General features: G+C 46.2%; 2 protein-coding genes across 2 annotated transcripts; both read right to left on the bottom strand.

Annotated features, from left to right (window-relative positions):
* Nucleotides 1–7755: 7755 nt before the first annotated feature.
* On the bottom strand, nt 7756–11963 carry GOT1L1 (glutamic-oxaloacetic transaminase 1 like 1). The gene is made up of 9 exons (XM_026508257.2): nt 11849–11963; nt 10987–11168; nt 10567–10678; nt 10215–10324; nt 9901–9993; nt 9657–9807; nt 8789–8954; nt 8142–8284; nt 7756–7904 (listed from the first exon to the last, which is right to left on the bottom strand). The coding sequence occupies exons 1-9, from the start codon at nt 11961–11963 to the stop codon at nt 7756–7758; spliced, it is 1221 nt and encodes a 406-aa protein (XP_026364042.2).
* A 9278-nt stretch (nt 11964–21241) lies between these two features.
* On the bottom strand, nt 21242–30029 carry ADRB3 (adrenoceptor beta 3). The gene is made up of 2 exons (XM_026508347.4): nt 28679–30029; nt 21242–22235 (listed from the first exon to the last, which is right to left on the bottom strand). The coding sequence occupies exons 1-2, from the start codon at nt 29887–29889 to the stop codon at nt 22202–22204; spliced, it is 1245 nt and encodes a 414-aa protein (XP_026364132.4). The 5' UTR covers nt 29890–30029; the 3' UTR covers nt 21242–22201.
* Between the last annotated feature and the right edge of the window lie 30919 nt (nt 30030–60948).

Below are 60948 nucleotides of genomic sequence, written 5' to 3'. Positions count from 1 at the left end.
TGGTTTGCAGATTTTTTTCATTCTCTTAACAATGACTTCAAATAGCAGAAATGTTTAATTTAAAAAAAAATGTTTAACTTCGATAAATCCGAATTTGTTCTTTCTCTTATGGATCATACCTTGATGTCATATCTAAGAAATCGTTGCCTAACCCAAGGTCACAAAGATTTTCTCCAGTGTTTTCTTCTACAAGTTTTATATTTTTAAGCTTTACATTTTACATTTAGACCTATGATCCTATTAGTTAAATTTAATATATGTTGCAGGGTATGGATTGAAGTTCTTTTCTTTGTTCTATTTATTTATTCATTTATATATTGCAGATGGATATCCAACATTTACAGCCCTTCTGTCGCACTGCCTTTGCATCTCATCAAAAATCAGTTGTCTAGGGGTCCCTGGGTGGTTCAGTCGGTTAAGCGTCTGACTCTTGATTTTGGCTCAGGTCATGATCTCCAGATCATGGGATCCAGCCCTGCACTGGGCTCAGCGCTCGGCATGGGGTCTGCTTGGGATTCTCTCTCTCCGTCTCTCTCTGTGCCCTCCCCCCTCCCTGCTTGTGCTTTCTAAATACATAAATAAAATCTTTAAAGAAAAAAATTAGTTGTCCATATATATGTCTGTGTTTATTTCTGAAACTCTGTTCTGGTCTAACTTTACACCGATACCACACCATCTCTATTATTATAGCTTTATAAGACTTGAAATCAAGTAGCGTTAGTTCTCCAACTTTGTTGTTCTCAAAGTTTTTTGGCTATTCTACGTCCTTTGCATTTCCACATGAATTTTATTTATTTATTTGTTTGCTTGTTTATTGGTTTTATTTTACGTGTTCCCCGACACACCTCCCCTCTGGCAACCATCAGTGTGTTCTCCATATTTAAGAGTCTGTTTATTTTGCTTGTTTGTTCATTCGCATTGGGTTTTTTTTTTTTTTAGATTCCACATATAAGTGAAATCAGATGGTATTTGTTTTTCTCTATCTTATTTCACTTAGCATAATACTCTCCAGTTCCATTCCTGTTGTAGCAAATGGCAAGATCTCATTCTTTTTTGTGATCGAGTAAACTCCATTGTATATATGTATGTTATTTCTTCTCTTTTTGACTCTAGCCATTCTGACTGGTGCGAAGTGATATTTCATTGTGGTTTGGATTCCACGTGAGTTTTAGAATCGAGTCTCAATGTCTATTTTTTTAAAAAGCCTGGTGGATCAGCAGTTCTGCTATAATTCTTGTTTTGAAAACTTAAATGTATTCCAACACAACTGATGTATCAGGGAATAATTTGAACATAACTTAGGTGCAATTTCTACCGCGAGAAGCACTAATGGAATGCCAAGAGAGGCACACCAGCTGGGAATAAGGCTTTGAAGGAGCTGCCAGGAGGCTGACGTTCACCATGTTTTTCACTGTTTTTTTTTTTTAAAGATTTTATTTATTTATTCGACAGAGGCAGAGACAGCCAGCGAGAGAGGGAACACAAGCAGGGGGAGTGGGAGAGGAAGAAGCAGGCTCATAGCAAAGGAGCCTGATGTGGGGCTCGATCCCATAACGCTGGGATCACGCCCTGAGCCAAAGGCAGACGCCTAACCGCTGTGCCACCCAGGCGCCCCTCACTGTTGGTTTTTAAGACTATGCAGAGCTAGAGAGAGGGGATGGGAACATGGCAAGTTAAAATCCCACAAAGCTCACTGCTCTTATCAAGAGTCAGCTGTTTTTTCTTGAATAAACACTCCCTGGGTTGCTGCAAACCTTTGATTAATTTCCAGAGTTATGAAAAAGTTGCTTCTGATAATTCTTGCCAGTTTCTCATTGCTTGTATGGAGGAGAGAATTTTCAGAGGTCCTGACAGCACCATTTTCATTGACGTCACTTCCTCCCCTCATGTCAACTTTCCTTCACAGCCAGTCCTGGTGCCATGGTCCAGACACCAGCGGCTGCCTACATGTTCTCATGTCCCTCTTGCCTTTTTCTCCTCTGTCACACTTTTTACTGCAAGATCCCTGTCCTGATCACACCCAGTTACCCTCTTACTCCAAGCCTGCATGTAAGTAACTGAATTTTGCTGGAGAAAACCATATAACCTTACGCAAGTAGGCATTCCACAAAAGCAGACAGTCTTACTATAATTAATTAATACTTTCTCACTCTTAAAGAGAAGTGGAGAAATGGGTATTGATTCCTGATTTTTCAGTTCCCATGCAGTATCACAGACAATATATATCTCATTTCTGGCCCTCAGATGCTGATGAGATTAACTGTTTCACTCTCATAATCTGTTGAATCTTTCTCCACACTTTTGCCGATTATTTTAGTTTGCATTATTTAATTGATGATGAATAATAATTATTTCAGGTTGAAATTTCCTTTTTAGGAAATTACTTGCTAATGTACTAAATCCTTTCATAAATTGCTTGTGTATGTCCATTTTCCATCAAGGTCTTTTTTTTTTTTACAAGATTTTATTTTTAAGTGGGGTGCCTGGGTGACTCAGTCAGCTAAGCGTTTGACTCTTGGTTTTGTTCGGCTCAGGTCATGATCTCATGGGTCATGGGATCGAGCCACACAATGGGCTCCACACTCAGCAGAAAGTCTCCTTGAAGATTCCCTCTGCCTCTCCCCCCACTTGCTCTCTCTGTCTCTCTAAAATAAATAAATAAATCTTTTTAAAAAAACATTTTATTTTTAAGTAATCTCTACACCCAACATGGGGCCTGAACTCACGACCCTGAGATGAAGAGTCACATGATCTACTGACTGAACTAGCCAGGCACCCCAAGGTATGTATTCTTTTTCTTGATGTCATATATGTTGCAAATCAACACGTGTGTGTGTGTGTGTGTGTGTGTGTGTGTGTGTGTGTTTTACTTTGGAACCAAAAGCAAATACTATTGGCCAGAATTGGTGTTTCTTCATGATATTTAAACGACTCAATGTCCTATACCTCTTTGTGTCCCAATGAGCTACAAACATTCCTCATACAAAACATAAAGGAGGCTCAAAATTTATTGTGGATGATGACTGAAATGATACAGGAGTTTCTTGGAGCAAAAGTTTCCTAATTCCCGAAGGCTGCTTTCTAGAGAAGCCAGCCTGGCAAATTCTTGATATAATCTTGTAGAATTTAAGTACCAGAAGAAAGTTTAGATGATGATATATTTAATTCTGGACAATTTAAGAAAATTTAAGGGGGGCCTGGGTGGGTTAGTCAGTGAAGCAATCAACTCTTGATTTCGGCTCAAATCGTGATCTCGGGTCATGAGGTTGAGCCCCATGTTGGGCTCTACCCTGAGCATGGAGCCTGCTTAAGATTTTTTCTCTCCCTCTCTCTCCACGCCTCCCCCTACCACTCTCACATGCTCTGTCTCTCTCTCTAAAAATGAAAAAGAGAGAGAGAGAGAGAGAGAAGAAAAAATTTAAGATAATTTTTAAAAATTACATTAAGAAATTTAAGAAAAACATGACCAGCTAAAGAAAGTCTAGGGAATAGTAAAGTTTCCAGGTAAAAAAAGATCTTGAGAAAATTTTATTCCAACCTATCATTTATTAAATGAGCCCCCGAAAAAGGAAATGACTAGTCAAAGATACACATCTAGTTAGAATCTCACTGGTTACTCATGACATGAATGGACTTAAACTACAAAGTTAGACTCCAGTCTGGAAAGATGAAAGCCAATGAACACAGGATCTGGATAGGGTACATGTAGATATTCTTGAGGCTGAAGCATTTAAATTTGAGATCAACCAATGAAATACTACTTATATGCTTAATAGGCTCCTGCTTAAGAAAAGTTAGGAACACTTACATAGATGCACATAGATATTTGATTACCATTTTAAACAAAATGAGAGAACCAACCAAAAACTTTTACAAAAGTTATCTACAAGGGAGAAGAGGGTAGCATGGAGGGTACAGTAAAAAACAAACAAACAAACGTCTTTGAATACGCCTCGTTGTGTAGATCTGACTTTGGAACCATGTAAGTGTTTTACATAATCATAAAAGAAGAGTAAAGTAAAAAGTATTCTCTAAAAGCAACAGTGAAATAAAACAAATGAATTCAATTGTAGATTGAATTGATGGCATAACCACACAGAGGAACTATTCTAAGTGTCTTTAAAACAAGTAATTCAGGTATATATCCCCAGCAGGATATAGCCTAAGGACAAAAACTGTGCAAAAAAAATATTTTTAACTGTTTTTAGTAATCAGATCAGTACTGGTATTGGTATTATTGTTCAGAAGCTACTGTGTGGGTAGTGTCAGTTAAAGCAAGTAATTATATTGATGTTGTCAAAAACTGGGATTTGGGGCATGAGAGCAAGGAGATCGTAAGGAGACATAAAATTAATGGGGTCGGTAAAAACAATGAAGTTCTGAATTGTGCTTGGAATACCAGTATGCACTTAATGTATTTCATGTTACTGAAAAAGCTTGGAAATGATGACCAATCCAGCAGCAATGAACACTTTAAGAGCCCAGATTATGGTGTTATAAATATTTTTATCTGCTAAAAGTGATTACAGCTCCTTTGAGAAATGACTGATTGCAGGTCTGGGACAGAAGATGTTCAAAATTTTCCTGGAACATCTTGTCATGCCAGAAAGCAGAGAAGCTACAGAGTACAAGGGATATATCAAAAGATCTCAGAAACTAACTTGAATTGGCTCCTACAGGTAAAAGAAGGGACATTTCTAATATCAATAAGGGTCATGTTTGCAGTGGAATTAAACATGTAAAATAGGCTTAAACCCATAAATTCATAACAGTTTTTTAAATACCTCATCAATCACCTTTAGAGAATGCTAGTATAATAACTCACTGATCTAAAAACTGGTAAATGGTGAGACAGAATCAAGCATTAATTCTGCCTTTCCTATATAAAATGCAGCTCACATTCATCAAATCACGGTGAGAGAAAATTCCTATTTGTAAAAGTATTTTAGCTAAAAAATGAATGAATAACATTAGACTTAGAATATCACCATTCTGCAATACTAATGAATTAATGGGACTAGGCAATGATGGTCAATAAGTACTAACATCACAGAAAAGCAACTAGGATCATGTGCTTCCTGATAAAACACACCACCACCACCTATAAAGTGACCTTACTAAGACAAAGAATAATAACCATAAACCTGAATCTGCTCAAGCCTCTAATCTTAAATTCTGTTTTTCAAGAAATACAGGGTGACAGAGAAACAGTTACATGATAGTACAGGAATGGAATCAGGAAAATTCAGTCCGTGGGAAACCCTACAGGACAAAAGACCCAGTTCTTCGATTTTAAAAAATCACAAGATTAGAAAAAAACAAAACAACAACAAAACAAACATGGAAGAAGAAACTATAAAGACTTAAAAGACAAAATAACTGTTCCACGTATCTATGCTTGTGTAATAAATCACTCCATAACAGCATTTCATTTGCTCATAAATTGGTAATAAGGGAGGGGCTTAGCAGGACAGTTTATCACTGCTTCATTCAATCAGCTGGGATGGCTTGAAGGTTGGAGGCTGGAATCATCACATGTCCAGCGGTTGATACTGGCTGTCAGTGGGATGTCCAATAGGGCCGGGGTCAAAAGACCCACACATGACCCTCAGTGAGCCTGCTTGGATTGTCCGCAGACCGATGGCTTGGGTTCCAAAAGCAAGAGTCCTAGAGATTGAGAAAACCTGGTTGAATAAATTCTATTTTCATGCTAACGCACCATTGGGAATGGTTAGGATGCGCCACCCACATGCACTGAGGGTTCTTCTAGAGTTCTTCTTACACTGAGGCTAGAAGCCCTTTAAAAACTAAGGACAAAAAGAGGGGTCCTAAGACCTAAGAGAAGAACCTGCATCTGTGGGGAAGCACAGGGACTCAAGATAAATCCATCTGTAAGCAACAGGAGCTAGCTCCACTTGCTCCTTGAACTTGCTTGCAATCCTCCTCACTTATGAGGAGACAGAGGCTCTGCCTCCTAGCCTAAGAATCACAATCTACGGGAAAGGTACTATTTATTTTCCAGGCAGGAACCCACTAGTCTTGGCAGACAGGCTTTGGGATCTGAAGCCCAACCCCATGAGGCTGATCATTTGTCTGCTTGCCCTGTAAGAACCGTCTTCACGGAATGAAAGGAAGCTTGCTTGCACTGTATTTGCCCAAATCCTTGCACTAAATCCTGCACAAACAGAGCTCAATTCAGCACCAATGTGTGATAATGTGTATAAAGTGTTGCCAATCAGGGGTACCAAAACTCTGGGATCCAAAGTTTTATTGGGGGTCAATCACCTAGGCATGCAGTGCCCGTGTAACTGACCTTAACCACTCAATCTCCGGCCCCCAGAGGTCAAGCATGTCTCAAGATCTTGGGCATACAAAGCCACTTTTATCAAGCAGGATACTCCAAGGGCTCAGAGTTCATTTCCCAGGAACCAGTCAAGGGCCAGTCCCAAAGACCTTTGAGATGTACACAGTTTGAGCAAGCGAGTCCTCCTGAGTTAACCATTTACTGACACTCATCTAACACATATTACATGTCACCTTTTTTTTTTTTTAAGATTTTATTTATTTGACAGAGAGAGAGAGAGAGCACAGGAGTTGAGGGGTGAGAGGGAGAAGCAGACTCCCCACGGAGCAGAGAGACCAACGCGGGGCTCCATCCCAGGACCCTGGGATCATGACCTGAGCCGAAGGCAGATGCTTAAACCACTGAGCCACCCAGGTGTCCCATGTTACCTTTTATTCTTAACTACATTTTTACCATGTAAGTTGTGTCTCCCCAGCTATGGTGGAGGCCACCAAAAGAGGAGCAACTGTCTTAACTTTTAGTATCTTGGGGGCTCTCAGAGTTCCATATATTAGCAGATGCCCAATAAAAAATCATATCTTATGATCCTGCCAGTAACCCTTGCTCAGGTTGCTCTCTGCCTGGGATACCCTTCTAGATCCCTTCTACCTATTCTCACTATTATCACTACTCCTAGCCATCCATCAATACCCAAACCAATTTGTAGTTCCTTGTGAGATCTTCCCCAACCGTTCTGGCCCATGTTAAGGTTTTTCTTCTCTAAATTCTTGACATATTTACTGTCCATATAATCTATGTGACTTTTCATTATAATAACCTTGAAATATTACTTAACTTTTCTTTGGACGAAGTCTCATCTCCCAACTAGACTGTAAGCTTCTGGAGAAAAAGGACTGGATCGTACCTGGTTTTTTGCCTTCCCTTTGATGCCCAGATGCTATGATCTGAATGTTTGTGTCCCCTCAAAAGTCGTATGTTGAAACCTAATTGCCAATGTGATGGTGTTTGGATGCGGTTAGATCATGGAGGCAGAGCCCTCATGATTCGATTAGTGCCCTTATAAAAGAAGCCCTAGGGAGATCCCCTGCTTCTTCCACAGTGTTATGTTACAGTTACAAGGCGCTGTTTATGAACCAGAAGGAGGGCCGTCACCAGACCCTGAATTTGTTGGTATTTTGGCATAGCAGCCCCAACAAACTGAGGCACCAGATCAGGGCCTTAATATAGTAGGTGTTCAATAAATATGAGGTGGTCATTGAAGATAGACATTCACTTCTACTCTGGGCCTTTTTCACCTCTCTTTGCTGAGGCCAGACCAATGCTTCATAAACAGGTGGAAAGAGAGAGTGCTTTGCAGAGAAATGAATTGCAGCAATGAAAACTCAGCACGGAATTTTTGCAAAGATTAAAGCTTTTTATTCCGACCAGGAGTCATCGATTTTTTGAAGATGTTACTCCGAGCCCTTGGTGGAGAGGACAGCCTCATGGATGCTTTGAGTGATATAATCTATGTTGTAGGCATTGATACAGGTGAAGTTGATGCGACCATTCTTGGGGAGGTAGATATGCTTTTTCTTGACCAGGTATTCCACCTGTTGGGCTGGTGATAATCCCAGGGTCTGAGTTAGTAAACTCCCCTCTAGCCCAGGGTGGGTTACAGGGGATAGGAAGTGTCAGCATTTCTGGGGATCCAGAAGGGTCTTTAAAGCAACTCTACTCCTCTTGAATCCAACTCTGAGGTGAAGCTAGGGACTGGTCACCCGGTCAAAGAAAGTTCAATGTTTAAATATAACCCCAAGGTCAGAAAAGGGGGAGCTACCCCCTCCTAGACACTTACAGTTGAGTCCCAGATAGCTATGGGGCCCATTCTGGTCTGTGATGTGATCCCAGGAGCCAGGGGTTCCCAGGAGCCGGAGCTTCTCCTTCACCTTTTCCTTAATCAGCATGATGTTCTCTACAAGCCCTTTCAGACTCTGCTTCCTGCCAAAGAAAAAACAGCAAGAAATTAAAGCATGTGGTTTCCCTGCTGTCAACCTCCTTATTGCCATTGCACTCTTCTTGCCTTCAAAAGCCCAACCACAGTGACTGAGGGCACACCAGTGGAGCCCAGGATCTGGTTACCAATGGGAGAGGAGGTTCAGCCCATTTTAATTTAAGCAAGCAAGTAGGCTTGCAGGCCAATTTTGCCCGAGTAGCAAGTCCTTGATGCTGCCTAGTCTTCTGCAATCTGGAAGAGTTCAAATAATTCATTAGACTGTGTCCAAAAAGAATGTCCTATTGCCCACTCCCGCAAGGCAAGGCAAGGCAAGGCAAGGCAACCTCTGGCACAGCCCCTGCTGTTGGTACACAATGAGTCCTCAGCGAATGTTGATGAATGAGTGGAGTCAAGGAGGCAATGGGGCAGGAAGAATCCTGTGAATGGGAAGTCTATACGTATGTCTAGATTCTCTGCCATCCCTTCCTGCCCCCACCCTTTGCCCTTACCATTCTTCCTGAAGAGCAGGGTTACAGAGGATGGAGGTGATAATGCGAGCACCCGTAGTAGGAGGGTTTAGCCACAGGGCCTGGGTGAGTTTCATCAGTTGGGAGAGGACGCATAGCAGGAGCTGGTTGTTGAGTGCCACCACGACCAGGATCCCTACTCCTTCATCTGCGGCATTGGGACAGACAGCCCCTCAGTCTCCGTCTCTATTACCAGGGCCTTCCCTTATGACTTTACCTCCAACCTTGCAGAAGAGAGGGTTGGACTACCAGGTCCTCCTCCCAGCCTAGCCAAGAAGGTATCCAGGCCCCAGGAAGTTGCCAGAAGCTCTTCTTCCAGAAAAAGTAGCTAGAAGTAAGACTCTCAAAGATGGAAAGCACTTGAAAGATCACTAAGCTCTCCCCGTCATCTTACAGCTGAGGAAACAGAGGCCCAAAGGGGCAAAATGATTTGACTGGAGTCAGTCTTGGGGCGCCTGTGTGACTCAATCAGTTAAGTGTCTGACTCTTGATTTTGGCTCAGGTCTTGATCTCATGAGATCAAGCCTCTTGAGCTTCTCTGTCTCCTTCTTCCTCTCCTCCCTCTTGCCTTCTCTAAAAAATAAACAAACAAATAAACAAATAAATAAATAAATACATTTTTTAAAAAGAACTGGAGTCAGTTTTAGTAGCTAGTTTTAGGAACTGAGCTGAGACAATACCACAGAACCTGACTCGTAGCTCAGAGCTCTTCTCTTCTGCCTCCATGGTGCTCTCTCTGGAGGCCTTCGCTCTGTCCAGAGAGTAGGAGATAACAAGCACATCGTTTGTGCCGTGGCTATGGCACCACTTCAGCACGAGGCCTTCCCTTCCCCTTCTGCCCATATCATACCATAGATGCCAAAAGTCTTGGACAGAGACTGGCTGCAGAAGAACTCAAAGTCTTGAGACACAAAGTACTGTAAGAATCCAGTATCTTCTTCCAAGTCCCCGGTGGACAGACCTTGATTGGGAATGTCAAAAAATGGGAATATCTTCTTGCTCTGTAGGAGAAAGGAGGATGGGAAAAGGATGAAGTTGGTGGAGGAGATGGTAGATGGCGAGAGGGAGGAAAGTCGGGCGGATGTTGGGCTCACCTTCATCCTGGCCATCAGTCTTGCCCACTGACTTTGTGTCAAGTTGCAGTCACCAATGTTCCCAATCACAAAGATACAGCCATGCGGGGCCTGCTGCAGGTAGACACTGTCTCATCAGGCACTTCTCCTACCAAGTGGGAGGGGCACCAGGGCATATGGAGGAGAAGTCATCCTCCATGTTGATTCCTACACTAAAGGACCAGGCAAATCCAAGCCTGGGAAAGGCCTTTCATGACAACGGGGGTGGAGGGGACAAAAGGAAAATGAAACTGCAATCAGGTCTGGGGAGAAGTTTCTGAGTGGGGCCCCTCTACCTCCACCACATCGAGGAGCACGTTGGGGTCCATGCACAGCTGCTTGGAGTCCCAGAAGGAGTATTCACAAACTGTAAAGCCCATGTCCTGGAAGACGAGTCCGTAGGGTTCTGTGGGAACACAGCCCCCTCCAGCTGGTACAGAGGAACTGGAGGCAGCCGTGCCAGAGCATGGGTCTGAGGGTCACTGACGGAAGGTGGGACGAAAACAGGAAAAGGACAAGCATACTTGGCTTGTCCACCATCTTGCTCATGACAGAGAGCGAGAAGGGCAACACTCAAGATTACAAATGGGGTGGGACCCAGGAACAGGAGAGGGACCTTCTGTCACCCCCATTTTGCCTAATACTCACCTTTTTTAGAAGAAATAATGTAAACTATTTGAGAATCTTTACGCCAGATTTTGAGGAACTGGGCCCCAAGTTGGAAGGCACCGTTGTCACCAACCGTGTGCACACCCCCTACCTGCCAGCAGAAAATAAACAGAAGGCACTCTTTAAAGAGTAATTGTGATGCTGGTATGCCTCAGATTCAGATGAATTCTTTCTGGAAAGAGCTTGTACATCAGCAGGGTGGGCCGATGCAAACCACAGGGGCTTCAGGCTCTGATCCTGCCTCTGCCCTCCACTGACTAAGTCTCTGGACTCTGAGTTTCAGGGTCCCCTCTGTCAAGGCCAGGAACCCTCCAAGGCCCCTCTCTGGTGAAGGACTGTGCAGCCCCAGAGCTCCACTCCCTGTGTCTGGGTGAGTAAGCAAACGGCCCTTCCTCTCACCCTGTTCTCCACAATGACTTGGTTGTGCTTTCCGAAGAGGAGTTGCAGGGAGGCCTCAGTGAACGATTTCATGCCCTTCACTGGCATGTACTCGTAGTTCAGAGAGGGGTCCTGTGCGATCTGCAGTCGGATCTTGGGCACCACGGAAGACACCCAGGGATGGCCTTCTCTGGTCATGCAGACTGGGAGGGAAGCCACAGAGCGAGCTCTGGATGGCCGGCCTCGGGGCCTCCGAGTCAGGGCTCTGGCTCTCTTGGGGCTTTGGTAAGTTGCCTAGGAAAAGATAACTTCTCTCTTTTTTCCCTTCCCTTTTATAAAAACAATGTGCTGTGAGTGAATGTGTATAATTTTTTCTTTTTAAAGGAGACAGCTGAAGCTTATGCCATTGTTTTTTAAACCTGTGCCATTTTAAAGGGCAAACATGACATACCACGTGGGAGCTCTAGACCCGTGAGGCTAAACAAGGCAACCCCGAATGTCACAGTGGCAAGGGCTGGCTGCATTTCCGAAGGGTCGATTTGGGGAACCATTCTTAGTTCAAGAACAGAAAAGGAAGGGGAGGGGAGAAGGAAGAGGCTGAATGCCCATGCAGACCCCAAAGCATTGAGCTGGAGGGGAAGGTACATAGCTCTTACCAAATCCCTGGAAGCCCCCAGCTAAGGGCAAAGGGCTCAGAATGACCGACCCAGGACACTTTTTGCACTTTTCCCCACTGGGCAATTCTGTTAACAAGAACAGAGCCCTCCACTTGCAGAGGCTTGGCTATCTCCCGATTCCTCTGTGGCGGTGGCCCACTGTCCTCCTAGAGGCAATCAGGATATGAGTACTGTCTTGTAAGACTCCCCAACCACAAAGCATCTACCTCTAAAAGCCAGGAAAATCTTGTTAGGACAATCGTCTTGCTTGTAGGTCTTTAACAAGCTGCCTTCTAGCTTCTGGGCTAGGGGCACATCCATGAACACCGAAAGGGTAGGCATCACTGAAATACAGTACAGCCAAGCCTCCGCTGTTCCCCACTCCTGCTCCGAAGCCTTCCTCCAAGCCTGGCCCAGCCAGGCCTGCCTCTTCCCGGAACCCTGGCAGATCCAATGCAGAGACACCAGACAACTGGTTACCGGAGCAACAGAACCCCACAATTCCCAGTCTCTGTGGTGGCGATCCCCAAAGGCTATGGGAATAATCCACGGCAGTTGAGGAGGGTCCCCTGAGCGGGCAGAGATGGGGAAGGAGGGAGAGAGGACCTGGAATTCCCAGGCACCTCTCTCTAATTCACTGCCTTCTCGGGGCCCCAGTTGCCCAATCCAAAGTAGCAAGCCAGTCCTTGCAAGATAGGGCAAGACAGGTGCAGGAGCCCAGGAGCCAGGTGCAGAGGTGAAAACCTCAGACCCAGCATTTAGGCAAGTTGAGAGAGACATTAAAAAAAAAACACAAAACTTCTACTTTTGTTTTGCTAAGGGCCCCAGATTTTAAAAGGAATAGAAAGAAAGCACTGTTTCCTTCCATAGTTATTTTAAATAAAGAATCCTATGTTTAGAAACAGGATAATCTGCAACTCGGTAAGCCAATCCTATTTTCTCTCAGTTCTAGAGCCAAGACGGCTACATTTGTTAACCCTTTCAGCCGTGGCCGAGCAGCAAGTGTAGATGGTGGAAATCAAGGGCGCAAAGAGCCTGCCTCTGTAGGATCAGTCTTGCGATTTGCTTTCTCCTTTAATTTTTAAACATAACTTTGTAAGTGATTGTTGTCGACACTGCCGGCGTCTCTCGCAGATACCCTTTACCCGCCTGGCTTCCAGATCCAGCTCTCTGGAGAATAGCCCTTGGCTGACAGGGGTCAGCTCACCTGGAAACCACCTGGCAGTTTACACCTCCGCCAACAGGGGGCAGCCAATGACTCTGATCCAGGCGTACAAAAGGCCAGGCCTCCTTGTCTTGGGATATCTCTTGGCTCCACTTGCACAGCACAGCCTTCCCCCGTGCCCCCCAAATCAGGTCAAGGCTAGACTTGACCTGGGACCGCATCCTTGCCAGGCCTGTTTCCCCTTCACAGTTCTGCTTCCTTACTGGTTCCTCCTACAGCGTGCTCCCTCTGCAAATCCAGACCCCCAAATCCCTTTCTCAGGCTGTGCTTCCAGGGAACCTGCCTTGTGACAAATGATTATGAAAATCATCCCTCTTATCGTAGAACACTTTATTTTATTTTTTTTAAGATTTTATTTATTTATTTGACAGAGATAGAGACAGCCAGCGAGAGAGGGAACACAAGCAGGGGGAGTGGGAGAGGAAGAAGCAGGCTCCCAGTGGAGGAACCTGATGTGGGACTCGATCCCATAACGCCGGGATCACGCCCTGAGCCGAAGGCAGACGCTTAACCGCTGTGCCACCCAGGCACCCCCGTAGAACACTTTAAAACCTCAAGAAACTATAATGAAGAACACCGATTTGCTACGAACAATCTACAACCACACTTATCAGTTTTGGTGCACCCCCTTCCAATGTCTCTCCTATGATGTTTATATTTTAAGACAACTGATATTAAATTATGATGTAATTGTCATCATACATTTTTCACTTCACATTTCAGTTGTGAGAATTTTAACATGTGCGCCAATCAGAATTGTTTCTGTTGCAAGTAAATAAGAAATCCAACCCAAGCTAGCTTGAGCAAGAGAGATCATTTATTGGTTCTATAACTGGGCAGGCCAGGGCACATCTGACTTCGATCACAGTTCAGTCCAGAGTGTCGACGTGTCGCCCGAGCTGCAGCTTCATTCCCTGTGATTTCCTTGGCTCTGCTCTGCTGGTTGCTTCAGCTTTGTTCTCCAGCCGACTCTGGGCACAGGAGCAAAAGTGAATGTAACGAGTGCAAAATGATACGCATTTGAAAGAAATTTACATCGCAGCTCTATTTGCAAATAAACGAAATGCCAATTACTAAAGGCATGTTTGAATTAATAATGGGACAGCCATATAATGGAATTCTATGCAGCTGTTAAAGGTAGCCCTCTGTGTACAGATGTGGAAAAATCTCCAAGATACCTCCTTAAGTAAAAACCAGGGAGCTACAGAATAGAGAGCAAAGTGGAGGAACATTTGGGGGGGGTCAAGGGGGGGTGGAATAAGATACATTTGCATGTATATGCATGGAAAAATCTCTGGAAGAATATACTCCAGTAGCAGGTAACAGTGACCGCCTCTGGAAAGTAGAACTGGACGGCTGACGGACAAGGACAGGGAACAAGGCTGACTTGCTTTTCACTGTACCCCATTTTGTACTCGGGAAATGAGAAACCAAGCGCATAGATTTCCCATTCAAACACTGTGTTTATGTTTTCAAAAATGGCTGCAGCCTTTCCGGACATCACAGCCTTACAATCCAGAGGAAGGGAGAGCATCTCTTCTCTTAGGTCCCAGGAAGAACGAGGACGTTTGCTTCCCTGAAGCCCCCAGCCTCCTTTTTCCATTCTCTTGGCTGCAGTGAGTCACTGGCCCATCTCTGACCTTATCGTGGCTGAGGATGGGATACTCTAGTGAGTTTAAACCAACCACCTAGAGCTGAGGCTGGGGTGGCTCCCTCCCAGACCACACAATTCAGAAAGGACCGAAGGTTTCCCTAAAAGAGATCTCAAGTGTTCTTAAAAATGAAAATGGTGGCTGGGGGGGGGAGGGGTGGTGGTGCTAAAAAGGCGGTCAGCAAGCTTTCACTGCATCATCCATTCCGAAGTCTTAAAAACCATCAGTTCTAATGCCTATTTTTATGTGTGTTGACCTGGTACTTCCCAATCCGTTAAACATCCAGGGTCGCTGTTGCTGTCTCAGCAGCAGTGGGGTGCAGGGAAGGTTTTTCTCTGGACTACCCCAGCCGATGCAGTGTGACAGCAGGGGGCAGTCATCACAAGGAGTTGGCTGGCTTGTGCCAGAGGCTCTGCCTGGGAGCTGATCAGCCGAACACTGGGAGTGGAGTGTCTTTGGCCCCAGGTTCCCATCTCTCAGCAGCCCAGGTACAAACATGGTTCAATTAACCAGAATAACCTGCCTTTTCCTACACAGTATGGACCACCAGCTGATCTTAGTCTTCCCCAGCTGTTCCTGACCATTCTTAGGACGTTCTTCTGTGACTTTGGGGAAAATTCTTTCACATTCATCCAGTCCTAGCCACCTCGTCCACATCTGTTCCTTAGGATATCACCTGAGTTCAGCATTTCCCCCACTGCCGCGGGTACCCGGGACCACCCTGACAACTACAGGACATCCGCGTGGATGCCAGGGTCATTCTCCTCCAAAGCCATAAACTCTCACCTACCAGAGCAGTCAGTACAGGACTGTAACCCTGAGTCCCCTGAAAATAGTTCCTTCAGCTCTTATCTACCTCCCCTCTTGGCACAGCACTCAGAGGTAGGACCCTCCTCCTCCCCGCTGTCACCTAGAGCCTCACAGTGGAGTGGACAGAGGGGGTCTTTGGTGCTAGGCAGACCTGCCTTTCCGTCTCAGCTCTTCCCCTTACTACCTGTATACCCTTAGGTAAGTGGCTTAAAATCTCTCCACCTCAATGTATGCATTTTATTTTATTTTTTTAAGATTCATTTATTTATTTTTAGAGAGAGAGAGCGTTCATGAGCAGGAGGGGCCGAGGGAGAGGGAGAATCCTAAGCAGACTCTGCACTGAGCACAGAACCCGACATGGGGCTTGATCTCGCGACCCTGAGATCACGACCTGAGCCAAAAGCGAGTCCGATGCTTAATGGACTGTGCCACCCAGGTGCCCCTATGCATTTTTAAATGGGGATAAACCAATATTATAGAATTGTGTGGGGTTTATTATGGAAATGAGCATGTCCCTCAGGTTACCGAGAGACAGAAACTACAAAATCAATGTCCAAGGAAGTTTTGACTATAGAGTTTATAACAGAGCATTTGGGAGGTTCACACTAACATCTGAACAGACTAGGTGTTTAAAGGGCTCTCCCCTCCCAGAAAATTGCAAGCCCCAATCTTCAGGTTCTAGTAACCATGCTCACAGAAGTTGGCAGCTTAAGTGGAATTGTCTTCACCGGGCAATCTTCCCATAGCCCCCCGCAGGCTCAGCCTAGGAGGACAAAGGGTAAAGAAAAATCCTGAAGGGTTGGGAGAGAAGGGTGCCCTTATTAGCTGATCCAAAGACTTCACTCCATCGCTAGGAACGTGGATCAAAAAAACGGTTGCCCCTTGTGTCCCTGTCCACAGAAATGTGGTCTGTGCCCTGGACTAATGATCACTGTGTGTTGCTCCCCTTCCCCGCTTTTCTAGATGGCCTTTATAACCATTTCTCTCCCAGCATTGAACATTGGATGTATTCGGGAATAGTTAAATTCAGTTTTAGTCCACAAGCGGCAGTATTACGGGTATAGCCTCTTTCAGATGAAGAAAGTGCACCTCACCCAGAGATCCAAACTCTGAGCTGGATGTTGGATGTGAGTTTGGGTTGTTCCTTTTGGGGAGGAGAGAGCGAGGTTTTACTTGCATGTCACTGTATTATGTTAGTTTTGACCATTCTGAAAATTACATGTTTGGAGAAAAAAAATGGGCTGATGAGCTTCCAAAAGGAGGAAGGTGGCGATTTTTCACTGAGTCCACCCAGAAACCCTTTTCCTACTGGTCCCTGAATCCCGAGTGCCAGCGCTTGCTCGGGGAAGAGGCGTGTGGCTCAAGCCTGGGCTCTTGGAGTCTTACTGGAGCTGGCAGGGAAGAGCCGTTCATTACTCGCTAGTCATAGAGCCATAAGGACATGACCCTAAAGCTCTCAGAAGCTACTGGCCACACCATGTAGGAAACCCCCCAAATGACACCAACTGCCTGTGAAGAGAAATTGGGAAAAAAATGTTAGTTGGCTCAAGTCTCTGATTCCTGTCAGTACCCGTTTAAGCTCTTGGTTAGATTCAAGCAACAGAAATGGTCTCTAGCTGATTTACGTATAAGAGGGATTTATTGAAAAGATATAAGGTAGCTCGCATAACCGATAGAGAGGCTGGAGATTTGGCAGCAGGAAGCCCGGCCACCATCAGACCATGAAAGGAAGGGGTGGGGGTCCTACTGCTGAACATCAGATAGCACAGTGACCAGCCCCGGAAGGCCGGCTGCCACTGCAGGTCCCAGAGATGGGTCTTTGCTGCCACAACTACTGCTGTGGGTCATGACCCTCCAGGGTCCTTCCTTCCCAACTTCGGCTCTGAAGGCCCACAGACCAGGAAGTCTGTGCCCGATCGGCTGAACCCACTCACGTGACCCTCTGCCTCCCTCCCCCAAAGCTCTAGTTAAGGGGTGGGAGGAGAGAGGGTCTGGTCATTCCAGCTTCAGTTACGGCAGGTGGGCTCTGCCTTCCGACGAGTCAGAAAATGGAGAATTCTCCAAACTTTAGAAAGAGGTGCACAGGTTGGGCCGCCAAAAAAGACAAATTTTCACAATTATATCACCCCTTTCCCTCTTTCCTCCAACACCCCACACTTCCTCCCAGAAGTTTCAACTACTGAGGGTACTTACTTATTTCACAGAGACGGGAAAAGCTATCGGAAGAGGGTTTCATGGGCTCCCATCACAGCTGCCCATCTACTTGCAAAGTACCCACCAAGTCTGTCTTTTCTCTTAGTACCATGCTCGAGCCCACCTCTTCTGAGCCCCATCTCAGTCCACCCTCTGCCTTTGTGCCCTGGGTCCTGGCTGCACTGTCGTGCAGTTGTCTTTTGTCATGTGGGTATTGTAGGAATTAGACCTCACACAATTGGAAGAGGACCCCAGGAAAGGAAGGTCCAGGGGAGGGAGTTGGAGATTTAAAGAAAAATCCTTAATCAGCCTTCTTGAAGCACCCCGAGATGGACAAATCAGAGTTTACAGGGAAATCTGAGACGTGGGACACAACTAGGCGCAGAATTGGGACTCAGAAGGGCAAATGCGTGGAGAGGTCTACGGGAAGATAGGGCTTCTGTGCAGCTCCCACTTCTGCGGGTCTGCAGCCAAGTGCCCAGTGGTGTGTGATCCCGCAGTCAGCAGAGTCCACACTCGGGACGCAGAGCTGGACCTGGCACGGAGGAGAGGCTGAAGACAAGCCAGGACCCACACAGCACCTCTGCTTTCTATATCTCACCCTGAAGTCCTTCAGGTATTAAGGGGTTCCACTTCTCTTCTGGCTCTCATATCTTCGGCAAGTTTCTCCTCTTTTGGTCAACCCTAACCGGAAATCTAACAAGAATTCTGGGAAACAGGGTGCCCAGATTAACTAAGATGACAACGAGATCATCCACCCACCACATTTCTCTGATGCTCTTCAGAACAGCAGCTACGGAAAGAATGGTTTATACTTTCTATCTCTACTTCTTCACCTCCCAAGTCCTACTGAGCCCACTCCATCACCTCCACGCCAGTAAGCTGCTCTCATCAAGGTCACAAATGACAATGATGTGTTCTCGGTCCTCCTGTTATCTGGTGTGTCAGCAGCGTATGACACAACTGGCCACTTTCTCCTTAAAACACTTTCTTCCCACGGCATCCAGGATGCTACTTACTGTTGCTTCTCCTTTCACCCCACAGCTGCTGCTTCTCAGTTGCCTTTGCTGGTTTCTTCTATTTCTGACCTCTAGATGTTAGAATGCTCCAGGGCTTGGTCCTCGGAATTCCTTTTTTTTTTTTTTTCATGCTTGAAGTTGTTTTATCTTTTTCCAGCTTTACTGAGATCTAACTGGCCTATAACAAACATTGTGTGAGTTTAAGGTATACGACGTCTTGATTTGATACACTGAATTTTTCTCTTCTCTGTCTATGGTCATCATGCCGGTGAGCTCATCCACTTCCATGAGCTTAAATAGCCATCTGTCAGATTTATCTATCCAGTTCCAACTTCCCTCCTAACCTACAGATTTGGAAATCCAAATGCCTATTGATACTCCAACAAATAATTAATAGACTTTTCAAATTCACTGTGCCCAAAAACTAACTCATAATTTCATATCCCACTTCCCTCGCCACCCCCCTCATTTTGGTAAATCCATTCTGCCAGGTGGTCAGGCCAAAAATCTTGGTCTCATCCCTGACATCTCTCTTTTTCTCTTGTACCCTACATTCAAGTCCTTGGCAAACTGTATCAGTTTTACTGTGTAGTATATCTAGAGTCTCTTCTCACTGGTACTGCCAAGAAGGATGGACGAGTGGATGAACAGTGTACAATCCGTGTTTACATGGGTGACAGAGGGTACAGTCTGTGTGAAGATACAAAGATGAAGAAGAAAATGAGTTCTTTAGTAAATGTAAGTGTGGTTGGAGTAACAGTGTACGGGGGAAGAGAGTGGTGGGGAATCGGGTAAGGAAGGTAGGCACTGTCCATTTAATGCCACACCTCTGTGTTGAGGGGTCTGAATCTTACCCCAAATGCTTTGGAAAGCCATTGAATGATTTTAAGGAAGAGAATGACATGGTCAGATTTATATTTTAGAAGAATCTCTCTGGGGGCTTGTGGGAGATAAATTGAAGGGTACTCAGAACTCGGCAAGACAAGTGGAGTCTATTGTAGTTAATTTGGTTAAGAAGTGATGAGAGCCCGAGCAATGGCAGTGGCTCACGGGTAGACTTGACAGGTGTCCTCCCTAAAAGTACCAGGCACTAGACCAAGCATTGAGGGAGATGTTGGCAAGCAGGGACAGTCCTGAAAAATATCCCCTTAACTTAAACTATATCTTATGTGTCAATAATAATTTCCACTTATTTTTGTTCAACTTTCTATCTCCTGTTTTTTTAAAGAATTTTTTATCACAACTTGCAAAAAACGTTAAAGGACAGGATAGGCAAAGTTTATAAATAGTTTTTCATTTCATGAGGTCAGAAGTCCAATACCAGACCACCCAGGTCGATATCAGCTAGCCAGCAACCCTACCAAGGGGATGAGCATGAGTGGGTTAGGGGTAAGAACTAGTTTGTTCTTAGGACTAGTTCTTCCCGGGGCACCTGGGTGGCTCAGTCGATTAAGCGTCTGATTCTTAATCTTGACTCAGGTCATGATCTCAGGGTCCTAGGATCGAGCCCTGTGTCCTGTACGTCTGTCAGTCCATCTGTCCATCCATCGGGCTCCAGGCTCAGTGAGGATTCTGCTTGAGATTCTCTCTCTCCCTCCCCCGCTGCCCCACCCCCGCTCAAGCGCACTTTCTCGCTCACTCATGCTCTCTCTCTCATAAATAAATAAATAAATAAATAAATAAATAAATAAATAAATAAATAAATCTTTAAAAAGAAAAGACTAGTTCCTCCCTTGAAAATGGTAGGAAGCCATCACTCAGCTAGGCTCTGGATCTTGAGGTTGCTGGAGCAGTAAAACTCGCCCTCAGCTCCATATGTTTCTCCTTCCCCCAAATTGGTAGGAATTTCTCCATTGGCAGCTGCCTATGCTTCTTCCCTTAGTTCCCCAGTCTCCCTCCCTGTGGTTCTAGGAGAATGTTAACATCAATTAGGTTCAGACTTGGGCCCAGGGGGAGGCCGGGGAGGAAGGGCTCACTCACATGATCCAGTGACTGGAGAGAAACCAAAGACACCGTGGGTGGCGCTGAGCTGATGCAAAGCTCTCCTGTCCCCACTTCTCTCTTCCCTGGGCGGAAGTGACCCATCCCTTCTCCCTTTTGAGAATACCAGCAGCGGAAGCAACAATCCTGGGTTCTTGCTAAAGAGATTTTGGGAACTACGTTTGTTGTGTCTTTGTGGTATAAAGGATGGCTCCTCACCAGCAACTCAGAAATAAATCGCTTTTGAACCTTTAGCTCCCCATTTTCTTAAAAAGGTGTGTGGGGGCCAAGGAATCATAGAATGACTGGTCATTCCCTCAGGCCTTCATGAAAGATAAAGACTGAAAGACCCTGTTCCTCAGACACCCAAGCAAGAGTCTCCGATAGTCCTTTGGGAGAATAGTAAACTGTGGCAGGTCACATGGGATCTTCCTGAGCTTGTGGTCCCACTGGATTTTGATTTCTGATGGGAAACCTTTAAAAACACCGCCAGACGGGGGCATCCGGGGAGTGGGCAGCTCTTGATCTCAGGGTCGTGAGTTCCAGCCCCACCTTGGGTGTAGAGATTGCTTAAGTAAATAAACTTTAAAAAACAAAAGAAAACAAAACACCACCAAAGAAGGGCTGTTAGAAAGAGCAGGCTTGGGCAGGATTGTGCAGTGACTGCATTTGTTTTCTGTCGTCGTGTAACAAATTACAACAAACTTAACAGCTTAGAACAACACACATTTATTACCTCACAGTTTCCATGTCTCAAGAGTCTGTACGCAGGAGCTTGATCTTCTTTTTTTTTTTTTTTTAAAGATTTTATTTATTTATTCGACAGAGATAGAGACAGCCAGCGAGAGAAGGAACACAAGCAGGGGGAGTGGGAGAGGAAGAAGCAGGCTCATAGCGGAGGAGCCTGATGTGGGGCTCGATCCCAGAACGCCGGGGTCAGGCCCTGAGCCGAAGGCAGACGCTTAACCGCTGTGCCACCCAGGCGCCCCAGGAGCTTGATCTTCTGCTCAGGGTCTCACCAGGCTACAGTGAAGATGTCAGCCAGGGCCACGGTCTCATCTGACGCTCAGTGTACTCTTCCAACTCACGTGCTTGTTGGCAGGATCCACTTCCTTGCAGTTGTGGAATTCCTGGTGGCTAGCTTCCTCGAGGCCAGCAGGAGTATCTTTCTGACTTCTTCCATCTTTGACCTCTGGCCTTCTTTTAAAGGGCTTGCCTGATTAGGTCAGACCCACCCAGGATAATCTGCCTTTTAATTAACTTAAAACAATTGATTAGAGACCTTAATTACATCTCACCCTTCACCTCTGTCATGTAATATAACATAATCACAGGAGGGATACCCCATCACTTTTGCCATATTATTAGTTCTTCGAAGAAAATTATAGGTCCCACCCACATTCAAGGGGAGGGAATTATACAAGGACAGGGGTCCTTGGGAGTTCTCAGCTCTGCCTACCACAGAGTCTAAGAGCTTCTGGAGAGAAAAGCCCTTTCCTGTGGGGCAACGGGAGTGGACGATAATCTTCAAGACCAGCACTCTCAGTTAAAGGATTTGTAAGTGTCTCTCACTATAGTAGTGGGTTGAATGGTAGTCCCCAAGTATATGTCAACCTGGAATCTCATAATGTGACCTTATTTGGATTAAGGGTCTTTGCAGATATAATTAAGGTAGGGATCTTGAGATGAGATTATTCCAGATTAGGATAGGCTCCAAATCCAATGACGTGTGTCCCTATAAGAGACAGAAAAGAGACACACATGGACACCGGAAGAAAGTGAGGACAGAGGTAGAGATTGGAGTGAGATATGTCTATAAGCCAAGGATGCTAAAAATTGCCAGAGCCACCAGAAGCTATGAAAAAATCATGGGAGAGATTCCTCCTCAGAGCCTCCGGAAGAAGCCAGTTCTGTTGACACCTTGCTTTCAGACTTCCGGCCTCCAGCATTGTGACAGAATACATTTCTGTTGTTTTAAGCCACCAAGATCACGGCAACTTGTTGCGGCAGCCTTGGAAAATGAATACGCTCACTGATCATTGTCCCCATGTCAAAGAGACAGACTTGGTGGTCTCGGGTGCCGCACGAACTCTGACTCTATAGAGAAGCCAGTTCCCGGAGACCAGGGGTGCCCCGAGAGGTACAAAACAAGGCAGCTCTGTCATCCAGGCTGCATTCATCACAGAAGGTCAGCAGATGCCCATTCATTTATACCCTCTTTTGTAAACCCTTCATTGATGAATTTGTGTGATTCGGTTGCTATTAAAAAAAAAAAGCTAAAATAACTCTGGCTTAAACAAGATAGTGTATTTTTCTTTCATGTAAGAGTCTTAAACATAAGCAATCCATGGTGGACATGGTGACTCCACACTGTTGAACACCCAGGCTCCTCCTATCTGGTTCTTCTGCCGCCTGTAACACACGGTTGCTATCTCATGACCTAAGGTGGCTGCTTCAGTTCCTACCATCACACCTGCATTCCAGCCAGTGGGAAGGGAAGACATGGATGTTGAGGATATGCCCCTTCCCTTTAATGGCAGACCTGGAAGCTGTACACCTCAATTGGCTAGAACTTAGTCACATGGTCACACCTATGTCTGCCAGGAAGCTGCAATATGTCTTTAGCAAGACCATGTGCCCAGCTGAAACTTAGGGGTTCTATCACTACAGGAAGAAGGGAAGAATGGAGAATGGAGAGCAACTTCTGTCCACAGGAGACAACAAACACAAGGTCTCACTTGCTCAGTGGCTTCTCAAATCTGGGGCCCAGGAAGAAGGGAAGAAAGGTCCAGAAATGGAAATCCAGGAATAGATAGCACCCCTACCACCCTTCTGAGTATGGAATGGAGCAGAACCTTGAAAATGTGTGTTTTTTTTTTTTTAAACAGCAGGAATAAGATGAACATGGAAAAGCTAGGAGGATAATATTACTCCTTCCCCATGATACCTTCTGTTGTGGGTTGAATCATGTCCCCCTTAAAGATATGCTGCAGTCCTAACCCCCAGAACCTGTGAATGTGAACTTTTTTGGAAATAGGGTCTTTGCTGATGTAATCAAGTTAAAATGAGCTCATACTGAATTGAGTCGGGCCCTAATCCAATGACTGGTGTCCTTATAAGAAGAGGGGAAATGTGGACACAGACACACAGGGGGAGATAGCCGTGTGAAGACGGAGGCAGAAGTTGTAAAGACACCACTACAAGCCAAGCAATGCCAAGGATTGCCCGCAACCGTGAGAAGCTACAAGAGCCAACCAAGGACTCCTCCCCTAGAACCTTCAGAGAGACCATGATCCTGCCAACACCTTGATTTTCTATTTCCAGCCTCTAGAACTATGGGAAAAGGAATTTGTTATGCCAGCCCTAGCAAACTAATAGACTGTCTTCTCTTTGGGTTCTTTAGGGCCCCATTCTAATGAACCTTTCCTATAATATACTATAAAGCCCTGACATCCAGAAGTGCCCTCTGTCCTAAACTTCCATCCTTAAAATTTAGCTCATCACATATGCTGTGTGAGAAGCAGAAGGGTGATCCAAAACAGGACCAAAATGTCAGGCGCAGGCAGACCAGTCTGAATGTGAAAAAAGAACCGGGAGGGGTTGGGGGGAGCTGGTGTGTGCAGTGACCTGGATATGAAACCAGGGGCAACAATCTGAGGCAGGGATGAACTTGCAGAAGAAAGACCAGGAGGGACATGCCCACCCCGGTCAAAGACAAGTCCAAGATCTAGGCTGTCCGTGGAAGCAGGACTACCCACAGATCAAAACCAGGAGGCCTGAGACGAATCCTTGCTCCCTACTCTGATGACACTGTTTACACTGAAGGAGCCCTATCGGTTTCCAAACTGTTTTATATGCGGGGTCTCATTTGGTCTTCAAAACTGGTCTGCGTGAGCTGAGTAGAACAATAATAGAAGCTCCATTTGAGTCACAGGCAAACAAAATGTCAGAGGTGCCATGTAACCTGCTCAGTGTCACCTAACTGATTATCAGGGTGTGTGGAGGAGAAGAAAATGAACTTTGGAGTCCGGTAGACTGGGTTAGAAGCTATTTGATTTCTATGAGGCTCAACTATTTGTTATTACTTCAACGTAATATTTGTAGATCACATCTTACAGTATTGGCCTGTGGACTGGTGCTCAATAAATGGCCATTTCCTTCCTTCTCCCTTCCTTGCTTCTCCAGCTCCAGATTTAGTCCTCTGATACACTACCCGTGTTGCCTTTCTCTGACTAAAGTAATCTTGGCTACTTACAGTTCACCTCTCTAGAAGTCAGTTTCTTCATCCACTTTATCAAAGGATTGGACTAAATCATTTCGACCATCTCTCCCAGCTCTGATCGTCCCTGGCCTTTGGGAAAACCGCATTCCTGCTTGCCGGTCTACTCAACAGAGCGGCACCAAGCCCACACCTGCTGTACCCGCTATCACCATGAGGGGGCGCCCAGCACCGCTTATGCCTGCGGTGGAGCAAAGGCCGAAGCTGCGAAGCTCGCTCAGCCTCGGTCTGCACAGAACTTTAGGGGAGCCAGCCATCCCGGGGACCCTCATTCCCCCTCCGAAGGCAAGAGACGAGAGAAAGTCAACCTTTCTCCCTTTACTTTATAGATGAGGATGCTGATGAAACCGTTTTGATTTTCCTTAATCTCATAATAGTTTTTGCTCCTCCTGGAGTTTCTGCTAATTTAACTGAGTTGCATATTGTTTTAACTAATTGGCCTACAGTGGACCACATCCAGGGCCTATCGCATGGGGGTGGGGGAGAGTATCAGCTGTGCCCCCTCCCCACTGCAGGTTCCCCCTTGTCCCCTGGGGAGACATGCAAACACAGACATCTGTAGCCAGGAAGCACGAGAGGGAGCCCGGAGCCCAGATGATTGACTTTCAGGATCAAAACATAAAGGAGCAGTATTCCCGTGGCCCTCACCCGTTCCCCCAGAATGAAAGGGGGAGACGCTGTTCCTACTAAGAGCTGAGGAATGAAGCCGGTGTGGGATTATAGCCCTGTGACTACCCATGAGACCCACAGCCTGCACCTACCACCATCCCCCAGAAGAATCTACCACGGGGAGAGTCCTAGGAAAGCCTGTTCTCAACCTCCTCCTTACCCTAATTCGGCCTCCTCCTCCTTAGCGGTTCCACCTGTCGACCTGATGCGGAAGGTAAGCCACCTCTGGAACACCCTGTCACTCCTCATTCCCTCTCCACTGAGCTCAGCCCCCTTCGGCGGGTCATTTCTGCCCACGCCCAGCTCCAGCTAACAGACTCTGGCAAGGCCAGGGTTCCGCGGGCTCTTTCGTCCTCACTGGTCTGTAAGCCTTCACCTCTCTGGGTTGGGAGGGTGGCTGTTTGTCTTCCACAGTTCAAGTGCTCAGGCCCCGTGCTTGCAAAAGCAGCCTGCTCAGCGTCCAAGATGTAAATCTCCCTCAGCCTGACACCTGGCCACGAGTTGAGTTGCGGGAGGGATGACCAGCATGGCGGACTCTCCGTCTGTCAGATGCACTGGTGACAATTTGCAGATGGAGTCCACAGCCCAGTGCAAGTCTAAACACTCTAACGGGGCCTGACAGCTGGTACATGGGTGGGTGTCAAGCGAGACTCACGCAGTATGAGCTCTTGGATAATGTTCAAGGACATTTCTACAAACCAGAGCCCCACTCCCCCCCAAAAATCATCCTTCTTCCTGCCTAGGACTGACTGGACAACTTTCCTCAGTGATGTTGGAAAAATATCCAGAGATGGAGAGAGGAGGCCCTCATATTTTTTCCCAGGCCAAAGCAAGACTTCCTTCTCCACTAAGCATTCAGAAGTTGAGTCCTTGCCAAGAAACCTCCCACACCTCAGACCCCAGAGATCTCACACAGCTCTGGATTGAGAAGGAGAAAGTCATGTTTGGTATGCAAACATCCTAAGAAATAAAACCTGGGCTCCTGGAGAAAAGGGAGCGACAGAGGCCAGGTCCAATTCACAGGGAACACCCATATGTGGAAATCCACTGAGCTTATCCTCAGGGCAAACTGAAGTTTTATAACTCTGGAGCCCCTGGCCCTAGCCGTGGGTTGTACTCTGCTGTCACACAGCACATTAAACATTTGGTGATTTACTAGCCGTCCTACAAATCACCCCGGACAATGGTCTCTGCTTATGGAGTTTAAATAAGAACTCACGAAATGATTCAGTGATTTCCACAGACATTTTCTTTCCATAGGAAACTGCCTGATGAGTTTCTTAAGAATAGGAATAAGGGGGGAAAATTATCAACGGACTCAAACTTGTAACTCCAGTTTTACTTCAAAAGGATAACATTGATTTCTGCAGCCCAGGAAAGGGAGAGGTTGTGGAAAGGATGGGAGACGTCAGAATATATTTATAACCAAAGACATTTGCCCAACACAAACAATGCTCTGCGCCTCCAGACACACACACACACACACACACACACACACACACACACACACGATGCTAGACAAAACTGGTTCCCCATGGCAATGCGGTCTTACAACTGCACCACTGGCTTATAGCATGGGAGCCGACATACACCCCATCCGCTCTGACCCTGAGCACAGCAAACTCTGTCCTCCTGTGAGCACTGCACTCAAGTCCTTGGGGCAGCTTGGCGTTGCTACCCACTTGCAACTGGATTCCATGAATTTTGGAAAGATGGGGGTGCAGGAGTGGCAAAGGTTCAAGTTCACTCCCCTTTACCCAGACTTTTCATCTTTTGTTTCATGATGATTAGGAAGAAAGGGGCAAGGATTCGTCCTAATTTTTTACATCTGTCAAAAGCCATCTCTAAGAAGGGAGTAAGTGGATTATAGGGGAAAGAAAGGGAGAAAAGAAGGCAGGGGATGAATTGAATTCAGTAATATTTATTAATTTGATGTTCGAAGGAAAAGAAGGGATCCGTTCTAATGGTTCACCGTCCAGCCCCCCAGAACCCTGAAGAAGTCCTCTGACACTGCTGTGAGGTAGATCGGAGCTGTCCTGTGTCCAAAGTGAGGGAGGCTGGTGCTTAGAAATCTGTAGCGATGGGCTCAGGGACAAAACCCCAAACCTGGACCTTTTCTAGCTTCCTGCTCCCAGCCTAGGCCACCGAGCCTGAAGAACACTGCGTGGCCCGTCAGGTCCAGGCAGCAGAAGGAATGGAAGGAGGAGTGCTCTCTTTGCCCTAGAAGCACAGAAGTGAGCAAGGTGATAGGCTCGCCACGAAAGCTAGTCCTGCTGCTCCAAGGGCGACTTCAGCGGCTGAGGTAGTGGTGAAGTTCAGGGGTGGGGTATACGAAACTTCTCTCAGAAAGAGAGAGACAAGAGGATGGTGAAAACCCCTCCCCATCCCAAGGCCAAGTCATCAGTTTCTGGAGGTCAGAGATTTCCAGCTGGGAAACTCCACGGGGCTCATTCTAAACAGGGGCCAGAGGCTTTCCAAAAGTTCTGGATCGACAGAGTTGGTTCTTGTCGTTCAGGACCTAAGAAATTCCCCAGGAAGCTTTGAGAAAGGGAGATAACATATCTTGGGGTGAGGGGCACCGGGTGGGAACAGGGGCACGGAGAGGAAAGGAGTAAAGGTCAGGGACCCTAGAAAGCATTTGTTTGTAATCACACAAAAGCATCCGGGCTCCACCCAGCCACAAAATACCCACCCCCAGCTCCAACCCAGCCTTGCTCCTTCCAGGGAGAACTGACACTCAGGGTTCCCCCACTCCCAGTTATCCTTCATACCCAAGTGGATTCTATCACTTCGTAGCTATCAAACCTTTCAGAGAAACCAGAGCTGAGGCCGAGAGTTTGGGAAGGCCTCCAGTCTTCTCTGCAAGTCAAAGCCAGCCCGAGGGGTGGCAAGAAATCTGGGAGGCCAAAGAACTGAGCTAGAAAATCTGCAGCTGACCAGGCAGGCCCAGAATACCACCGCACTTCCTGACCCACACTGGGTGGGTCCTGGGGTGAAGAGCAATCCGCTGCCCTCCTTTGCTTCAATCCTAGGGCAGGTGGGTCGGATGCGGGAGAAGAAAGGGTCCTGGGCTCCACTTTGGTTCCCTACTCCATGTCCCCCCTTCTTTTCGCTGCAGAGACCTCTCCAACTCCACCTTATCCTTCCGAACCCCAAACTGGAAATGACCAAAAGAGACACCGAATGCTTCCTGGTCCTGAGCCGCCGGCCTCCTCGCCTCGGTTACCTACCCGTCGAGCGGTGGGCACTGCCTGGACTCCGCGGGGCTGGTCAGTGCCGCAGGGGCGCCCGAGGGGTCGCCGGGCGGGGAGGCGGCGGCGTGGTGCTCCTCCAGCCGGCAGCGGCACAGCAGGCGGCGGAAGGCGCTGCGAAAGTCGGGGCTGCGGCAGTAGATGAGCGGGTTGAAGGCGGAGTTGGCATAGCCCAGCCAGTTAAGGGCCAGGAAAGCCGGGCCGGGAACCAGAGAGGGGCCCCCGAGAGCGCGCGTCACGTTGGCCACAAAGAAGGGCAACCAGCAGAGAGTGAAGGTACCCATGATGAGACCCAAGGTGCGCAGGGCTCGGTGTTCCCGGAGAGGCAGAAGGCGCGCGGGCCGCCGACCGTAAGCGGACACCCCTGCCGGCGAGGCGCACGGCCCGGCTGGGGCGGGGGACGGAGAGCGAGACGCAGCCGGCGGAGACTCCTCCGGCGGGGACTCCTCCAGCGGGAAGCGGCCCCGCTCCCGGCGCAGCAGGCGCCGTTGGCGCGTGGCCACGAGGAAAACGCGCGCGTAGACGAAGAGCATCACGAGAAGCGGAAGGTAGAAGGAGACGGAGGAGGAGAGCAGCGCGTAGGGTATGTTGGAGGCGAAGGCGCAGCAGTGTGGATTGGAGTGGCAACGCTGGGCCTCGGCGTCGGCTCCCACGCGCCACCATTTGCTCATGATGGGCGCAAACGACACCGTGGCGGACACGACCCACACCAGTACCACTGCTGCCCGGGCGCGCCGTTTGGTGACCAGCGCGCCGTAGCGCAGCGGGCTGGTCACTGCCAGGTAGCGGTCCACGGCCAGGGCGCACAGGGTTTCGATGCTGGCCGTCACACACAGCACGTCCACTGAGGTCCACAGCTCGCAACCAGTGGCGCCCAGGGGCCAGTGGCCAGTCAGCGCCAAGGTGGCCCCCGGCGGCACTACCAGGAGTCCCACCACCAGGTCGGCTGTGGCCAGCGAAGTCACGAACACGTTGGTCATGGTCTGGAGTCTCGGCGTCCGAGCGATGGCCACGATTACCAGCAGGTTGCCTCCCACGGTGACCAGCACCTCCAGCGCCAACAGCGCCCCCGCCAAGGCCACCGCCCACGGCAGCCCTGGCAGCCCACTCGCGTTGGCAGTATTGGGCGTCGGGGTGGGAGCAGCCGGCCACGAGGCCAGAGAGCTGTTCCCGTGAGGCCACGGAGCCATTCCCGCGGCGCGCGTGGGGCGGGAGGGAAAGAGAGAGGGGGGTCTCCCTTCTAGATGGGTCCCTTCCCCCAGCTCAGGGGAGGGGACAGCGGGGCGTGGGAGCGATTTCCTCCGCCTGGGCCATCTTCCCTAGATGACCAGGCGAGACCGCTCAGCCTCCCCCCCACCCGCTTGGTGCCACCGCTTGGTGGGGGGTGGGGTGGGGTGGAGGCCCTTAAAGGGGCAGCGGCCAACAGTCTCGACGCCGGGTGTCAGGAAGGGAATTGGAGGGAGGGGAGGGAAGAGAGACGGATGCCTGAGTTTTCCTTGAACCATGGCTGGAGTACCGACATCCGGACTTCTCTGCCGGTTGTGCCCACAGCCTCTGTAACCACTGCGCGCACTCCGCGCCGCACTCCGTCGGCACTGATTTCCTGGAACTGCACCAATTTCCCGGGAAGACCCAGCACAGCAGCAACGCTAGCGAAGGGTAGTGAAGACCCGCCCCCCCACCACCACCTTAACCTTGTTAGAGGAAAAGGTAGCCCTCCCAGGGCAAGCAAAATGATCCGCGGTAGCACGTCATCGACCTGAGTGTCCTTCTCTAAAATATTCTAGGTAGAAGAGGGCCGCCAGTGTCTTCTCTCTCCTCCCAAGACCTCATTCCGATGAGATTTGTGCCATTTCCCTTCTTCTGTTTCGTGTATCCTCCCCTGCTCCTCCAGTTCTCTGTTGTCTTTTTGTCGTTCTTGTTCATTTCAGTTACTGGAGAAATTCGACATTTTCCAGGAGTCTTTAGCATTGCCTACTCATTTAAATTTTGATTTGCCTTCCTGTAGTCTGGGATGCTGACAGTTTCAATTTCTCCATCTTCCCCATTGTACATTGCCCCTTCCACACACCTTTCCACCTAGAAAATTTCTAGATGGATCCCTTCTTTTAAAATTCTTTAAGGGGCGCCTGGGTGGTGCAGTTGTTAAGCGTCTGCTTTCGGCGCAGGGTGTGATCCGTGATCGAGTCCCACATCAGGGCTCCCCTGCTGGGAGCCTGCTTCTTCCTCTCCCACTCCCCTGCTGTGTTCCCTCTCTCGCTGGCTGTCTCTCTGTAAAATAAATAAATAAAATCTTTAAAAAATAATAAAAAAATAAAATTCTTTAAAATTTTACATTTTAAAATTCTTTAAAATTTTACACTTTAAAATTCTTTAAAATTTTTAAATTTCAAAATTCTTTAAGGACATGTTGAAAGTGAACAAATGGGTTTGGGGTTGGGGCGTGAGGCCTGTTCACCATCACCCCCCAGCTATCCACAAAGCTTCCATCACTACCCTCCCGAAAGTGAAATGTTCACTCTACTTCCTTGAAGGTTTTATTCATGAACTTTTAAAAAATGAGAAGACATTCAGCTGAGGAATTCACACGTTGCATCTTCTTTTTTTTTTTTTAAGATTTTATTTATTTATTCGACAGAGATAGAGACAGCCATCGAGAGAGGGAACACAAGCAGGGGGAGTGGGAGAGGAAGAAGCAGGCTCATAGCAGAGGAGCCTGATGTGGGGCTCGATCCCAGAATGCCGGGATCACGCCCTGAGCCGAAGGCAGACGCTTAACCGCTGTGCCACCCAGGTGCCCCCACACGTTGCATCTTCTAGTGTGTGAAAGGATAGGCCTGGTATTTTAAGGCCTCTTGAAGTTTCTCCTACTGCCCCATCAGAGGCTCCCTCACCTGACAAGTCCAAAGCTCTTTCTGTCCCCCAGATTTCAGAGTGCTTCTGCCAGCCAAGCTCTCCCAGTCTCTAAGCCAGTTCCTGTCAAGCAGGGTGTGGGAAGGTGAGGCTGGAAAAGAAGCCCCTGCGTTCAAGTCGAGAGGCAGGAAGACATAATACCTTTATTAGGTCCTATCAGAGAACCTGACCCTGAAGCCATCTTGCTTCCTCGCCTGTAACAATGGACAAAAGGGGAAAAACGATCATGGAAAATGCCTCCAGGGCCATACCCTCACATGTCTTGTTTGAACAGCTCTATATTTCAAAAGAACGCTGTATAGTCACTGGTCGAAGCAATCCCTCTGGGAGGCTGAGCCAGGGTTTGGGAGGGGATGTGAAGACCTAAAATTATCCCTGAGGAGAAAGAACCAGTTTTGTCTCCCAGGGACCGGCAGCTCACCCACAAGCAGGGTTTGTCTGTGGCCCCCAAACCAATGCCTTCCACACCAGCAGCACCCCAAGCAGGTCTTTGGATCCATGGGGCTGCCCAATGGGTAGAGGTCGAGAGCATTTTCTTTGCCTCCCCCCCCCCCCCCGCCCGGTCCTGCCTGAGTGGTGCAGGCCCCACTTGGCCTTGAGGCTGTGGCCTCTTGCTGGTCATCAGGGCGATCACTCCCAAGTTGGGTTTTGCAACACCCCAGAGTGCTGCCAGTTATCTCAAAGGGATGTCATAAGATTCTTAAAGAGTAATCTCTAAAACAAATACGTGCCATTCAGCAATTCTTTTTCCATGACATCAGAGTTGGGGGGCAGGGTGGGGTAAGTGGGCAAGGAAGTCAAGCAACTTCGGTGTCATTGCTTTAGGGGGCGACCTCATTATTCTGACCAAGAGTCTAAAAATTTTACATTTTCAAAAAAGACAAGATTTCCCAAGCCACATGAGTGTGCTTGAGTTTGGGTACTGATTAGGCCAATAACCGAAGGAGAACGTGAGCAGAGGAATTCCAGGCCGAGAAACACCTGGCATGCTTCCCTCCACTGGCCCCTTCCTACTCCCATTCCTAGTCTGGCCTCCCCCTGCCCAAGACAGGGAGAAGGGCTCCCTCCTTTGCCACTTTGTTCTCTCTTTTTCCGGCTTTTGTGTTTTTTCACTTAATCTTTTGAATAGGTAATGCATTCACATTATTCAACCATCAAAATATTCAAAATGCATGTGATAGAAAGCTGCCTTCATCAAGGGGTTTTCAACTCCCTTATGAATAATCACCCTTAGTCTCTCGTTTATTCTTCCCACAATATGTTATACGTAAACATGTCAATACGAATATATGTGCTTTTGTCCTCTCTACACAGATAGGAGTAAAATATGCCCATTGTTCTGCACCTTGTTTATTTTCACTTATAATGTATATCTGTAACCCTTCCATACCAATACACAATAGCATCCCATTTTAATATTCCATTGTATGGCTATACCATACTCTATGAAGCCAACTGGCCACTAGTGGACATCTAACTTATTTCCAATCTCTACTAATAGATGATGTTGCAGTGACTCACTTCAAACATGTTATTTCACATGTGTGTGGCTATATTTGTAGAACACATCCCTAAAGATAGAATTGCTATATCGTAAGGTACATATATTTGCCATTTAAAATGTATTGCCAGGGGCGCCTGGGTGGCACAGCGGTTAAGCGTCTGCCTTCGGCTCAGGGCGTGATCCCGGCATTATGGGATCGAGCCCCACATCAGGCTCCTCTGCTATGAGCCTGCTTCTTCCTCTCCCACTCCCCCTGCTTGTGTTCCCTCTCTCGCTGACTGTCTCTATCTCTGTTGAATAAATAAATAAAATCTTTAAAAAAATAAAATAAAATAAAAAATAAAACGTATTGCCAAATTGCCCTGCCCAGGCAATGTACCCATGTACACTCTTGCCATTCTTTTTGATGGCCAGATGGAGGTTGGAGGCAAGTGACCTGCTGCTCTGGGAAGTTGTCCTAATGATGGGCCCCAGGGGGATTAGTGCTGCCTGGTCCGTAAAGGTCATCCAACTCTGAGCAGAAGCATACATTGCCCAGAGAGAGCTTTACCCTGGCCCTGAGCCCCAGATGCCCTTTGTTCTGTGCCCTTGGAAGCAGACAGTGACTGTGGGCCTCTGAAGCTGCTGAATTCAGGCCCCCAGACTGTTGATGTGTTGGGGGCTCCAATGATGCAAGTAATCCTGTTATGCAAGAGGGCAGTTGTGTGATGGTCTGGGATTTAGGATATGTGGTCAGTAGAACCAGAAGAGGGAGAGGCTGCCTGATGGGTAGAATTTCTAATAACAGGGTGGAGGGGTTGCTGTCTCTCCCTTGCTTTAGTAGCTTGTGGTTGGTCCTATGCACATCCCAACTCGGTGTGTGTGTGTGTGTGTGTGTGTGTGTGTGTGTGTGTGTCAGGTATAAAGAAGCCTAGGGGAGTTCAGGTGACTGAGACTTACACCTCATCTAAGACTACATGTGTTAGTCTATGATTTATAATCTCTCCATCTTGCTCTACCCTGGCTATCTCCTCCAATTAGTCCAGGGGGAGAAGATGGTGGTGACATAGAATGGGAGCTAAAGGGGTCTTAGAGGTGAAATCCAACACAACGTTTTACAGAATTAAAAGGCGAAAGTCCAGAGGGGAAACTGAGTCTTGGCCATGCTCCCACAGTAGAGGTTCATGCCTGTCAGATGCACAGGCATCCAAGGAGCTGGATCCTTTTCCAGAGCCCCAACGCCTTCCTCCAGGCGGGTCCCAGAATAGACCACCACCCTGCCTCTGGAACTGAAAAGAAGCTCCTAACCTAAGACTTTCCTTGTGTTCTCTCCATGGCATGGCCAACTCTACACACATCTGATGTTTCCCAAGGAAAGGAGCTTGAAGGGAGGCTGAGAAGGGGCCTCCATTCTTGGGAAACAAAAGGTCCTCTGGCGCCTAAGTGCTAGCCTGGAACAAGGCTTTATACAGGCAGAGAAAGAGTGGACATTTAAGATTTTCTAGCAATGCCTTTTCTCTTTGTTTCTGGCCACCAATGGAAGAAGGGACCAGGAAATATTACCTTCACTCCTGAAGGAGAAAAAGAAATCCTTGTTTTAGTCTCTTTGAGTCATCATTAAGGTCCTTTGACTCTTGGCGAAGCCACTCCGCAGGGGCTGGGAAAGGTCACACATCCCACCTGCAGCCCACACAAGACTTCTTTGGGGTTCAGGAAGGCACCATCTCTCAGGGAGACAGGGGAGAGATCAATCCAGTATGGGAAAGAGAGAGCATGAGAGGGTGTGCCCACCAACCCACAGGTAAGCTTCTCTCCTGGCTTTCCGAGGATACTGCTTTGGATGATTTCTTTGCACCTCCTTTTTTGATCAGGAGGAGTCAGCTTGGAAGAGGGCAGACCCACCGCACCTCTTGGATCTGCGATCTCTCTCCTTACTCTTCCCTGGGAGGGAAAACAAACAAGGCTGGGGCCTGTCTGGCTCAAGAGGCTGGTACTCAAGCTGAATGCGCTCTAGCCCCTTCGCTCCTATTGACCCATACTTCCCCCCGACGAAGCAGGTCCTGAGACAAGGATGGCTGGTGCTTGGAAGGCAAGGGAACAAAACAGCCAAGACGGTTTCTCCTCCAACAAAGAAACCAATGCCTCATGAGATTTGACCCTTCCAACTGAGCCGAAACAAGGAGATATCCCAGCTGGAAGGAGGAAGGAACCCAAGCCCCATGAACCCATCAGGGAAGAATCAAGTCTGGGGGTAGTTAAGATCCAGAGGCCAGGGGAGAGGCTGTGGCAGGGGGAAGAGGAGAGTGTTTCCTGTTTTTGAAGAAGTCATGGATGGGGAAAAGGCCACTTTTTTTTTTTTAATCCCAAGAGAAGGCAAGACATTTTGCTTCTAGGCAGGAGGGGACTGTCTTCCCCTCTCATGATAAATGGGCAGCGGGAGGAGGAGGAGACATCCTCAGGCTCTCCATTCAGCCTGAGTCATCAGGCTGGACCTCGCTGATGGAGGTGTGGCAGCCTCCGTCTCCCAGCCTCTCAGTCACAGCTCCGCACACTTTCTCTTGTGCCGGCAGGTGACTAGGACCCATCCCCTGCCTGGTGAGTAGAAAGCTCCAAGCCCCAAACAGGCAGTTGGGTTTCACTTCGTTCCTGCCAGTGCTGTGGTAGGCAGCTTTGGGCATAGACATCGGATAGGGTGGCTTTCTCCCATGATAGAGAAAAGGAAGAAAGCAAGGAGGGCATCTCTTGGGGACATCAAAGTGACATCTTATAGGAGAACCTGCTGTACCTTTTACCTAGCCCCCCGATGAGCAGAAAGGCCCTTTTCCACTGCTGGTGAGATAGTTAGAATTTAACCCTCCATGCTCAATCCTGGGTCACACTCATCCCCTCTCACATGCCCGAGCTTGTCCCCAGCAGTCTTGGGCTTCTGTGTAGATGTTGCTTCATGGATGATCCACAAGATATTAGCAGAGAGGTAGCTGGGATCTCAGTGAGAGGTGGTATCTTTTACAAACTATGCTATTGGGATGAAGTGAGGAAACTGTTCAGGGTCACAAAGGAAATGGGATGATGAAGATGGGATGCAATGTCAGTTGTCCTGGATCTCCAGCCTCTGGCCTTGGCTGGCAGCTTGTTCCAGCTTCTCTGCTGGAGACCAGTTTGGGGTTTAGGGTAGGGGAGTGGAGGTGCAGAGACGGCTGGAGACTGCAAGCAAGGTCATTAACATTGACCTCCTCTGCTTCCTGGTATTGGAATTGCCCCCTAGCCCTATGAAGGAGATGAAGAGGTTAATGCAGCAGTGAAGGAGGGTGTAGAAGAAGAATGGGTGAAGAAAGGGTAGGATTCTGAGCTGTGTGGTCTGGGTGGGGCTGGGCTTCTCCAGAGCAGGAAGGAGGGCTTTGTTTATAGGGGCCCGGTTTATCTGCAAGCCCAAAGTGAGAAGGTCCTGGAAGGGGTGGGGAACAGAGAGGCAAGGAGGAAAAGAATGTAAACAGTGCTAAGAATGTCAGCTCTCTCCTGGGAGGTGGGGGCGGTGGAAGACAGCCCTGGATTTCTAAAAAGTGTCTTCCCTTTTTGGCATCTGGACCCCATTAAAATATTCCAAATGATGCCATGGACATTCAAAGCCCAGGGCTCCTGTGGGTTCCGGGGCCCTCTCAGCACCAGAGTACCAAGAAGAAATGGCATTAGGAAGAAAAAGAGTCCTTGCTAGGGGCAGGGTGGGCCCCCCCATTCCTTCATTCCCCTCTTGGGAAGGAGAAGGGGGAGCGAATGGACCAATTGGAATCCGTTTCATGGGGTGCCATGGTTAAGGTCTGAGGACAAAAAGGAGCCATTGTTCTTGAAAACCATTTGGAGAGCTGCTTACTTTCACTTTGGATGGCTACAAGTGTCACATGCAACACACACACATGTGCAGGTAAGTACACCCCACCTTCAGAGGCGCACGCACTCGGAGATACGTACACACAATCCACAGAAATTCAGATACTCAGATGTACACCAAAGAGAGTCATCACACCCATATGCATACTCGTGTGCACCCAGCTGGAGTCCACCCACCCATAGCTGCAAACCCACACCCCTCCAGCAAAGCCCAGCATTTGCACTCCACAGGGGCACGCTCCGTCGGCTGAGCTGGGAATGAAACCGCAAACTGCATGGCTGCAAAAAGCTCCAACCCAGCTCAGAAGTGGAACCAGGTCAGAGGCCAGCACACTTGGCTGCATCTCTCACCACTCATCTCTCAGTAGTGGTGCTAACGGCACAGAACGGCAGGTCCTGAGTCTGTCGTGGGAAAGTCCTTTTAAAGCATGAAAGGCAGAGCAGCCTAAATTAAACCCAGCACCAGCCCTGCTTGCTCGGAGAGAACAAGTCAGTGGCTAGCCAGCTCTCCCCGTTTCATTGTCATTTGTCCCAGGGAAACTCTGCAGGCAAGTCCTTTTTTTGGAGGAAGACGGCTGAGAAAGAATGCCTGCCATCAATGGATCATTGATGATCCATTCATCGGTCAGCCCTTCTGCTCACAGCCATGCACTGGGCACCAGACTGGGCGCTGAGAGATGCCAAGAGGTATCAGACAGGAGAGCTCCCTTCAAACAGATTCTATTCTAGAAGGTGAGACTTACACACAAGAGAATAACTGCCACATTACAAGGGCAGAAGGAGGAAAGTGGGCATCAGTGACAGCCAGACTCTGAGGAAGAAGAAATTACTTCCAGATGGGGGTGGTCAGGAAAACACTTCATGAATATGGGAATTGGAATTGAGTGGTGAGCAGATGATTAAGATGGAGAAAGGCATAGGAAAAGAAAAATGGCATCCTGGATGGTAGGACTGGCATAAGCCAGAGTTCTGGATTGGTGTGGCTTCTCTCAGCAGCCTTGCCTGCCTTGGTTAATATGCCAGGCACATTGGAAAGGAGCCCACTGACATTTACTCACCTATCCCAGTCTCAATCCTGGATGCCTTACCTTTATCCATTCATTCCTAGTTACATTCAAACTTACAGATATGATATTCATTAAATTTTGGTTTTCCCCTCTCATCTTGAATTTGGCAAAAGGTAATACCTTCCTGTTGAAAAGTTTCCTCATTCCCAAGGCTAGATATCCCACCAGGTTTTTTTTAAGATTCTTATTTATTTATTTGACAGAGAGAGAGAGAGAGAGAGAGAGCCAGCGAGAGAGGGAACACAAGCAGGGGGAGTGGGAGAGGAAGAAGCAGGCTCCCAGCAGAGGAGCCCGATGCAGGGCTCAATCCCAGGACCCCGGGATCACGCCCTGAGCTGAAGGCAGAGGCTCAATGACTGAACCACCCAGGCACCCCCCCCCCCCAGTTTTTCTTGAACACTCTTTCCCTGATTGACTTCCCCGTAGGCTCCTCATCCACTATCACCTCCTCCAAGGGTAGCTTTCTTGCCTGATTCACTAGCCTAGGAAGATGGTGAGGAACTCCCTCTAGAGTTCCCAAGAGGGATCTTTCCTGGGTACACTTTCCAAGATACTGTAGCACGCCAGGAAGAACAATGGATCAAGAAATGTTGCTACATGGGGCGCTTGTCCAGCTCAGTCAGAAGAGTATGTGGCTCTTGACCCTGAGGTCATGAGTTCCAGCCCCACATTGGGTATGAAGATTATGTAAATAAATAAACTTTTAAAAAAACTTTAATTAAAAAAAGAATCTTTAAAAAAAAAGGGGGGGGGCACCTGGGTGGCACAGCGGTTAAGCGTCTGCCTTCGGCTCAGGGCGTGATCCCGGCGTTCTGGGTTCGAGCCCCACATCAGGCTCCTCCGCTATGAGCCTGCTTCTTCCTCTCCCACTCCCCCTGCTTGTGTTCCCTCTCTCACTGGCTGTCTCTATCTCTGTTAAATAAATAAATAAAATCTTTAAAAAAAAAGAAAAGAAAAGAAAAGAAAAGAAAAGAAAAGAAAAGAAATGTTGTTAGAACCATTGTCAGGCCTGCTGTTTTAAGGATGATACAATGTGATTTCAGGGAGATAGAAAGTTGCCTTCCTCAAAAAAAAAAAATTCTTCTTAAAATTCCGTCATTATAAATGTATGCTTTTTACTGAAGCTTCTATTAAAATGGAAGACTCTGAAAGGGAAAGTCTCTTGGTCCGTTATACCTTGGGGTGAATGACTTTACAAGATCCTTTCCTGAGAGAAGATTGCCCAAGGGGTAGAACATGTGAAGACATTTGACATTCTTGGGGAGAATGGGAGAAATTTCTTTCTGCACAGCCCACGTATGGGCAGTGTTTAGGGGAATGAGCACTTTGATAAAGGGATGAAATGGTCCCTTCCCTTTGAGCAGCTTGTCTGGAGTGATGTCTCACGTGATAAACATAACCATGGAAGTGCAGTAGATTGAAACATAATCTTAAATGAAACTTCGAAACAAGAAGTATTCTTGGGGGGACGCCTGGTTGGCTCAGTCGGTAGATTATGCCACTCTTGATCTCATGGCGGTGAGTTCAAACCCCACATTGGGCATGGAGCCTATTTTTTAAAAAAGCCTTGGTAAAATGAGGGGGAGGAACTAAGGGTGCAGTGTTCTGAATGCTAGGCTAACTGGTCATAATTATGTTTACATGTAAAATTAAAATAATAGACCTCTGGAGAGTGAAAGTTGTGAGGTGCTTTGATGGGTCTCTCGTTCAGTGCCCTACTTTCTCAGATTGAAGCTTAAAGAGGCAAGTGATTTATCTAAGATCTCTCAGCATGTGGCTGTCCCCAGGTCCTTCATTCTCGGATATGTTTCCTTTCTACACCGAGTTTCAGAACCAGAAAGCTGGACTTTGAAATATATCTTTCATTCTGTCTTGACATATTCGAGTTCATTAAAATATGTTCTTCTTTAAAACTTCAGCATTCCCTTATGTAATATGGATGGAGGCAATGATTGTCAAAAGCTGATAAAACCATTAGGTGAGAGCTGAAGGAGAGTTTTATAATGAGCCCATTAGACTGACAATATGCAAATCCCATTAATCAACTTCAATTACCAAAAGAGAGACAGCCAGATTTTACATGCTTCCCAGTGTAATGCAATAGAAGTGCATGGCACCTTGACTAAGAGAAAAAAAAGAGAGAGAAGACTTACGTTACTAAAATCAGAAATGAAAGAAGGGACATTACGATCAACGTTACAAAAATAAAAAGGATTATAAAGGATTATATGAACTGTATGCCAACAAAATGGACAATCTAGATGAAAAGGGCAAATTCTAGGAACACAAATCTCTACCAAAACTGACTCAGGAAAAAATAGAAAATTCGAATAGATCTATAACAAAGAGACTGAATCAGTAATCAAAACCTCCCAACAGGGTGGAGGGATGGGTTAAATGGGTGATAGGGATTAAGGAGGGCACTTGTTGTGATGAGCAATGGATGTTATATATAAGTGATGAATCACTGAATTCTACACCTGAAAAAAATTATACACCTGAAACTAATATTACACTGTATATTAAGTAGCTGGAATTTAAATAAAATGTAATGAAAGAAAAAAACCTTCCCAACAAAGAAAAAACAAAACAAAATCTTATGGCTTCACTAGTGATTTCTACCAAACATTTAAAGTAGAATTAATCCTAATGCTTCTCAAATTCTTCCAAAAATTTGTAGAGGAAGGAACCCTTCCTAACTCATCCTATGAAGCCAGTATTATCCTGATACCAAATCTAGACAAAGATACTACAAGAAAAGAAAACTATAGAACAATGTCCCTTGGGTATATAGATGCAAAATTCTTCCACAAAATACTAGCAAACCAAATTTAGCAATATATTAAAAGGATTATACACCTAACCAAGTAAGATTTATTCCAGGAATGTAGCATATGAAGTGAATATAATATGTGACATTAATAGAATGAAGGAAAAAAAAAACACATGGTCATCTCAATTGATGCAGAAAAGTTTGATGTTGACAAAATCCAAAACCTTTTCATAATAAGAACGCTCAATAAACTAAAAATAGAAGGGAATTTTCTCAACATGATAGAAGATCGAAAGTTTTCCCCCTAAGATCAGGAACAAGATAAGGATGCCCACTTTGTTATTTCTATTCAACGTATTGGTAGAAGTCCTAGTCAGAGCAATTAGGCAAGAAAAAGAAATAAGAGTCATCCTAAGTGAAAAGATAAACTATCTCCATTCACAAATAGCATGATCTTACATGTAGAAAACACTGAAGAATCCACACCAAAAAAATTGTCAGTGCTAATATATGAATTCAGCAAAGTTATAGAATACTAAATCAGCATGCAAAAATTAGTTGTATTTCTATACACTACCACACGATCCAAAAAGGAAATTGAGAAAATAATTTCAATTACAATAGTATCAGAAAGAATTAAATATTTAGAAATAAAATTAACCAAGGAAGCAAAAGATCTGTATACTGAAAACTACAAAACATTGCTAAAAGAAATTAAGAAAGCCTTAAATAAATGGAAAATTTCCCATGTTCCTGGATTGGAAGACTCACAATTGTTAACATGACAATACTATCCAAAGCAATTTACAGATTCGATGCAATCCATATCAAAATCCCAATGGAGAGGTGCCTGGCTGGCTCAGCGCAAGAGCATGTGACCCTTGATCTTGGGGTCATGAATTTGAGCTCCACACTGGGTGTAGAGATTACTAAAAAAAATAATAAACTTAAAAAAAAACCCAATGGGAAAAAAAAATCCCAATGATGCTTTTTTCAGAGATGGAAAAACCCATCTTAAAATTCATATGGGGGTGCCTGGGTGGCTTAGTCAGTTAAGTGTCTGACTCTTGATTTCAGCTCAGGTCATGATCTCAGGGTCATGATATTGAGCCCCGTGTCAGGCTCTGTACTGAGCATGAAGCCTGCTTGAGATTCTCTCCCTCTCCCTCTGCCCCTCTCCCCTCAAAAATAAAACTACAATAAAATTAAAAACAAAATAAATTAAATAAAATTCATATGAAATCTCAAGAAACCACAAATAGCCAAAACAAACTTGAAAAAGAAGAACAAAGTAGAGGATTCACACTTTTTGATTTCAAAACTTACTGTGAAGCAACGGTAATCAAAACAGTGTGGTACTGGCATAAAGATAAATATGCAGACCAATGGAATGGAATTGAGAGCCCAGAAATGAACCCTCACGTGGTCGACTGATTGTTAAGAAGGGGGCACAACCATTCGATAAAGAAAGAACAGTCTCTTCCACAAATGATGCTGGGGACACTGGGTATGCACATATAAAAGCACAAAGTTGGACCTACACTACAACTATTAAAAACAAACACGAGAGCAGACTTGAAAATTCCCTGAGCAGACAAAACCAGTTAAATCCTACAAGCAAAGCTTAATTTAGCTTATTTTGCAAGACAAGTGAGACTAACTTGACCTGGGTCACTTCTTGCTTATGCCTCTGAAAATCATAAGCAAAACTTAAAACTCTTCCCCAAAATTGATATGAGGTAACCACTAACCAATTCCCTATCACTTAAACATTTTCTAACATGATAGCCAGTCTCTGCAGAGAATAAACAGTTACTACCTCCTCACTGTATCAGCTGCTTTATAACAACATACCTCTGAGCCTCAGGCTCCCAGTTCACGAAGTATCCTCCTGGTGTGTGTGCAGTAAACTTCTACTCATTACTACTTTGGTGATTCATTGGTTTTACTTCTGCTCTTTCTGAACTTCTGACACACTGTAATCAAAAATTAACTACAAATGAATCTAAGACCTAAATTGAAGAAGTAAAACTATAAAACTCTTTAAAAAACACACAGGGGCAAATCTTCATGACCTTAGATTTGGCAACAGTTTCTTAAATATAACACCAAGAGCCCAGGCATCAGAAGGAGAAATAGATAAATTGACTTCGTTAGAATTAAACATTTTTGTGCATCAAAGAACACTATCAAGAGAGTGGCATAACAGGGGTGCCTGGGTGGCTCAGTTGGTTAAGCGTCTGCCTTTGGCTCAGGTCATGATCCCAGGGTCTGGGATCGAGCCCCATGTCGGGCTCTCTGCTCAGCAGGGAGCCTGCTTTTCCCTCTGCCTACTGCTCCCCCCCACTTTGTGCTCTCTCTCTCTGTCAAATAAATAAAATCTTTTAAAAGAGAGAGAGAGAAATAACAATCTTCAGTGTAGGAGAAAATATTTGTAAATCATACATCTAATAAAGGTTTAATATCCAGAATATATAAAGAGCTTCTGCAACTCAACAACGAAAAGACAAACAATCCAATTTAAAAATGGGCAAAGGACTTGAACAGATATTTGTCCAAAGAAGACTTACAAATAGTCAATAAGCACATGAAAAGATGCTCTATATCATAAGTCACTGGGGAAATGCATATCAAAACCACAATGAGACAGAACTTCATACCCACTAAGATGGCTGTAGTTTTTGAAAATGGAAAATAACAAGTGCTGGAGAGGATCTGAAGAAATTGAAACCCTCTGCATTGGTGGTGGGAATGTAAAATGGTAAAGCCATTGTGAAAAACAGTTTGGCCATGTCTCAAAAATTAAACACAGAATTATCAGATGACCCAGCAATTCCATTCCTAGGTATGCATCCAAAAGGACTGAAAGCATGGACTCAAACAGATGCTTGTACACCAGTGTTCATAGCAGCATTATTCACAAAGGTCTAAGCAACCCAAGCGTCCATCAGCAGATGGCTGAGTAACAAAATGAGGTACATACATATATACGTGCAATGGAACACCGTTCAGCCTTAAAAAGGAATAAAGTTCTGGATGAAACTTGAAACCATTGTGCTAAGCAAAATAAGCCAGACACAAGGGGACAAATAGGCTATGATTGCACTTATACGAAATATCTAGAATAGGTAAAGTCATAGGGACAGAAAGTAAATAAGAAATTACCAGGGGTTGAGGGGACAGGAAGGGAAGAGTTAGTACGTAATAGGTACAGAATTTCTGTTTGGGGCGATGAAAAAAATCAAAACTAGTGTTAACGATTACACATCATGAGTGCAATCAATGCCACTGAGTTGTACGTCTAACAGTGGTTACAATGGCAAACTTTACGTTCTGTGTGTTTTACCACAATTTAAAAAATCTAAAAAAAAATTGAATAAAAATATGAGAGAATCCAAGAAGTTCAAACACTCAAAGAGTATTTGATGATATTAAGAGTGACTGGGGTTTTTTAGGTATGGTGATGTTATTGCGGTTATGTTTCTTTAATAAAAAGCTCTTCTCTTTTAGCGATACTGTGTAATTCCAGGTGAAATGATAGGATCACTGAGCTTCCCTTCAAAATTATCCAGTGAGTATATAGATGAAACAAGTCTGACCCTGTATTGACTGTTCTGGAAGCTGGGCGATGGGTATACGGAAGGGGAAATACTATCCTCTGTACTTTTGTGTGTATTCGAAATATTCCGCAATAAAAAGTGATAACAAAGTCCCTAGTCATTATGTGGTTACAACTGAGCTAAAAGGAAAAGACTTTTGTTTATGGCCCCAAAGCTTTCTATAGGAATGCCAAGATGCAGGTGGTGCCGGAGAGTAGCCTGGCTCATCCAGGCTGGGCAGATGGAAGGCAGGAGCCCTGGAGAAGCGGAAAAAGGGGCAGCCCTGCAGCACAGGTGGAAATACCAGCTTCGTGCCAGTGGGACGCTGCTTACAGGAAGCCCACCCACCTAACTCCCCACCCTCTTCCCCCACGGATGGACTGCACAGTGTGTTTTACCCTTTTTCACTTCTAACGCTGTCCTCGGTTTATTGTGACCTACATTCACCTTCTATAAAAACTTTCAGGGTGGGCTTACCCCCGGGTGGAAGGCTCAGGTAACTTTCGGCTTGGGGTGTTTCCAAAGCCTTCTATGCGGCAGGCGCTTTGCTGTATGCTTAGGAAAATAAAAGATAGTTCAGATGCACCTTCTGACCTTCCAAGAGCTTACAGTACAGAACATTAAAAAATGGGTTTTTAAAAAAGATTTTAAGTAATCTCTACATCCAATGTGGTGATCAAATTCACGACCCCCGAGATCAAGAGTCCTGCATGCTGTTCTGACTGAGCCAGTCAGGCGCCCCCAAAAATGTTTTGTAATGTCCGTTCCTCAGTTAAAAAAAAAAAAAGTTGTATATGGATCCTCTGTGTGTGTGTGTGTGTGTGTGTGCGTGTAAAATGAATTTAACGTGTGTACAATTTAAGACAGCTAACCTTTTTTTGACAGTTGATGTTTGTCGACTGCTTATGATATGCTGTGAACTGCTTTAAGTGCTCTACATATATTTACTAACTTGTAAGACAGGCAGAAAAAGGGAGATCTTATAGGAAAGAGATATACAGAGGCGCCGGGGTGGCTCAGTCGGTTAAGCGTCTGCCCTTAGCTCAGGTCATGATCCCAGGGTCCTGGGATGGAGCTCCCTGGGTCCAGCTCCCTGCTCAGCCCGGAGTCTGCTTCTCCCCCTCCCTCTGCCCCTCCTCCCCCATTCATGTGCTCGCTCGCTCTCTCTCTCTCAAATAAATAAATAATATCTTTAAAAAGAGACTGAGATAAATATAAACAATATTTTAAGATTTTATTTATCTGTCGGTAATTCAGAGGTTATTTTTGTACCTGCGGACAAGATGTTACAACTACGATGTTCCAGAAGCTGGGGTTTCAAATGTCAGACTAACCACTGTGGCCTCAAACTATTTGTAGTTACTCTTTTCAGTTCTGCTATATACCTACAGAGAAGTTCATCATCAAGTTTAGAGGATGTGAAACCTATTTCAAGTACTCTTCTTAATGATTGTTGCTTTTTTGGTCCAGAGTCAAGTCAGATTCTGGTGGGGTTTTCACCTTCTAATGTGGCTGAGGAAGGGCCTGTTCTAGGGTATCAGAAATGTGCAAATTCAGATATGAAGAGGAAATGGGGGGAGCATCAGCTCTGACGCAGGGGAGGCAGGGGTAAGGGAAGGCTTTCTTTGTGAAGTGCTGCTGTTAGCCACATGAAAGGAGCTAGGGCATTCCAGGCAGAGGGAAAGTCTGGAACAGCATGAGCTGAGATCCAGAGGCTTGAAGCAGTTGGTAGGTTCAGAGAACTACTTGCTCGGTATTGCTGAGTGTAGAGATGGTGAAGAGAGTCTTAAGAGCTTGGGGGGGGGGGGGGAGTTAGGTTTTTGTTTTTTGGGGTTTTTTTTTTGGTTTTGTTTGGAGGGAGAGTGGCTGTGCTACAGTTGTTCTGGGCTTGCCTGGAAGATCCTTAAGGAAACAAACTGACGGAGATGCACAGTTCTTCCCCGCAAGAATACCTGTTCCTCGACATTGAAGAGCATCCGAGAGGGTTTCAAGGAGCTCCAGCTCGAGACACTCGTGGACTTAAACCCACCCTACTACCAGGTAGGATTCTCTGCATGGGCCCATAAGTAATGGTCAGTGTCCAGCGAAATACTGGACATTAAAGCAACTGAGTGGCCACGGACCAGCCAACCCTTTCTAAAGAGGCCTCTACTAATATCCTCGATGTGGAGCCAAACCCAACAATGCAAATCTGCTTAAGGCACTGACCAGCTTCGTTGGTCTGTTTTGAGGATTCCAACCCTCTAAAACCAGTGGGAAATGAGGAGCCATCGGATCCTGGTAGAAAAGATAAAGGGGGATTTCCATTTCAAATCTGCTTCTGTGATAGCCACACATGGACTGATCTCCTTGAAAAAAAAAAGAAAAGGAATCAAGGCGCTGAAGTCGGGAAACACATGTACCAAAAAGGAGCTCAAGGGCCATGTTGGAAACCACCAGTGCCAACATGGGCAGACGTGATGGGATTGAATATACAAGAGTATTCCTCCAATTCTGTTATTTCCTAAAGGCCTGGCAGAGGTATGGAGACCAAGATGCAGGTCCTCTTTCTGAATGAGGCCTCATCTGCCTCCCTCAGTGAGCACCACAACAGATGGAGAAACTGCATTCTGCGAAGTAGGAGGACCCCACCTTTATCCTTGAACAGCTTCAAGGCTGTCGGTTCCATGTCTGTTGTTTTAGAAAATTGCTGGAACACGTCTACTGTTTTCTTATACAAAACAAAAGTGAAACTTCATTGACTCTTTCTATGTGAAACTTACAAAAAGAGGTTTATTGACAGAGAGAGAAGTAACAGAAATGATCAGGGATTCTTCCCTAGTGGCCCTTGCGTTCACAAAACCCAGATTTTGTTGTCCTTGCTTTTTGGTAGCTAATGTTGAAAGAGAATCTTCGAAGTTAGCTGCTCTTGCCCAGGTTTTCTAGACCAGAGGCTGGCAAACTACAGCCCATGAGCCAGTTCTGGCCCACATCCATTTTTTTGTCTGACCTGAGAGCTAAGGTACTTCTTAAACTTTTTAAGAGCTGAGAAACAATCAAATGACCTCTAGTCAACAACAACATACTATACACCTAAAATTTGTTAAAAGGATAGATTTCATGTTAAGTGTTCTTACCACAATAAAGTCAAAAGTGTATTTCGTGACACATGAAAATTGTACGAAATCCAATTTAAGTGTCCCTACATAAAGTCTGGTTGAAACACAGCCACACTCGTTCTCATGGGGTTCGTGCCACAGCAGTGGAGGTCAAGGGAAATCTTGCCACCAAACAGCCTTGTAAGGCTTGAAGGTTCCCAAGACTGATCTGAATCTACCAGACTAATCTGCTAATTCAGGGTTGTTTACAGAATATTAAACCTTTTACAGCTATGTTGGTGCTTGCAAGCCAAACTCATTGTAGACCAGTGGGGGACCTGTTTAAGAGTTGACCAGCCCTCCAGGGAAATCTACTTCAAGTGGGGGGCATCTTGAGGAGTTTCTGGGTTTGTGTAATGAGGTGGTGAGCAAGTTAGAGGGACAGTTGCTGCGTTTGGACTTACTTCCACACCCCCTCCTTCCTGTCTGCACCCTACCCCGCATTTTCCCCCTGTGCCCTACAAACTTTAAAAAAGAAGAAGGCGGCAAGAACCAGAAACTTTCCTCCTGAGAGCCCTACTGCCTCTCCCCACTGTTTCCCAAATTTCCTGCTGGCAAACAACTGCATCTGACCTCTGCCCTACTGGGAAGGTCTTCTCCAGGGACCGTCCTTCCTCTGTCCCCTTAGCTTCTCTGAAGGGTGAAGGAGTTGTCCTGAGAGTGGAAAAGGGGGGTGGCGCCTTGGGGTGTGAGCTGGTCCCGCCCTCTTCTGGAGCGCCGCGGGAGGGCCGCGAGAAAGCTGGCAAGTCGAGGGGTAGGGACAGTGGCTTCCAAAGCCGGCTACTGCTTGCACATTGGTTGGGAGCCTTTCCTGGGCGAAACGGGGAGCGGGAGTCATGAAAAACACAGACACTCAGCCCCGCGTCGCACCGGCCACGGCAGCAACCGAATCTGCCCAGGTCTTGCTTGACCAATTAGGTGTCATTTAGGGCTCATTTCTTACCCGGGCTGCTTTGCTTGATTTGGTTTACCTTCTGTTCCCCTCCCACTCCTGAGATCACATCTGTCCCAGATTAGAAAGTAATCCCAGCGCTGTGATGCCATTTGGGACCAAAGGTAGCCACCCTAGGAGGGAGAAAGGCATCGGAGGACAGTGTGGCGGGAGCCAGGAACTCCCAGGCTTGCAGGGAGCGGGAGGGGCACTCAGACGCTCCCCACGCTCCCCACGATCAACAGGGAAACACAGTGGGGCCCGCGGAACGGGGAACCCCATATTCCGTCGGCTAGGAATTCCGTTTGGCCACTTCTAGTGCCGGGATCCTCTCTATAGGCTGTAAAAGCAAGTCCCTCCAGTCCAGTCCTGAATGACCTCTGCCACCTCCCCAGTATAAAAATGAAACCCTGTCTCTCCACAAACATCACCAGCCTGCAGACCAAAGAGTCACTGGCCATTGCCTTTCATTCAGCTACTGTTCCCATTTCTCTTGGCTCCCACCCAAGCCCCCCACCCCTTAACAAGCCATTGAATACCAGAAGAGGAAATTCCAGCCCAATGGGGGGACTGGTCACCTCACCGGTTCTAAAACAGAGCTTGGCTGGGGAAGGAGGGCGGTCCTGATGTCATCATTATTCAAGAGGCTCTTCCTGCCCCGCTCTGGGGAATGGCCTCAGCAGTTGGCACAGGACAGAGATGAAGCCTCTGAGGTCTCAAGCTGGGACCTTGGGTTGCCGCTGCCCTCTGGAGACAGGATGCCTGGTGGGGACCACGAGGCCCTGAGAAGAGTGGAATGAGGGTATTCATCTCAGGCTGTTCTGTCTGCAAAATAACCAAAGCCCACTGGGAACGGAACACCTCGGGGCCTGGTGACATATGCAAGTAAGTAGAAGATGCAATAATGCTCCCACCAAGTCCCACGTTATCATAGATGATTAAAGACACATCTAAAACAATAGAAATACTCACCAACCCTCATGTTAACAAAGGCGAAATCATCTGATGCACTTCAAGTAGGGTATGAGCAGGGGCGAGTTAAGGAGTATAAGAGCTAATCCGGGAGATTTGGGGAAGCACGTGAGTTTTGAATTGTTTCTTGATGGAGGAGGGGCAAAGGTGTATATACGAAGTTGAGGATTAAAAGTAATATGTTACATTCCTGCAGAGAAAAAAGACTTTACCTAGAGAAGGAAGAACACAAGTGAAAAATCTTGAAACCAAAGACATCTTTTTGCAGCAAGAAACATCAAGATTGAAGTGGTAGAAGACTGACCATAATTAATCAGCATGTTGGTGTAATAGAATGTTCTAGTTAATCAAAATTCTTTTTTTATAACAATGCATGTTTAAAAATTCTTTCTTGGGGCGCCTGGGTGGCACAGCGGTTAAGCGTCTGCCTTTGGCTCAGGGCGTGATCCTGGCGTTCTGGGATCGAGCCCCACATCAGGCTCCTCCGCTATGAGCCTGCTTCTTCCTCTCCCACTCCCCCTGCTTGTGTTCCCTCTCTCGCTGGCTGTCTCTATCTCTGTCGAATAAATAAATAAAATCTTTAAAAATAAATAAATAAATAAAATAAAAATTCTTTCTTACTCTAATAAGATCATGTTTATTAAGAATCCTTATAGCAAGACATATTGTGGATACCCTGGAAGTTACTTTGTTAAATAAATTCCTCAGAAGAGGTTCCTATAATAGGTAGGACTGGGTTAATGGAAACAGGTCCCCTGACCCAACAAGTATCTAAACTATATAAATGTGCTGGGTAAACCATAACACACACACACACACACACACACACACTCACAATATATATAACCAAGGTCAAAAAAAGGAAAAGGAGATAAAAAAGCGGGGGAAGGAAATCCCCAAGTTCCAAAACTCACAGCTAGAGAGAGCTGTCACGTGAGCTTGATGTGGCTGTCAAGGAGCGGGCGGGGGCTGGGCCTGGCTGCACGCTGGAACTGAGACCCTTGTGTAACGCTGCCCAGATGGGACTTGAAAATTTCTTCCCACCAGTCCAAAGAAGCAGAAAACAAGATTGCTGTGTCTCGGAGCTCAAGATAAAGGGGGGGAAATGCTCCTATAAGAAATTACCAAGCCAGGGGCACCTGGGCGGCTCAGTGGGTTAAGCGTCTGCCTTTGGCTCAGGTCATGATCCCAGGGTCCTGACATTGGGCTCCCTGCTCAGCGGGAAGCCTGCTTCTCCCTCTCCCTCTGCCTGCCCCTCCCCCTGCTTGTGCTCTCTCTCTCTATCAAATAAATAAATAAAATCTTAAAACAAACAAACAAACCCAAATCTGTGTTGCGTGGATCTAAATTTGCACTACCTGTCCCATGATATGAGAATTCTAGGCCAAAAAATTAACATAAAAGTTCATCCAGGCTCTGTTTCACTCCAGCGCCCCAGCAAAAGGAGATGCAAAACAGTTCTACTTCTAGAGCATTCTCCCTGAAAGTAGAACAGTCTTGGCTGAAGACGAATACATAATAACAACTTGGAAACCACAAGAAGTAAACCACCTGAAGATTCAGGTAGTAGGAGACACGGGTAATAGGAGAATCAGCATCCCAAGAACTAGAAATAATAGAGTAATCTGAAAGACACTATAAAACAAGAGATATTAAAGAGATAAGAGAATACAGCTTGTGATGAAGAAAATAGGACATTTTTAGAAAAGGACAGACAGATTTGGAAAAGAATCAAATAGAAAACTAGACATTAACAATCACTGCCATTCCTGATCTCACCGTTGTGTGTGACTTATTCTGAGTAGCCCCAATTTCAGTCTTGCCTCTTCGCCTAAATTTGAAACATACTCTAGGCCTCTCCTTTCTCCTAGTAAAATGAGAGTTCACAGAAAGCAAAGAGCAAATGATATATTCAGAATCATGTCTAGCACACAACCATTAACCAGGAACAAGAAGAAACCAGTCTACCTTCAAATTATGGGTGCTGGGCGCCTGGGTGGCTCAGTCGGTGAAGCGTCTGCCTTCGACTCAGGGCGTGATCCCAGGGTCCTGGGATCAAGTCCTGCATCAGGCTCCCTGCACAGCAGGGAGTCTGCTTCTCCCTCTTCCGTGCCCCCTTGCTCATGCTTGCGTGCACTCTCTCTCTCTCTCTCAATCTCCCTCTCTCTCAAATAAATTAAATTAAAAAATTAAATTAAATTAAAAAATGATGGGTGTACCTGGGGAAAGAAGGAGAACATATGACTCCCCCATGAGACACCCTCAAGAAACAGTGGCATTTCAGAGTCTCCCTCCCAGGCACCGTGGGGTACCTAAGTCCATGCCGTTCATGAAGGAGCTCAAGGAGGATGGGGAATTTTCTCTGGGAAATAGGACTTCCTGTGTCCCCTGCGGCCTTCCAGGGTCCCTGTGATCATTGATGCCTCAGCCTCCAGAGTCCGGTCTCTGCTCTTTCAGGGCAGGGCTGGCCGGGGTTTGATCCTCTTTCCCTTTCATCCTGAGCTTCTACAGTATGTTTCATTTTATACGGGGGAGAGAAATACAGCTAATTCTTCCCCCCCCCCAAGACTGTTTTAGTCATTCTAGGGCCTGTGCTTTACTATCTAAATGTTAGGATAAGCTTATCTACATCTACAAAATACCTTGCTAGCATTTTTTTTTTTAATTCCAGTGTAGGGTGCCTGGGTGGCTCAGTCGGTTTAGCATCTGCCTTCGGCTCAGGTCATGAACCCCTGGTCCTGGGATCAAGTCCTGCATCGGGACTGCTTCTCCTTCTCCCTCTGCCCCTGCTCATGATCTCTCTCTCTCTCAAATAAATAAAGTCTTTTAAAAAAATTAAACTTTCCAGTGTAATTAACATACAATATTATATTAGTTTCAGGTGTACAATATAGTGTTACTCAGTGTTCATCATCATGAGTGTGCTCTTAATCCCCATCCCCTATTTCACCCATTCCCCACCCACCTCCCTTCTGGTAACCATCAGTGTGTTCTCTATAGTTAAGCATCTGGGTTGGGGGGGTTTTTTTGGTCTCTTTTTCTTTGTTTTGTTTCTTAAATTCCACATATGAGTGAAAGCATATGGCATTTGTCTTTTTCTGACTGACTCATTTCACTTCCTTGCTAGGATTTTGATAGGAATTACATTAAACCTATAGATGAATTTGGGGGAGAACTGACATCTTTACTGTGTTGAGTCTTCCTATGTATGACCACAGTATATCCATTTATTTAGGTCTTCTTTGATTTATTTCTTTAGCATTTTGTAGTTTTCAGCACACAGATCCTGTGCATGTTTTGTTAAGTTTATACCTAAGTATTTCATTTTCTTTGGAGCGATTATAAATGGTAAAGCATTTTAAAATACAGTTTTTACATGTTTGTTGTTAGTATATGGAAGTGCGGTTGATTTTTTGTGTGTTGATTTTGTATCCTGCATCCTTGCAAAACTCATATAGCAGTTACAGGAATTTTTTTTTTTTTGGTAGATTCTTTTGGGATTTACTTTAAGGGCAATCATGTCATCTGCAAATAAGGACAGTTTTATTTCTTCCTTTCCACTCCGTATGCCTTTTATTCTTTTTCTTCCTCATTGCTGTGGCTAGGAATTTCAGTACTATGTTGAATAAGAGTGATGCGAATAGACATCCTTGCCTATTCTCAAGGAGGAAAGCATTCAGTCACTCACCATCAACGATGATGCTAGCTGTAGGCTTTTCATAGACGTTCTCTATCAAGTTGAGAAAATTTGCCATGAATGATCGTTGGATTTTGTCAAATGCTTTTCCTACACCAGTTGATAAGATTATATGATTTTTCTTCTTTAGCCTTCTTTTTCTTTCTTTCTTTTTTCTTTAGCCTGTTGATACAGTAGACATTTTTGTTAACCCAGCTTTATTGGTCACTTGATACGATGCACTTTTGAAAATTGAATCAGACTATGTATGTGGAATAAATCCTACTTGGTCATGGTATATAATTTTTTGTATTTATAATTGTATTATAATGATGGATTCAATCTGCTAATATTTTATTGAGGATTTTGTAAGAGATATTGGTCTAAGTTCATAAGAGATATTGATCTTTAGGTTGTTTTCTAAGTTCGTGACAGATATTGGCTTATAGTTTTCTTTTTTCCAGTATTGTCTTTGTCTGATCTCATAAAATGAGCTGGGAAGTGTTCTCTCCTTCTCTGTTTTCTGGAAGAGGTTGTGGAAAATCCGTATTTATTCTTCTATAGGTATTTGAAAGAATTCACCAGTGAAGCCATCTGAGCTCGGAGATATCTCTTTGGGAAGGGAATCTGTTTTGTCTGTATCATAACGTCTTTGTCCACCAGAGTCACAAAGGCTTTGGCCAAGTTTTAGAGTATAGAATTGCAGAAAACCTTGGAAATCATCAATCACATCCTTCACTACTTATGAGAAACTGACGTGCCCAAAGTCACAGAGCTGCTTAGTAGCAGAAATGGGAAGAGCCCGTGGTTCAGGAAACTCTGTCCAGCTATCTTTGCTGCTAAGGAAATGGAAGTAGCCCAAGAGTGAAGACTTTCAACTTTCCAGACACCCTCCTATTCGTTGCCCACTCACTGTCTTATAGGAGTTCAATCGCTTCCTTGTGTATAGCCGTCAATAAGAAGATTCCCCAAGCCCCTTCTAGCCTAAAGTTAGAGCCAGAAAGGGCATAGGTCAAGAGCAGAGCTGGCGACCCATGACCAAGGGGCAAACATTTGGCAACCAAATCTCCAGGGAAGAAGAAGCAACCACAGGGCTGGTCAGGCTGGGAAGCAGCCCCTCTGTTGGTCTGATTGCACTTGGATGAGAGCCTGGGCTGAAGAGGAACAGGGACCCTGGGCACCTCTCCCAACAGGGTCAGTGAACAGGAGGAAGTTAGGTCTTCCAAGTCACACACCCTCTGTTTTCCTTCTGGTACCAGTCAGAGGCCAATTTCCAAACTGTAGGTCAGAAGGTGGAAGAAAGGAGTGGATAGATTATACCTGGGCACTAAGGCAATGCGACATTCCCACAGAGGGATCCCCATCACTGCTTACATGTCATCCAGCAGAACCCTCTGTGATGGAAACATTGTATATCTTCCCTGTCCAGTGAGACGGCCACTAGTCATATGTGGGTATTAAGCACTGGAAATGTGAGTAGTGCAACTAAAAAAACTAAATTTTAATCTTAATTACTTAAACTTAGTCATATGTGACTGGCGGCTACTGTTTTGGACAGCACAGACCTAGAGAAACCCCTGTAAGTGCACTCATGAACAAACCTGAAAAGCACATGAAAATCAGAAGCGCAATCTATGATAAGGGAAGGAAGCTACTAAGATACACTGGCAAGTCACTTAAAATTGAGCCAAAAACCTCACTCCTCAAATTGGCACCAATATTACACAATGCTCTGGTTTCACTTTATTTAAGCTGTATGTGTGCTAGTTTTTTTTTTTTAATCACTTTTGGTAATATAAAAGAAGGAGCAAATAATAGGCTTCAGGGACCCAGGGGCCCCTGGGTGGCTCAGTTGGTTAAGGGTCTACCTTTGGCTCAAGTCATGATCTCGGGGTCTTAGGATAAAGCCCCGAGACGGACTCCCTGCTCAGCGGGGAGTCTGCTTCTGCCTCTCCCTTTGTCTCTCCCCGCCCCTCTTCGTGCTCTCTCTCTCTCTCTCTCTCAAATAAAAAAATCTTTAAAAAAAAATAAGCTTCAAGGATCTAAATGGAAGTTACTAAGCCTATATCGAGCTAGTTTAGAGAAAGAACACTGCGGAGATCTGGTTTTGTTTGTTCATCACTATATCCTCAGTGCCTAGACCATCCCCTGGCAAGAAACATTCTCGGTAAAAATTTGTTGAGTGAATGAAAAGAAGGGCAGACTGAAAGGAACTGGACTTAAGAAAAAGAACAAAAATTTACAAAGCCAAACCCCTGGGCTCAGCGGAATGGCCACCAGAGGGCGCTCCAGCCCAGCAGCTAGCTCACAGACTGGTAACCAGCCGCGGGGTTAATCATTCTACCCCCTGGGAGAATTCTTGGGTTTCTCTAGCACTTCCCACGCCCTAGGGTGGCTGTACAAGAGTAAATCCCAGCCACCACCACCCCCTTCCCATCACACTCTCATGTCTTTCTTTTTTATTTGTCTGTATGTTTTCTCATGTGTACCAGACAATCCTCTGACACAGATGTTAGGATCACTGGCTACCTACGGCCCGGCAAGGCCCCCAGCATGCTAGAACACTTAATAAATGTCACATTTTGCGCTTCAAATATAGGAAATGGAGAGTCGGAGGCAGAAGCCCAGGCCTGGGAATCAGGAGTGGGTTTCCAGACAACTCTATTCACCATAAGTCCAACATGGTCCCAAATAGTGTGCTGTAAGTTTTGCATAATAGGTAGTGTTCTCTCCATTTTACAGATGGGAAAATTGAACTTCAGAGTGATTGGCAAAGGCCACACAGATTATAAGTGGATTTTGAACCCAGGATGCTTTGTCTACATTAACACCATAGCGTTCAAACATGTCACTACTGAGAGCATTGGTTTCTGTGAGATCCAGTGAGGCTAGAAGACTGAAATTGGGCGTTCAACTGGAGTCAGGGAAGGGAAAGGAAAGACTGTTACATCAGAGCCCTTCCTGGGGGGCTGGGCAAGGGCACTGTCACCAGAAGAGCAGGGGGGACCTACCCTAGGTAAAAGTACTCAAGATTTCTGTTTAAGGAACTGAGTGTTTGTGTCGGCCCCCAAATCCACAAGTGATGGTAAGCCCCAGTGGGATGGTATTTGGAGGTGGGGCCTTTGGGCGGTAATCAGGTTTAGATGAGGTCATGAGGGTAGGGCTCCCTTGATGAGACTGGTGTCCTTGTAAGAGGCGAGAGGGGTGCCTGGGTGGCTTAGTCAGTTAAGCATCTACCTTCGGCTCAGATCATGATCCCGGGGTCCTGGGCCAGGTCAGCCTCCCTGCTCAGCCGGGAGTCTGCTTCTCCGGCTCGCTCTGGCCCTCCCCCCTGCTCTTATGCCTGCAGTGTGGATGATACTTGCCTTCTGAGATTGTGGTGTGATTATTGATTTCGTCATTGTCAAACCTCTTGGGTTGAGTGTAGGCAGAGAGTAGGAGCTCAGGAAGTGTTCGCTTCCTTTTTTCCTTGCTTGTAGTCGTGAATGTCAAGGACAGTTTACATTTAGCAGAACCTTTAACTCAAAGAAAAAAAGCTAAAAGGGAAGAATTTCAAGCACCAATCTGTGAGTGGAGAAGACATTTGGGGGTAGGGAGGAACATTTGGGGACTAAGGACTTTGACGTCTCACCTTGTACACAGGAGATTGTGGACACCGGTCACTGCTGTCACCCCAAAACAAGAAGAGTGCACAGTGAGGCTCAGCATACTTCCTGCCCATGTACACACGCATTTGCTCCAGACCAGGGTTTGCTCGGGATTGCTCCACACAGCACTCCCCTCCTGATTTTTTCTCTACTCCGCGGTGCTGAAACCTTCTGTTGCCCCTGTAGGTCCAACCTCTACTCTTTTCTGTCCTGCTCTATGCCCCCAGGAGGTTGGACTGTCCCTTGGCCTTTGTCTTCCAGCTGGATTAGGCCGGTAGGGAGTCAGGCGGGAAAGTGGGGGGCTGGAGGTCAGAGACATGTGAGTTTCTGTTCCCCAGCTCCCTCCTTGTGCCTGGCCAGGACTGAAGGTGACAACTCTGCTGTGGCCACTCCACACAGTGAGCCTGTGCTTGGGCTCACAAGAGAACACTCTCGAATGCTCTCTTTCTCCCTGGATTTCAGTACCCACACCTTCCCCTTGTTCCTTCAGGCCCAGTTTCAGCCCCAGACACTACATTTTACCTTGGTTTCCCTACCTCCAGTCCACACCTTTGTAAATCATCTTTTTATCAAATTCTCTTCAAATGACCCAATCTGAGTGACCTTAATTGATAGGGCTGGTTGGGTCCTAGTAGCTGGTCTCCCACTGATCTGTGCTCTTCTGTTGCCACCAGAGGCTCTCTGCTGTGTTGCTCTCCGGGCCAGTACACAGAACCTTCCCGGGTGGACACACCCAGAGCCACCCACGGGAGGGCAAAAACCAGGTGGCCACTCCTGGCACTTGCCAACACCACACTAGAGGAAGATGATTTCGAGCCTGAGAACCCGTTCTTGAGGTCCTTTTAAAGACTGCAGACCCTGCTGTTAGCCACTAGAATTTTTTGTAATCTCTTGAGCCTAGAAACCATATTAAAATATTCAGTTCGCCATTGGGAATTGTTAAAAGAGGAACAAGAAGCCCAAAATGGAGTCCTTTGTCCCCAACCTCAGCAAACCAAGACCTCATTGTCGTTTGAACCTCTCCCAGGAATGTGACATTTTAACAGTCAATCTGAAATTTCCTGATCAGCTCTGGTAAGGTAATCCACATGATAAGAACCCCGCCATCCCTTCCCCCTCAAAAAGAAGATGTAATCATCCTTTCCTTGGCTAATAATGTCCTTGCCCTAGTCTCCTTCCTATAAAAACCCTCCATTTTGAACAACTCCTAGGAGCATCCCTGTACATGCTAGGAGCCGCCCCGTTCGGAAATCGCTTCACAAAGCCAATTAGATCTTCAAATTCACTCAGTGGAATTTTGTTTTTTTGACAGACTCCTTCACGTTAGCTCATGTGACCTCCATGCTGTGTCGCCGGGCCCCAACATTCAGCCCCTTCGTGCTCATCGGCTATGACACCATGACTCTCACTTCTGCTTTGCCTCTGATAACAAATGGCAAAGCTATTTCTCACGTTAAGATATGTTTCTTTTCAATGATAGTCTGTTTATCCTCTAGTCAGTAGAGAATCTGCCTGTTTTCTTTAACACGTCTTTTTTTTTTTTTTTGTACCTTTTGACCCCCTTCACCCATTCCTCCCCACCCCCACTCTGTCTCTGGCAACCACCAATCTGTTCTCTGTATCTATGACCCTTTTTTTTTTTGGTTTTGTTTTGAACATGTCTTTTTAAATGGTTGAATCTTGATCTGGGGCAGGAAGTATAGGAAGCCCTTATTGTACAAGAAAATACAGTAGCCTCCAGAGGCCACGGGCGCCATGGCGATAGGGTGCACTCGCTCACGTGAAGGACTCCCACTGGCGAAGGGGGAACAATTTCAGCATCAAATCACGTTAGGAATGGATTAAAACTAACACACAGGTCACTTTTCTCCCACTGCCTAGACCCCTCGAACTCCTCCCTAACCTGAGGGCCTTCCTAAAACAGCCTCTATTTATAGTGTGATTTAGAGAATCTGAAAGCATTTCTCGGCCTTCTGGTGCCTGCTACTTCCTCCGCAGGCAGCCACCCCTGGAGACCCTCTGTTGGCACTCCTTCCCTACACTGGTCCAGCCCAGCAGAGACGTGTGGAGACAAACCCTGGGGACGGCCAGTGCCGCTTAAGGACTAGACCTGTGTGCCTGGTCGGCTACCCAGAGAAATTCCACTTACTTAAAAGGATAACATTGGTCCCTTGTCCCTCCCTGCCTCCAGGTCAAGTAGAGCAAGATGGGATGGAAGCTTCTCCAACCTGGATGCGAAGATCGCTGTTGAGCTAAGATCGAGTGTTGAGCTAAGTGGGTGCCTTCCCTGGAAGCTCAGCTCTAACCAAGTATGCACACCCAATAAGGCATCTGAACAACCCCCCTTTCAAGCCAGTTCCCCCTAAGGCAGGAGGAAGGGTCACTTTGTTTTCCAGTGTGGTGACAAAAGGGCAGGCCTGGAAGGGAGGGGAGACTGGGTCTTCTAGCTTTGCCTCAGGTCTTTCACAGCTGTGTGATCTTGGGCAAACCCCTCCTCCTCTCTAAGATTCTGGGTTTTGTTTTCTAAATAAGACAGTGGTGGGACAACCCCTTTGGGTCCCCTTCCTCCTTGGGAGCTTTGTACTATCATTTTGCTATTGCTCAATAAACCTTGCTTTGCTGCCCACCAAAAAGAAAAAAAAAAAAAGACAGTGGTGAATAAAAAAAAAAAAAGATGTGGAGAGCTCTGCAAATTAGAACTGTTAAGATTTTGACATAGAATGTTATTATATCTTAGCTCAATTTGTAAAAACCTCAACTGAAGAAAATATATATGTAGGATCCTTTGAAAGACATATTCCACTTACTCTTCCAGATCATTTTAGTTTTTAATCTTTGGCCAGGACAGACTTTTAAGAAAACTGAGCTTAAAATTATAAGAATTCTGGAATTATTTTGGAATTTCTTTTTGATCTAAGTGCCAATGAAATGCTTTCTTTCCTTAACTGTTAGCTTTTACCTCATAAATATGAATGAATGAATGAATGAATGAATGAATGGACAGTGATGAATGTTGTCCTGGATGACCTATTGTGTACCTCGCCAGAGCTAAAAGTTGATGATTCCGTAGTTTTCCAGGAGGAAGTTTCTGAGAAGAACTTTAGGATTGCTTTCATTACTGCCTCATTCTACAGCAGCACTGTCCAACAGAAATATATTACAAGTCTATACATACATATTATATACATATAAAATTTCTTATAATTCCACCCCAAAAAGTAAAAAGAAACAGGTATCATTAATTTTCATACTTAATCCAATAGATTAAAAATATTATTTCAACATGTCGTCGACATAAATTGAGATATTTTACCTCGTTTTCATCCCAAGTGTTTGAAATCTGCGTATTTTACACTCCTAAATACGGACTAGCCGTATTTCAATTGCTTCATAGGCACAGGAGGCCAGCGTCAATAGCAGGCAGGGCAGGCCTCGAGATCAGCTCAGGAATGCTCAAACCCAGCCAGTCTTCCTGTCTGGGGGCCTGACCCCTCCTGGGGTCCATCTCAAACTCCACAGCCACCAGCTATCTTTCTGAAAAAACAACCCTAATCCTGTCACTCCCTAGCTCAAGAGATGTCTGCTATCTCCTACCCTCCTAGGACAAAGTCTGAACACCTTGGCATGTTTTAAAAGACCCTTCACCATCCAACTCCAATTTCTCTTTTAAACTGTTCTCCTGTCTCCTCTCCTCTTGCGCGATGTGGCCGCAATGACAGAAACTGTTCTCTCACCCAACGGGCTTTTCTATCCTCCTGGCACTTTTCTGTCCCCACTTAAGAGAGCTCTTTGAAGACTCATGCGTTCGTTCGTTCAAGGAGTGCCCTAGTAAATGTCAGGCGGCGTGTGGACCCTTGCACCCAACTCAAGGGGCCACAAGGAACCTCGCTGGCCAGCTCTTAGCCCCCCACACCCCAACCACCGCCGATGTCCAACCACTGTCAGCTCCACCTGGGCTCTAGCCTTAGCCCTCATCACCCAGCTGGACGGCTCGTCCACACACCCTCCCCCCAAGCCCTGGAACGCTCATTCTTGGTTATTTCTTCACACCGTGAAGGCTCAAAAAACCGATGAGGGACGAATGACCAATCAACCCCCACTTTCTCGTGGGAGGAACTGAAGCACGGAATAAGGAGGGTTGAGGAGACCATCGCGCCCAAAGTCCT

Source organism: Ursus arctos, unplaced genomic scaffold (assembly GCF_023065955.2).
Source record: "Ursus arctos isolate Adak ecotype North America unplaced genomic scaffold, UrsArc2.0 scaffold_27, whole genome shotgun sequence".
Classification (NCBI taxonomy): domain Eukaryota; kingdom Metazoa; phylum Chordata; class Mammalia; order Carnivora; family Ursidae; genus Ursus; species Ursus arctos.
The sequence above is the reverse complement of the archived record's forward strand: the minus strand, read 5'-3'. Positions and strand labels throughout refer to the sequence as shown.

Bases quoted from the DNA above. Each gene is read 5' to 3' on its own strand.
- GOT1L1 (XM_026508257.2), bottom strand. From the start codon at position 11,963: ATGCCTACCCTTTCGGTGTTCATGGATGTGCCCCTAGCCCAGAAGCTA. The intron at 8,955-9,656 runs GTATGATATGGG...CCAATGCCGCAG, and splicing joins CAAGACTTTTGGCATCTATG to ATGAAGGAGTAGGGATCCTG. The intron at 7,905-8,141 runs GTAAGTGTCTAG...GATTATCACCAG, and splicing joins TAGCTATCTGGGACTCAACT to CCCAACAGGTGGAATACCTG.
- ADRB3 (XM_026508347.4), bottom strand. From the start codon at position 29,889: ATGGCTCCGTGGCCTCACGGGAACAGCTCTCTGGCCTCGTGGCCGGCT. The intron at 22,236-28,678 runs GTAGGTAACCGA...TGTCTCTTATAG, and splicing joins CAGTGCCCACCGCTCGACGG to GGACACACGTCATTGGATTT.